This window comes from Phacochoerus africanus, chromosome 2 (assembly GCF_016906955.1).
Source record: "Phacochoerus africanus isolate WHEZ1 chromosome 2, ROS_Pafr_v1, whole genome shotgun sequence".
Taxonomy (NCBI): Eukaryota; Metazoa; Chordata; class Mammalia; order Artiodactyla; family Suidae; genus Phacochoerus; species Phacochoerus africanus.
In genome coordinates this window covers 265,110,782-265,172,499 of record NC_062545.1, presented here as the reverse complement: position 1 = coordinate 265,172,499, position 61,718 = coordinate 265,110,782, and the positions used below count along the sequence as shown (strand labels likewise).

Sequence of the window (61,718 nt, the reverse complement as noted above, 5' to 3'; positions counted from 1 at the left end):
CTCCTTAGCAGGGGAAGAACCCAGAGTCTTATTTCCAGAGTTTTATATTTAATCCCCTTTCTCCTGAAAAAGGCTAGACTGTGCCCTACAACACCTCCCAGGGCAGTGGGAAGATGTGCACATTTTAAGGACCTTTACGTTCTGATGAAAACCTGTATCAGCGTTGGGGAAACTGCAGAAACACTTGCTCTTTCTGTGCCATACACTGCATTTGAGAGAAGCTGTGCTCATGATTCAGAGGCCACAGACATTGGAGAAACTGCTGCTTATTATCAGAGACATGACCAGAAGCACAAGTTACCACTGATATCAGGGACAATATCTCCTGTGAAACCAGGTGCGGATCAGCCCCTGTGGACCCTAATAATCCTCCTTCCCAGGGGGCCTGGATGGAGTTGTGCAGTTGTCCCAGTGGACTGCTTCTCTAGTAGGGACCTGGGGGGATTCCTTCTGGGGCCTCCTTTGAATGGAGTAAAGGAGATCTCCTTGTGCATTGTTTTGAAGCTGGAGAACTTACATGAGAGTCTGTAAGTTCCTCAGGCCACCAAGATTGCTCTTTTTCTTTGTACTCCAGGTTTTATGGACAGAAAGTGCGTTTTCAGGTAACAGAATGAAACAGAAGGTATTTGAACTCAGAGCACAGGTATACCTTAGAAGGATCCCAGAAACCTCCATAGTCGGGCATGTGTGTCTGTGTGTAAGTGTGTCCATGACCATCAGAGAAGTTAATGTATTTGTGTGTGTGTTGTGGTGTGTTGAGTCTATGTGTGTATGTGTAAGTGACAAACACACTGAATGGCACACACTAGGATACACAGAGGTCAGAGAAGCTTGGACATTTCCTCAGGGTGTGCTTATTCTATGTGCATCAGCTGCTTGTGTTCTGTGTGTAAGACCTAGTGCACCACTTATGATTCAAATATGAATGACTTCTTATGACAACATCAACTTCGGTCTATGATACTTAACAGTTCTGAGTGTGTATCTGTGTTGTACATAGGTATTTTGTTTGTGAATTTTCCATAGATTTATGTGAAGCTGATTTACACTCTGACTGTATTTATGTAGTGAGGGTATAAGCCAGCAAAATCTATAAATCTCTACTTGGTAAGTGTGTGTCTGTGATGCTGTGTGAATTGTTTTGTGTATCAAATCCACACATTGATTTCTTTCACACAGAAAATTTAAATATCTCTCTGTGTGTGTGGCAGTCTCACATCTTTTAACCTCCACCTGCCTGAGACCAGAGTCCACACGGGAAACTAACTTTGCAGAGCTATGGACCTCAAATTTTCTGTGATTTGACTCCTCCAGCAGGGCCCCTGGAGGCCCAAAGTTTTTGACACTCTGCTTCAATTTTGGTCAGTCCATTTATAAATGAAAGTCTTATTTTGAAAGCACATACTTTGACAGTCAGATCTTTATCATTCCTCACTTAATAGCTTGGTGGCCTTGTTTGTGGCCATGGTGATTCTCAGCATCCACTGCTGTTACAAGAGATCATGCTAGTTGCTGAAAGATCTTATTTGTAAGGTGATTAAGAAGCTAGGCACATCATAACCCTGTAACACATTGTAGCCTTGTGAAGATCCAGACACCTGACTCTCTGTTTCTTTTGTGCAGGGGACAATATTTGGTATGAAGCAGGAAAATCAGCCCCATCCATAGTCTCTATCTCTCTCAATGCCCCACACCTATGTCACACACTGTCTCCTCTTCACTATTAATCAGTTTTGCAGCTACCTCTTTGCACATGGTGCTGAAGGAATCAAAGTACCACATCTGTATGGTTCCCTTCTAATCACATTGTAACTCCTGGGTGTCAGTAGGAGCTTTGGTTCTCCTGCAGGAGATCTGTGAGATCCTGGGCTATGTCTGATACAGCTGCTTTCAGTGAGAAGCCTGCTTGGCAGGAGGGTCAAGTGCCTGGTCCTTCCATGTGCCCCATGAACTGAGTCAGTTAATAACCCCAAGCAAGTCCCTTGTCTGGAGCAAGCATCTACTGACAGAGTCTTACACAGTGTTAATGTCACTTTCCTCTGTCAGGCATATTTTAACACTTAACTTTTCACTTTTAGCATTTGATTTTAGCCTCACTACCCCCCATAAAAAGAAATGTGTGGATTATCTCTCCAGTGAAATGATGAAAGAAAAATCAATATTTGAGACCATGTTCCACTATGCAATATCTATGTGAGATTGTTTAAATGATTTCACTACTCCTGTTGGTAAAAAGCAGGGATAAAACACTGTCTTCTCTGCTTCCCAGGAACAAATAAATGTTGATCAATTCAATGAAATTGAAGGCATATTAAAGCCATTGGCAGTATAAAGGTGTGCATGAATATGAGTGTGGACAGTTATCTTAGCAGGTGGATGCCTTCAAATCCTGAAATTGTTCTTCATAAGGTCCTGCCTATTTTGTCTAAATAAAGAGAGGGAGGAACAGTAGGGTTATAGTAGCCAAAATTCCAATATCATTCCCTACTCCTTCTGAGTATGTTGATAATGAAGTTTAATTTTTTTTTTTAATTCTACCTTTTTTTTAAGGTCCACACCTGCAGCATATGGCCTTTCCCAGTTTAGTTGTCAAATCAGAATTTCAGCTGTAGGGGGTAAACCACAGCCACAACAATGCCAAATCTGATCCCAGTTTGCAACCTACACCACAGCTCTCAGCAATGCTGGATCCTTAACACACTCAGTGAGGCCAGGGATTGAACTGGCATCCTGATGGATACTAGTTGGGTTCTTAAACCACTGAGCTACAATGAGAACTCCCAACAGTGAAGTTTTAATAGCACCTCCCTCCTAAGACTATTGAAATATTCAGTGAAGCAATCATGCAAAAACCTATTTCTCTGCCATTGTGTTCATTGTGTGGAGATCAGTAGGAAGATCAGTATTTGAAATAGTTCTGGTCAATCAGGTAACTGACTTCTAAGAGACACCCCAATTCTTCAGTAGCCCTCAGACCCCATCTAAGATCTCAATTGTCTTTCTAATGATGAATATCCACATCTGAGCCAAATTGGTGGATCAGACGTAGATGGAAATAGACAGAGGTCCATGCACTGAAGTAAGCTTTATTTCTTGGCAGGAAGATAAACATGCAATGAGACAAGTTCCAGAAAGGAACTTAACCCAGTGATAGGATATGAGCTCAGAAACACACCTGAAGAGTGTGAGAGTTATATAAGTTAACATAAATTTTAGGTCATCTTCTTGGTGCTTTATGGTGAACACCTCATAATACTATTTTATTAATTTCCTAAACTTGACATTGGTTTATTTTGGATATTTATCCTATAATAAAAAATGATCAGTCCAATTTTTGGTGTTTGATGCAGGACAGTGTTCTTAGGTATGAAGGCATAGTGAATTAGAATCCTTTTTGTTAAATCTATGAATGTGTGATATTGACATCTTCAAGGTTTAGAGGGACAGCATGAGTAACAGATATAGACAGATATAGATGGAAATAATTTTTACCTCGCTTTTTTATATGTGATTTTTATTTTTCCCATTATAGCTGATTTACAGTGTTCTAAATAAAGTTTACTTCTTGGCAAGAAAATAAACTTGCATTAAGATAAATTCCACCAGGGAACTAACCCCAGTGATAGGATATGAGCTCAGAAACTGACCTTAAGAGTGTGAGAACTCAGGTAGGTTGACATAAATTTTAGGTTAACTTCATGGTCCTTTATAAACCAGCTCAAAATATTGAATTTTATTAAATTCATGAACTTGATAGTATTTTGGGGATACAGGTCCTCTCACAAAAGATCATTTATGCAATTTTTGGTGTTTATTTGATGCAGGACAGTGTTCTTAGATATTCACAAATAATGAATTAGAATCCTCTTTATTAACTCTATGAAGGTGTGATATTGGCATATTCATGTTTTGGAGGCACAACCTGAGGCCAAGAGAGATTGAGCATCCCAAGTCCTACAGCAAGAATTTTGTGGGACCAAAATCACAATATAGGGAATCTGACTTCAGGCTCACACCTTTAGTCAGTCCTTGGTCATGTGTGCCCTTGAGGGTCAGCATCTTGAGGGAAGGGATCCTGTATGTCATATTTATTCTTGTATGTCCACTTAGTAGCATAGTGCCAGAAACATGGTTGATTACAAAGAAAAAAGAAGTTCTCTATGAGGCTCCATGGTAATGAGCTGAGCTAGTATCTGGGAGGATGCAGTTTTTATCACTGGCCCGCTCAGTGGGTTGGTGGTCTGTCATTGCCTTCCGCTCTGGTGGAGTTCACAGATAAGTTTTGATTCTGGTGTTATTATAGCTGTGGTGTAGCCTGGCAGGTGAAGCTCTGATTTGACCCCTAGCTGGGAATTTCCACAGGCCACAGGTGCAGCCCCCCTCAAATAAAATAAATGAAAAGGAAAAATATAAATGAATGTGCTGGTTTTCATTGAAAGGAATCATGTTGAGTGTTGAGGATGTGTCACTTGCTCTGGAAACACTAGGTGATAAAGAAATGCAGGCAGTTATTCTGTTTCTCCACTAGAAAGTGAGAGAGGCTAGTGTGGTGGCCACAATCATGACTTCAATGTCTCTGACGTTTCCCACTCCCATCCTTCCCCAGAAGACAGGAGAGGAGCATGAGGAGAGAGAACCAGAGCTGTGTGTCTGAGTTCCTCCTCCTGGGGCTCCCCATCTGGCCAGAGCAGCAGGGTGTGTTCTTTGCCCTGTTCCTGGGCATGTACCTGACCACATTGCTGGGGAACCTGCTCATCATCCTGCTCATCAGGCTGGACCCTCACCTCCACACCCCCATGTACTTCTTCCTCAGCCACCTGGCCTTCACCGACATCATGTTTTCATCAGTCACAGCTCCAAAAATGCTCCTGAACATGCAAACACAGAATCACTCCATCTCCTATGCTGGGTGCATTTCCCAGGTGTATTTTTTCTTACTGCTTGGGTGTCTCGACAGCTTTCTTCTCACCTCAATGGCCTATGACAGGTATGTGGCCATCTGTCACCCCCTCCACTATATCACAATTATGAATCAGAGTCTGTGCCTCCTGTTAGTAATCATGTCCTGGACACTATCCTCTGCCAGTGCCCTTTTGCACACACTCCTCCTAGCTCATCTCTCTTTCTGTGGAGACAACACACTGCCCCATTTCTTCTGTGACCTCTCCACCTTACTTAAGCTGTCCAGCTCAGATACCACAGTCAATGAGCTGTTCATCCTCACTGTGGGAGTGATGGTCATTACCCTGCCATTTGTATGCATCTTGGTCTCTTATGGGCACATCGGGGCCAGCATCCTTAGGGTCCCCTCCACCAAGTGCATCTGCAAAGCCCTGTCCACCTGTGGCTCTCACCTCTCCGTGGTCTCTCTGTACTATGGAACAATTATTGGACTGTACTTTTTTCCCTCATCCAGCAACTCCAATGACAAGGATGTTATTGTGGCTATATTGTACACGCTGGTCACACCCATGCTCAATCCTTTCATCTACAGTCTGAGAAATCAGGATATGAAAGGAGCCCTGGTAAATATACTCAGCAGAAGAACTTCATGCTCATAATTATGGGCGTTGTTTCCCCTATTAATTTTATATAAGACCTGTTCCAACACCCATCCCTGTTCCATGTAAAGCAAGCATCCTTTCCTCTATCTTTAGCTCTTTTTATTGAACTTTGATGTGATACATTTTTTTTCACTCTCAGTTTCAGTTGAACGTTGTTTTCTTCTCTGTTTAATTTTTTGTTCATTATAGAGAAGGAAAGATTTTACAAACACACCGGTCAGATAAATACAAATGCTATATCCTGTCATTTACATGTGGAATCTTTCAATAATGCCAGTTTCATGAAAATGGAGAATAGAATGGTGGTTGTGAGTGGCTAGGGTTAGGGGGAGGTGTGTGATGCTGGTCAGATATTTTGGATTTTTTGTTTTAAGATTAAGTATTGAGGATCTAATGTAGAGTGGAGACTGTTGTTACTAACATAGTATTACATGCTTAAAATTTTCTGAGGGTAGATCCTAAGAACTATCACCACACACACAAAAAACTTAACTGAGTTGATAGATATGTTGTCTTGATCTTGGTAATCATACCACAATGTATATGTAATAAAATCATCACACTGTACACTTTCATCTATAATTTCTTATCCACATGTGGGGTCAAATCCTGAGTCCTTTAAATCACTTGAATATATTTCAAGCTTGAACAATAAATATCTTTATCCATTTTACTGGAAATTTTATTTAAACTTTAAAAACATAGTAATAGCATACAAACATGAAAGCTTATACAACATGTTTAGAGTTTCTATATGTGTGTATACATATACAGTATGCTGTTTATGTGTGTATTGATGTGTCTGTGGTTGCAAACATGTGGCATATCACACTTTAAGAATGACATTAAAGGAAGTACTAATTTCATAATTTAGACTTAATTAGTGGAAAACTAGCAATATTGTAGAAGCCTCTTGCATGTCTTCTTGAAAGTACCCCATATCTTTAATATTTTCAACGTTCCTTCACATATCTTAAAGTTTTAACAGTTCTATGTTTTTTCTTCAATTTCTATGGCTCTAGAACTGCATATAATGCAATTACACTATATTTTTTTCTTCTAGGTTTTGCAATTGTTGTCTAATACTGTCCTTGTGAAATTTATCTATATTTCACTGTGACACCATAGCACACTTATCTTTTCTATTTTTTATGGTCATTTTGCTTATTTTCAGCATTATGTTCTTATGAACACTGTTGCTACAAACATTTCACACATTGCCTATTTTTTAATTTTTTTATCTTATATATATATATTTTTTCTAGTGTACAGCATGGTGACCCAGTTACACTTACTCGTATACATTCTTTTTTCTCACATTATGTGTTCCATCATTAGTGACTAGACAGTGTTCCCAGTGCTACACAGCAGGATACCACTGCAAATCAACCCCAATGTGCCCAGACAGATGATTGGATTAGAAAGATGTGGTATGTATGCATTACCTATTGTGTATAAGCAATAGATTCTCTAAATAATATATCCCAGAAGAAGGATTATTGGATGAAGGCATGTATGTTGAACTTAACTCTTACTGCTAAAGCTTCTGAAATAGTTGTACCAAAAAGCCAGTTTTGAAAAGGCTACATACTGCATGATTCCAACTATATAACATTCTGGAAAAGGCAAACTAGGGAGAAGGCAAAAAGTTCAGTGGTTGCCAAGGGTCCAGGGTTTGAGAGGGGAGAAGGATAAATAGGTAGAGTAGAGGGGATTTTTAGGGCAGTAAAACTATTTTGTACAATACTAGAACAGTACATGCATGCCATTATGTACTTGTCAAAAAAAAAATAAAACTGAACAACACAAAATGAATTCTAATGTTAACAATAGACTTTAGTTAATAAAATGTATCAATAATAGTTCAGTTTTAAGAAATGTACCACATGGATGCAAGATGTTAATAATTAACGGGGAAACTTGGTAAGGGTGAAGGAAAAGTGTACAGTAACTTTCTGTTTCCATGTAAACCTAAAACTGCTCTAAGAAATACAGTCTATTAAGTTTTTAAAAGTTGTACTAATTTAAATCTTCATCACCTGAGTATGAGAGTTCCTATCACTTTACTTCTTCAACAACACTTGGCATTAACAAATTTTTAATTTTTACAATTATGGCAAATATATAATTATATCTCATCATGGTTTTATGTTCTCGTTCCCTGTTAATTTATGACATAGAGCATCTTAGCTTATGCTTATTGGCTCTTTGTTCAAGAGCTGTATGGTTGTCCATCCACATTTCAGGACCTCTTCCCATGTGTGAATTTGTCTCTGGGAGGCAGCTGCCATATTTCCAACTACTCTAGGTGTGGCTACATGGCATGTTCTTCCCAGTGGAAAAGAATGTGCATTATTTCTTGGCCAGAATTTTAAAGAAGCACATGTTTCTTCCCCTTTACTGTCTGGAAGCAAATTACCTGCTGTCCTAAAAGGTCATTGAACTTTGGCCCTGAATAACCACATAGTGCCATGCCATCTACCCTCCAGAAAACCCACACTGGACCATTTGAGCAGCCATCATTATCCTTACTGGCACAAATCTTTCCTCCTCAAAATCCATGATTATGTCTTTTCAGCTTTTCTATTGAGCTGTTTCTCTTTTATCTATTCCATTGTAGGCAGACTTCATAGAATCTAAAAAAAAATCCTTTGTAGGTTGTCTGTATTGCAAACGCCAACCATTATTGGAAGCTTCTTACTTTTTTTTTTACTATCAATGTCTTCATTTTAGTGCAATTAAAGTTCTTAATGCCCTGTTTTGCCTTTGTGCCTTTATAGTGCATGCTGGAGAAATTCACCCAAAAAATGCAACCACTCTATTATTTAGACAACAAGGAAGGGGTATGGCATCAGGAAAAGTGCAGAGGCTGAGATATGGTGGCCTCAGAGGTCTTATCAGGAAGAGAATCTCAAATTTGCAGAAAGAGAAGGAGGAATAACACAGTGCAATCCTCTCGAACACAATTTTCTGTAGAAAATTCAGCATTAGGTGGATCAAACTTGTACTCTTGCTCAAAGGCTAGAGGTGTTTAGGAAAACAATCTAAAAGAAGACTGAAATGGCACTGCAGTAACAGAGTAAATGTCTTTCAAATTGAGAGTGTTAATATTGATTGAACACACACACAAACATCCTATTAATAACAGCTCTTATGTGCAAGGCATTGTCCAGACTCCAGGGGAAGTTTGTGACCTTGGAAAATAGGAACCAGTTGAATGTCTTGTGTAAAACCCATGACCCTGACCTAATTAATACAGTGTAAGCACCTGAGCTAGGTGTTATCATAATAGGATAATAGAACATCAGTTGTGTATCCTTGCTAACAGTTCAATAGGGTCTGGTTTTTATAGCACTGTGGACATTTCCATGCCCCAAAGAATTTTGAATTATCATTGGCCAGTGAATTGTGTGCTTTTCAATGTGGTTTAAACAGAATATAACTGAATTTTTAAAAAGATAAAAGGGACTTTGCTGCTGTCTCATGTGCATGGAAATACTGTGCTATATTCTTACGTAAAATTTAAAAACATTTCTTTAGTTTCTTGAAATACATGGAGTAATTTTAATGCAGTACAAGCTAGAGATTTATTTTAATGTTACTTCATATTAATAATAAAGTTTTAAAATTTAATTAATTTTTAAAGTGTTCATTATTTCTCCACTGCTCTGCCATAGATATCCATGTCTAAACATGAAAAGCATCAAGCAGGCAATTTCACCTGTAGTCCAAAAGATAGATGCAGGTAAATGGTGGGTAATTTTCAAGGGGAAGTACATCAGTAAGGATTTGTTCAGAAGACTAAAACAAAAGTGCTTGTTTTTCCAGTTGTTGCAAAAGCTGGGGAACAGAGGTCAGGGAAATAGTCCTTGAGGATTAAAATTGTTACTGGAGTTCCTGTCATGGCTCAGTGGTTAATGAATCTGTCTAGGAACCATGAGGTTGCAGGTTTAATCCCCGGCCTTACTCAGTGGGTTAAGTATCCAGCATTATCTTGAGCTGTGGTGTAGGCTGCAGACACAGCTCAGATCCCTCATTGCTATAGCTCTGGTGTAGGCCAGTGGCTGAAGCTCCGATTAGACCCCTAGCCTGGGAATCTCCATATGCCACAGGTGTGGCCCTAGAAAAGAGAAAAATAAAATAAAATAAAAACAATTGTTACAGCTAAAAATTTCAGCCTAAAACATAAAATAATTGGTTTTAAAAGGTTGATGGGTAGTAGCTGCAAATCTCAAGAGAATGGAAAAACTCCCCCTATTGTCTCAGTCTCAGCAGTAACACAGGTGGATCTGAGAAGCCCATTGGGAAACATTGCTGAACCTCACTCCAGCTTATGTATCTGTCTATAATATAATTATCTCCAGAAAATAATGGTTTCTCCTCTTCCACCTTCTAAATCTCCAATGAGTTCCACTCATTGGAAAACATTAAACATGAGCAATCCAGAAAAGAAAAAATATGGAAAATGTAGTTTCTGGCCTCACCACTACAAGGAGGAGAAGCCTTAATAATGGGTGATAATGGGAATTTCCCACTGTGGCACGGTGGGTTAAGTACCCAGCTTTGCTGCAGCTGTGATGTAGGTCTTGGATCCAGCTCAGATTTGATCCCTGGCCTGAAAACTTAAACATGCCATGGGTGCAGCAAAAAAGTGGGTTTTAATTATGCTAAATTAGCAATAGACAATCTGATAGTGCATATGGTTCAGGAAGGAGGATTGGGTAGGATGCTGTGAGTCTCAGGAACAGGATGCAGAATGTGTGAGGTAGAACCACCCCAAATGAGCCCATTTTATATTAGCTGAAATTCAGCTGGCCACAGAAGCATGAGCAAGAACAGCCAAGTTCAGAAAAACCACCATCCCAGGCTAGATCATCTAAGCCTCAACTAACCCTCAGAGTCATAAGTTACAAGTGCTTTCTCTGAAAGACATATCTTTATAAGAACCTCTCATCTCCAACACAGCATGTTTTAGATCCACATCTGGGTTGAGAGCCTCAAGAGTTATGGCATTAATTATTGGACATTTCCTATAAATATCTTCACTTTGTGTCATACAACTCACTTTGGCATCTAATGTCTCTCATATCTTGGTGACTCAGTTGAATCTTCCAGTTTGACTGAAACATTGCTCCCTTTGCCCTTGATCATTAAAACTATCTAGAACATAATGCATCAGGATAATTCAGATTTGTTAATTCTCAAGGAATGTAACGTCTTCTCTAGGAAGTACTTCAATATATCCTCTGCCACTAGGCTGAGCTAATGAGTCCTCCCCAGGACACAGTGTTGTGTATCAGTGATTCTGGTCCTTGGCTAAGTCATTCTGGGGTCAGACATCCAAGATTCAAGTCTTCCTTTCACTAATCATGAAACTAAAGTCTTCTTCACCTATTTAAGCCTGAGATTCCCAACATATCTCTGAGGATTTTGATCAAGATTAAAATAGATGGTTTGAATATAAGTGGATATATATGACATAATAGCCACTGGAAAAAAGCAGATGGTTTTTAATAAGTTCTTTGATGAGTTCCTGATGTGGTACAGCAGAAATGAATCTGACTAGGAACCATGAGGTTGTGGGTTTGATCCCTGGTCTCGCTTAATGGTTAAGGATCTGGAATTGCCATGAGCTGTGGTGTAGGTTGCTGACACAGCTTGAATCCTGTTTTGCTGTGGCTGTGGTATAGACTGGCAGCTGTAGCTACAATTAGACCCCTAGCCTGGGAACCTCCATATGCTGCAGGTGAAGCCCTAAAAGACAAAAATAATAATAATAAGCTCTTTTACAATACTTGAATCAGTGGAGATGACATTTATTTTGTTGTTGAATATCTGCAAGTGTTGGGGGAGAAAATAAATGTGAGATATATTCCTGAAGGACAATAAAACAATCCATTTTTATGTAAGGAGAGTAAAATTTAATATGTTTTCCCTGTAAGTTCTGGCAGGATTTGGGTCCCTTGATGCCTGGGTACATGGGGGCAGGGAGAAGCCACATTCTCACTGAAATGGAAAATTCTTAAGAAATGGAGATGTGAAGTACAGACAGGCTTTATAAAACTTTAAAATTTGGGGGAAGGCCAACCCTGGAAACTTCCATTTAATGATACCAGCCAAAGAGACATAGCATCCTCAAAGTATTTCACCATTATCTGAGAAAAGAGCAAATTAAGTGCTATGATGCATATTCCCCTTTACTATCCCCCTTAACATGTGTAAGAATAAGATAAGCAGAGATTTCTGAGTGGCCGCTGAGGAAAGAAAACAAGTGAGCTATATTTTTAACAACTTATATTTACAGGTAAATGAAGAAATAAAATCACAGGGATGTTTTAAAAGAAAGTTTAAGTATCAATTGGCAGAGTAGCTTTTCTTACTCCTGAGTTTTCTCCAGGCCATTTTCATGCCCATGTTGAATGTTGGGATTCAACATGGGCATGACCACTGTGTACATCAGTAAAGCAATTATGTTACTGTCATTGGTGCTGTTGGATAAGGGAAGAAAATATAGACTGATAATTGCCCCATAGTAGAGTCACTGCTGAGAGATGTGATCCACACATGGACAAGGCTTTGCAGATGCCCTTGGTAGAGGGAACCCAGAGGACAGTGGCCCCAATGTGGCCATAAGAAACCAGATTGCATAAGAATGGAAGCAAGATGGATGTTAATCCTGCAGTGAAAATTACCAATTGGTTGAGGTATGTGTCTGAGCAGGACAATCTGAGCAGGGCAGCAAGGTCACAGAAGAAGTGGGGGATGGTGTTGTCAGCACAGAAGGAGAGTCAAGCTAGGAGAATGGGTGTGCAAAAGAGCACAAGCACAAGAAATGACACAGAATCCAGCCACCAGCATGACACACATACTCTGACTCATGGTGATGGCATAATTCAGAGGGTGACATATGGTCACATACCTGTCATAGGTCATTGAAGTGATCAGTAAACTGTCTAGATCAGCAAAGAGTATGAAACAATAAGTCTGTTCTATGTACCTGACATAAGGGATGGATTGATCCAGAGTCTGCATTTCCATCAGCATCTTAGGGACAGTGACCAATGAAAAGGAGACATCCGTGAGGGCCAAGTGGCTGAGGAAGAAGTACATGGGGGTGTGGAGATGAGGTTCCAGCCTGACGAGCAGGATGATGAGCAGGTTCCCCAGCACCATGGTCAGGTACATGCTCAGGAACAGGGCAAAGAGCATGCCCTGCTTCTCTGGCCTCATGGGGAGCTCCAGGAAGAGGAAATTGGAAACATGGCTCTGGTTCTCCCTCCTCATGCTTGTGCATCAGTTAGAGGGGACTATTGGAGAAAGTTGAATTCAAAAGGTGGAATGGCCTGGGATAGAAAAGTGATCAGTATACCATAGTGTAATAGAGATGTTCTCTTGATTTAGGGAAGGTCTTCATATTATCATACATTTACTGTATTTTGCTGGATAAATGAAAAAAGTGTAGGTTTCTTTCTCAGTCTAGTGTTAATCTCTAGTAAATGACAATGATAACAGTTAATGTTTATTACATGCTGTCCTTATATATTATTCTAAAAGCTTGCATTTATTAAATGATGAGAATATCTTGAGAATATGAGTTAGGTAGGTATAGTTATTATTTCTACCTTCTGCATGGGATACCTGAGTCAGGCAGTCTCATAGTCACTGTGGCAAGAAGAGAAACTGGGATTTGGAAACAAGAATTTTCATGCAGAATTGGTTATCTGGAAGCAAAATAAATTCTTTGACATCAGAAATCTCTTTGCCCTTTGTAATTTTGTGTGTAATGATCTATTAAATCCTGCATTCTCTGTTTCTCTTCATATTCCATGATTATTTCTAATTTGTTCATTGCTTGTAGACTCAGAGTCTATCAAAGGTGATTCATGAACACAAAATATAAATTTGTAAATCAAATACAATATGTCACATCCAATTCAATTCATCATGACAACCTCTATAAGAAACTTACATTAGGTCTTGTTCAAGATCCAGGTTTAATCTTAGTAATCCTGAGGCCCCATGTCACTTGTTTGCACATTCAAAGAAGTACAACCTAAATGCCAAATGTAACCCCTTTTAAAAGGAATTCTAATCTTTCGGAGTCTCTAGTGTAGCCCATGAGAGATTTATTTCCTAATACAAAACAATATTTCTTAAAATTTCTATGTAGTTTTTAAATTTTTTATTTTTATTTTTATTTATTTTTGTAATTAATTTTTCCCACTGTACAAGCAAGGGGATCAAGTTATCCTTACATGTATACATTTTTCCCCTACCCTTTGTTCTGTTGCAATATGAGCATCTAAACATAGTTCTCAATGCTACTTAGCAGGAAGTTTTTAAAAATGTTTTATTGAAGTATAGGTAGTCTACAATATTGTGATAATTCCTGTTGTACAACATGATTTATATATATATATATATATATACCATTATTTTTCACATTCTTTTCCCCCATAGTCATCATATAACATTGTGTAGAGTTCTCTGTGCTATACAACAATTCCCCTTTGGCCAATGATTCCATATACTACTGTATGCATATGACACACTGTTAGACTATATCTTTTGTAAAGAAGGTGGAGATTCACTATAACCTATCAAAGCTTATTATAAAATTATGTTGGCTACAACAAATAATGTATTATCATGAGTTCCCATTGTGACTCAGCAGTAATGACCTGACTGGTATCCATAAGGATTCAGGTCAATACCTGTCACAATTCAATGCTGGTTAAGGATCCGTCATTGCAATGAGGTGAAGTGTAGGTTACAGATGCTTCTGGGGTCTGGCATTGCTGTGGCTGTGGCTGTAGCCAGCAGCTGCAGCTCTTATTTGACACCTTGCCTTGGAATTTCCATATGCCAGGAGTACAGCCCTAAAAAAGCAAAAAAAAAAAAATACAAAAGTAAGCATGTAGGTGAAAATTCATGTCAATGAGTACAGCGAAGTAACCAGCTGTCTCCTGATGTCAGAACTCGATATTAAATTAAGGTATGTATGACTTCTTTACCAACATATCTCCCAGAAACAAGTGAAAGATAGTTTGCTACTTAATCCTAAAGTCAAAATCTTGCTGGACAGTTTCAAGCACCCTGGACCAAACTCTAATCCCACAACAGATTGTATAAAATGAGAATTGGAATACTCTATCTCATTTTTAATGATTCCTTAGATTATTTGGGTCAATTTTTCTTGGAAAGGGAATGCAGAATTATGCCTATATATTGTGATTTTCAGATCAGTATTGATTTTTCCATATCTCTACCCAAAACAAAAACACCAATAGGCTGCTGGATTCTTTCTGCAAGAGAAAAAACTCTTTAAGTTCCCTACTATAGATTAAGTTTAAAAGTAAATATTTCTGGGAGAGCCCTATGGCCAACTCATGGAGATAGAATGGCTGGGAAAAGTTCAATATTTAGGGACCAGGTTTGGATGGCCAAACAAGGGCATTGACCATTTCAGTCAAAGTGAGAATGGTAGGAGATTGGGGATTACAGGATTAGGGGCCAAGGCTGTAGACACTGATAACAAAAGTGCTGTCTGTCCAATTTGGCTAAATGACTGCTATAGGGCTAGAAATAGTCACACTGTTAATAAAATCTGATTTAGCACCTAATTTTTGCTTTTCAGATACTATATACTTCCTCCCGAAACCTTTCAACATAGACATTCTGCTCCTCATTTTAGAAATGACAGCATTGGGAGGTAGTGGTAAAACTTGCGCAATGTTATAGCACTAGTTTTTGCTGGCCCTAGGATTTGATCAAATTTCTATCTGGCTTCAAAAACTATATTCATCCCACTATATTTCATGCCTTCATTATCTATGTCCTCAAGTTAGATGGTATTTGCTGCCTAAGAACATTCAAGAAACTTGGAAGGCATTCCTACTGTTCCAGTCAGGTTAAGGATCTGGCATTTTCTCTGCAGTAGCTTGGGTCACTGCTGAGGTACAGGCTTGATCCCTGGGCAATCTCAGTAGGTCTAAAATCCAGTATTGCTGCAGCTGTGAAATAAGTCATACCTGTATCTTGGATTTGATCCCTATTCTGGGAACTTCCATACGTTGCAAGTGTAGTCCCCCCCAAAATAAGAATTTGGGGAGGTAAATAAGAAAGTTTGAGGATGAGTGAAAAATCTGTGTTTTCAAGATATGGGTATAGAAGGTAATATCAATAATATCAATAACAATATTGTAATATTCATTAATAATTTTTATTGTGTGAATAATAGAGGCCAATTTCAGTAATATGCACTTTATATCAGCCTAACAGTGCCACAATAAACGCATTATTCTCACTAAACCCTTTGGAAACACAGCCTTAAGAGCAAAAGTAATTTTCTATAGATCATTCATCATGAAAATGATGGACAGGTCATTCAATCCCATGTTTCTAACCACCATGATACATTGATTCCTTTAGAGCAAGTTTTAACAGAAAAGAGTCATCTGAATATGCACTTCTCATTAAAGAGAAGATGGGGTCTGCCATTTTCCCAAAGATTTTGGGTGGATGTATTGCCTCAGTCCTTAATCAGATGATCAGAAGAGGTAGAGAGACTAGTAGACCAGCTACTGTATTTACAAAGACAGCTGCTCATAAAATGAATTTCTCTGGGCTCCAAGACACAATCCTGGTTGATGTTTTTCAAAGACTAGTTAATGTCTATTAGTAGGTGAAAGGTGAAGGCAATTATGATAATCATCCCCTGGAAGTAATAAAGTTATATAGCTATTAAAATGAATTCATGAAATTTATGATGTAATTTTTGAAGGAACATAATTGAAAATTTTATGTAGGCAAGTTTACAACTCTTTGTAAAAACAATTCAGATTTTATCATAATCATCATGTTTATTATTTTTAAACCTGGAAGGTTTTTAATTTTTAATTTTTAGTTTTTGTCTTTTTAGGGCCGCAGCCATGGCATATGGAGGTTCCCAGACTAGGGGTCCAATTAGAGCTGTAGATTCCAGCCTAAACCACCACCACAGCAATGAGAGATCAGAGCCATGTCTGCAAACTACATCATAGCTCATGTCAACACCAGATCCTTAACCCACTGAGCGAGGCCAGGGATTGAACCCACAAGCTCATGGTTCCCATTTGGATTCATTTACACTGCATCATGATGGGAACTCCTAAACCTGGAAGGTGTTGTTCACAGCTCGCATATGTGCCAGACATTCAGCAAAACTGTGAGAGAGAACATCTTCTTAAAGGGGAAAGTATGAAAGCCAAGGAGTTACAATCATTTTCTACCTAAGTTATTTGAGATGATACAACAAAATTATAAAAGTTGTTGGCAGAACTTTAATTATCTGCAAGATTTTGTAACAGACCATTCATGCACACACACACACTGCTGAGTGACGTATAAAAGCATCTTCCTTCACTAGCTCAGGAGTGACAAATTAAAAAATTTTAGCTCAAGGGTATGAACTAATTTTTCATTTTCTCCCCAAAAGACTTATATCTAGAGTGGGGAGAAGCCACAAGCTCAAACCTTAAGTGAGGAAGTGGTACACTCTCTTTTTAACCAGATCCAAAGCAATGAAAAAGTACTCATTTTATCAGCCAGGACAGAACCTAGGGGACCTAGGTCAATAAATTCTGTTGAGGGACAATTTGGGAGTGATAAATGCACTTCCCTTAACTATTCCCCGTGGAGGTGTGCTTTTGTCAGATACTAAAGATAGTCAACTATTTTGGGTATATAAATGAGGACTCATTATTTGCAGATTCATTTAGAGAATGTTCACATTGATAAGCTCATTTAATGCTCCCAATTATTCCTGAGGGAGATAGTATTTTTCCTATTTCATTGCAATGAGAGTGGCTCAAAAGAAAATGGGCAAAGGAGAAGGTTTCAAACCCAAACACATTAACTTCAAATCTAAAACCCTGTTCCACTGCATCCCAATGGCTCTCCTGCAGCAGTGGGCTCTGTATCCTGTGGACCTCCTCCTTCTACATTCAGTCCAGATGTGGGAGGAGTGTTGATATTCATCCCTGGGGAATAAAAACATTTAGCCAGGAGTAATTTGGCTTCTGTTTCTCAGAAATAGAGTTTTGTTTCTTCTTACAGACATACCTGAATGCATATAGGGTTTTTTAAATTATGACACAAAATAAAAGTTGTAATAGGGCTCAAAATATATTCTTTAACCATAAGAATGGGTGTGAGAAGCCTTCAGATATCTACTCCATTCAAACTGGCAGCAATAAAGACACAGAATCAAATGAAATATATAGTATTTTATTCTTCTTTTCAACAATTTATTTACTTATTCATAAAAATATTTTATACCTATGAGGTGTCAAGAAACTTGTGAAGTGCTGTGAATAAATATTTGGAAACACTTTTTTTTTTCTTTAAAAGAGCTCCCAGTCTAGTGAGCAAAATAGACAAAACAGTGTGTGTCAAATGATGTAATGAAGGTGAGTGCTGAGTTGTATGGGAGAACTGAGGAAGGGCTATCAAATCCAAATTTACAGGGTCAAGAAAAGTAGGTTTCAGGAAGGAAGTCTCAAGTAAACACAGACCAAAAACAACTGAAACAATAAAAGGTGATGTGGGCAGTTTAGAGACAGAGCATTTAGAAGGGAGCAAAACAGGAACAGGAAAACACATGGAGAAGAGAAAAGGTGACAAATTCAGGAAGCAGTTATCAGGAAAATTAGAATGGCTGAAATGTACACTTCAAGAGGTTTAGGATGAGGCTAGATAAAGTAGCATGAATGAATCATGCAGAACCTTGGAGGCCATGTCTTTATCTTTCTGACTTACTTCAGTAAGGATGAGAGTCCCTAGTTCCATCAGTTTTGCTGCAAATTGCATTATTTTGTTATGTTTATGGCTAAGTCATAGTCCAATGTGTATATATACCACATCTTCCTAATCCAGTTATCTATCGATGGACATTTGTTCCATGTCTTGGCTATTGTGAATAGAGCTGCATTGAACATGTGGGTGCATGTGTCTTTTGCAAGGAAAATCTTGTCTTAATATGTGCCCAAGATTGTGATTGCTGGGTCCAATGGTAGTTCTATGTATAGTCTTCTAAGGTACCTCCATACTGTTTCTATGGTGGTTGTACAAGCTTCCATCCCCACCTAGAGTTCAGAAGGATCTCTTTTCTCAACACCCCATCCAGCAATTGTTATTTGTGGACTTATTAATTATGGCCATTCTGACTGGTCTGAGGTGGTATCTCATGGGAGATTTGATTTACATTTCTCTAGTAATCAGGGATGTTGAGCATTTTTTCATGTGCTGCGTGGCCATCTGTATATCTTCCTTGGAAAAATGTCTATTCAGGTAATTTTCCCATTTTTCCATTAGGTTTTTGGCTTTTTTTTCTGTTGAGTTGTATAAGCTGTAAAATATATATTGAACCACAAAATACCCTGAATTGCAAAAGCATTCCTTATGAACAAAAACCTAGCAGGAGGCATAACTCTCCCAGAGTTCAGGTGATATTACAGAGCAACAGTAGTCAAGACAGTGTAGTACTGGTTCCCAAACAGACATAGAGACCAATAGAACAGAACATAGAACCAAGAAATAAACCCAAACACCTATGGTCAAATAATCTTTGACAAATAAAGCGAGAACATAAAAATGGGGAAAAGACTGTCATTTCAGCAAATATTTCTGGGAAACATGGACAGCTGCATGCAAGTCCATGAAATTAGGACACACCCTCATACCATGCACCAAAATAAACTCAAAATGTCTTAAAGACATAAATATAAGACAAGACATCATCAAACTCCTGGAAGAAAACATAGGCAAAACATTCTGTGACATCAATCTTACATATGGTTTCTCAGGTCAGTCTTCCAAAGCAGCAGAAATAAGAACAAAAATAAACAAGTGGGACCTAATCAAACTGACAAGCTTTTGTACAGCAAAGGAAAAAAAAAGGAAACAAAAAGACAACTTACAGAGTGGTAGAAAATAGCTTCAAATGATGCAACTGACAAGGTCTTAATCTCTAAAATATACAAATAACTGATACAGCTCAACATCAAAAATGCCAAAACCAATGGGAAAAAAAATTGGGCAAAAGACCTGAATAGACATTTCTCCAAGGAAGATGTACAGATGGCCAGTAAGCACATGAAAAAATGTTCAACATCACTCATCATTAGAGAAATGCAAATCAAATCTACCATGAAAAACCACCTTTTTTTTTTTGGAACGTTGCTTATATTGCAACTCACTCACTCTCCTCCTCTAGTGTTTTTTTTTCCTTTTTTTTGTATTTCCACAAAGCCTCAACCAAAACCAATCAGAACAATAAAATGTTAAAATGTGAGGCCCAGGTAGGAAGTGGTGAATACCTGCACACAAATCTTGGCCTCAGCCCTTGGCATCCATCACTGTGTGCCTTTGTATGGTTGTTGATCCTTCTTTGCCTCTGTCTCCCAATCTGGTTTAGCACAGTGTCTAGCATATAGGAGGTTCTCCATGTGTCAGTTTATCTGGAATTGCATTCTTGCATATGCAAAATTCATTTTGTACATCAAAACCTATGCTTTTAAAAACATAAACTAGATAGAACATAACATAAAATGCAAGAATATATAGCACCATCTAGGTATTATCCCAAAGCAGCACTAAAATTTTACTTTTAAAAGTGCTTCCTGAGTCATAGTGAAGATAGAAATGCTGATTCCTAACAGTCAATGATAAAAATCACTAAGCCATAGAAAATTAACTTGTATTCCTCCAGGAGCCAACTCTGAACCAAGAATTAAGTACAAATAGTATATTTGGGGATTGAAGAAAGCAGTAAGAGGGGAGTGGGAAAGGAAGATGTGGAAAGTAAGGCTATAGACAAAGGACGAATAGCAGACAATCATCACCCAGGTAACTGAAGCTAATTCCACTGTGGAGACACTAGAATCCAGCACACCTCAGATTTGTGCACTTTGATTTTACAAAGATGCTACTGGCCAATATTCTAGAAACTTTCTTCTCTGGCTTGTGTCTAAAATGTAGGACTTCAGAAGTCTGAGTTGAGGGTCTCTCCAGTCCTTCTGATCTGATATACACAACATTGTGGCAGTAACACAGGGTCACCACAGCTAGAAAGAAGCTTCCGAGATAAAGTTTTGCTCTACCTATCTGTTAACCTCAAATATCAAAAAGGACAAAATAAACCTTCAAAGATGATCTCAAGCTGGAAATAGTTCTTTGTTCTCTATATCTCACTCCTAAGACTCATTAATGCCACAACAAATGATCCTGTTATTCCAAAGGTTAATTTTAAAGAACATGAAGTTTTTAAATTTAAGTTAACTTTTCTGGGAAGTTTAAGCATCAGCATTTTTTCCCATAGTGCAAGATTGTTTCCTTTATCGGTTATTTTTCATCTATTTTTTTATTTATTCATTTATTCTTGCTATCTTGTTCTTCCTTTAAACCACTTTTATTCAATTGACTTTATTTATTTTATTTGATGTAACCAAACCTAATAATACAAAAAAATAAAGTGACTATGCTTTTCTCTTGTCACTTTGCAATTCCTAATGATTTCCTTTGGGTCAACTGTGAGTATGGCACAATAAGATCCTTTTGAGTAGGATACTGTTCTACCAAATTCTCAGAAGCCACTCAGTCCTTTGGCTATTTGGATCTCATTGGAGCTAGTAATTCTTCTTTTTTAACTCTCTGCAGCTTATCATCTGCTAAAGGATGATTAAGGCTTGGAAACAGAGCCTGGAACAGAAGGAGAAGTGATGATGCTTGAGGTCTTTCCTCCATGGGCTCATTCACTAAGGTCCCCAGCACAAACCTCTCTCCAGTGGGACACACTTCCTAGAGGAATCAAAGGGGAAATTGGGCAATTAATCTAGGTCTGAGGGACGTCTTTATCTGTAAATTACAAGTTCGTCTCCCAGTACCTTAGGGCTTTCTCCTCATTTAAGTATACCCTGAAATTCATAGTTTTGGGGCTTGTAGACAGGGATGAGAGTATGAGCTTATTGCTTTTCTTTTTGATGCTCAAGAGATGTTGAGAACCTTGGAAGCTAATATTAAGATCCCTTAAAGAGATACTTGGGGCATATTGAGCCACGACACATGGGATTATAAACGCAAACAAGGTCAGTATTGGGGATAGAATTGATAATGTTTTCTCAGCAGTATTTGGGCTTATATGTGGCTCTAGAAGCAGAAATATCAGAAAGCTGAGTTTTATATGGAAGAGAAGAGAGGATACAAAAGACAGAGAAAATGAGAGAGGTTGGGAGAATATTTAAAATCATGGAGTTACAAAGAATGAAGATGCAGTGGCTGAGAGAATGAGAACTGGGAGAGGAGGAAGGAGAAAATGAGAGAAGGAAAGACAAAGCAAAGGGATAAACCAAAAGGGAGAAAAAAGAAAAAAGAGATAAAATAGAGACACAGGGAAGAACTTTCTTATAGGAGGAATTTCACTTGCTTTAGATCCTGACATAATACAGTTCCTGAATATAGGATAGGGTGTTTTTGAGTCACATTTGTGATCAGTGGCAAATGCTTCTAATGAGAAGAGTATCCTCATTTCTTTACTTATTAGGTAGGAGTTAGCTCTGTGAAGCCATGCTATTTTGTTGTATACAAGGCAGAAAATGGGGAAGGAAATAGGGAATTTTGTTGTATACTTGTTCCCAGATAACAGGAGTACTTTATTATACCTGAAATCTTCCCATTACTGGTGTAGCAATTTCTTATTGCTGCTTTAACAAACTGTCACAAATGTAATGGCTTAAAACCCCACAGATTTATTATCTTATAGTTCTGAATGTCAGAAGTCTGATTGTTGGCTTTTCTTCTTAAGTCTCTAAAGTAAAATGTCTCTTTTCCTTTTCCAGCTTCTAGAGGCCACCTGAGACCCCATGCATTCATTATTTCGGTCCCTTTTCTCTGTCTTCTATGCCAGGATCATAACATCTTAAAATATATCTCTGATTGACTCTTCTGCTTCCTTCTTCTACATTTCAGGACACCTGTGATTACATTAGGTCCACCCAGATAATCTAGGATAATCATGTATTAAATTCAGCCTTAGTATATAAACCATAATTCCACCTGCACCTTAGTTCACCCTTGCCAGATAGCAGATCAGATCCACAGTTTCTAGGCATTAGGATGTGGACATCTTCCAAGGTTATTATTTCTGCTTACTGAAACTAACCAGCAAGTGTTGTATAAATGGTGGAACCATTTGATAGGGACGTGAAACATGGGATACAGCTAAAAATCTCAATTATTTTGGCATCTTTAGATAATCATCTTTATTTTCGTTATGTATAGTTGCATAGGTAGGAAAGGAAATGTATTGAACATATACTTTGCATAGATAGATTGAGCTGTTGTTATCATTTAACCTTCTCTGTATTGACAGTAGAAAATAAGCCACAAATAAATTCTCATAAAATATTTGCTAGGAGTCAGACTGGCCTTTGCTTTCCCAACATGACATGGGACCTCCGGGAACCCAACCACCAAAAGAGAGGCTAAGTGACATCAAATTTAAATGGACTTTTCCAGGGAAGTTGGAATGGAGACATCAGCAAAAGTCAGTGTGGTGGGGGTGAGGAGGAAAAGATTGAAAATGTAGCAGAGACACAGATTTCTCAGGGTCTTTAAGCAATATTAAGGCTGTTACATTTCATCTTAAGATAAGTGGAAATCTGTTGAGAGTTTTTAAACAGGGAAAGTTGTTTGGGCTTTTCAAAGAGGAATATTTTTAAAAATCCCTCTTATTCTGCAGTATGGAGAATTGGTTAATAAAATTCAGAGTTTCTTAAGGACCCTCTCTGAATTGGAAACAACAAAATGGATGTATATCAGTTGGTGTTCTTTATCAAATATGATATCATACTTTATATTATTTTCTTTCAAAAGTATGCCTCCCATCTGAAGTTTATTTTTTATTTTTCAAGTTCTTATTTATTTATATTTATTTCCCCAATGCATTATTGTTTTCCTACTGTACAGCATGGTGACCCATTTTCACATCAACAGATGATGGATTAGGAGAATGTGGAATATATACACAATGGAATACTACTCAGCCATAAAAAAGTATGAAATAATGCCACTGGCAGCAACATGGGTGGAACTAGAGACTGTCATACTGAGTGAAATAAGTCAGAAAGAGAAAGACAAATAACATATGATATCACTTAAATCTGGAATCTAATATATGGCACAAATGAACCTTTCCACAGAAAAGAAAACCATCTGAAATTTAACAGTGGTTGTTGAGGTCACATCTTCTACAGGATTCTGTGCATTGGTTGATGATTTGGACTACAAACCACAAAACATTGTTGGGGCAATAACCAGCCTGATGTATCATTTCCATGCACTAGTCCTAAGTAACACAGATGCACAAATTCTATTTTGTCATTGAACCAAGAAAAGGAGGCTCTCTTTAATGTTCCCTCATTGATAATTCTTCTAATTCCCTTATGTGTCAGTGTAAAAGGAATATATGAGAAAAAGCTTGTTTCCCACTTTGCAAAATAAAACATGTAATTTTCATCTGTTATAATCAATTAATTGAGAGACCTTAATATTTTCAAGCATTCTTAATTCCCAGCAGAGAATAGCAGCATGAGGAGGGAGGAAACAGAGCCACATGTCTGAGTTATTCCTCCTGGGTCTCCCCATCTGGCCAGAGCAGCAGGGCGGGTTTTTTACCCTGTTCCTGGGCTTGTACCTGACCATGGTGTTGGGGAACCTGTTCAACATCCTGCTTATCAGGCTGAACCCTCACCTCCACACCCCCATGTACTTCTTCCTAAGCCATTTGGACCTCATAGATGTCTCCTTTTCATCATGCTGATGAACATGCAGACAAAAAACCTATCCATCTCTTACCCAGACTGCATCACACAGGTGTATTTTTATATACTTTTCAGTTGTCTTGATAATAACCTCCTTGTAGTGATGGACTATTACAGGTATGTGGCAATCTGTCACCCTCTCCACTACACCACCATCATGAGAGAGGAACCCTATGCTCTGCTGGTGGCTGGCTCCTGGAATCTCTCTTGTGCCAGTGATCTTTTTCACACCCTCCTGCTGGACCAGGGCTCCTTCTGTGCTGACAACATCATTCCCCATTTTTTCTGTAGCTTCCCCAACCTACACAAGCTCTCCTTCTCAGACACCTCTCTGAATGATCTGGTCACATTGACTGGAGGGGCTAGGGTTGTGATTTTTCCACTGAGTGGCATCCTGGTCTCTTATGGCCACTTTGGGCTCTCCATCCTGAGGGTCCCCTCTACTAAAGGGATCTGCAAAGCCTTGTCCACCTGTGGCTCCCACCTCTCTGTGGTGTCTCTATTCTGTGGGACAAGTATGGCAGTGTACCTTTCCTCCTCATCAGGCCAGTCCCATGACAAAGACATCATTGCTTCTGTGATGTACACAGTGGTCACCCCCATGCTGAACCCTTTCATCTACAGCCTGAGAAACAGAGACATGACATTGGCTCTGGGGATTCTTTTCAGAAAAAGTAACCTGTTAGCCAAGTGAGAGTCATTAAACCATGTGTTTATTTACTCACTGACCATGTCAGAAATGCTTGAAAATTGTGTGTTGAGCACCCATGTCTAGTATTTTCTAACTGTACTTTAAATGATCATTGTTATTAGATCAATATATATCACTTTAGTCATATCTCATCCATTTATTATCTGATAATACTAAATATGACATTACCCACAATGCACTTTCAACTTATGGTGTCAAAGCACCAAAATCATTTGTGTGTGTGTGTGTGTGTGTGTGTGTGTTTACATTTTGGTTTTTTTGTGTGTGTGTTATATTTGTTTTTTTTACAGATTTTTGAGGTGTATGTGTGTGTGTGTGTATATATATATATATATATATATATATACATATATATATATAATATTTTGTCATCTATCTTGGGCATTGATTTTCTGATTATTTATTTATATATTTATTTATTTATTTATTTTATTGTTATTTCCCCAACACATTTTTTTCCACTGTACAACATGGGGACCCAATAACACATATATTTATACATTCTTTTTTCTCCCATTGTCATGCTCCTTTGTAGGTATCTAGACCTTGTCCTCTGCTATACAGCAGCATATCATTGTTCATCCATTCCCAATGCAATATTTTGCATCAGTTAACCCCAAGCTCAAATCCATCCCACTCCCTTCCCCTCCCCCCAGGCAACCACAAGTCTATTTTCCAAGTCCATGATTTTCTTTTCTGTGGAAAGATTCCTTTATCCTGTATATTGGATACCAAATATTAGTGATATCATATGGTATATGTCTTTTTCTTTCTGACTTACTTCACTCAGGATGACGGTCTCCAGTTCTGTCCATGTTGATGCAAATGGCATTATTTCATTCCCCTTTATGGCTGAGTAGTATTCCTTTGTGTATATATACAACATCTTCCTAATCCATTCATCTGTTGATGGTTATGTGTGTTGCTTCCGTGTCTTGGCTATTGAGCTACAATAAACATACAGGCACATGTGTCTTTTTTAAGGAAAGCTTTGTTTGGGTATATGCCCAAGAGTGGGATTTCTGGGTCATTAGGTATTTCTTTGTATAGATTTCTAAGGTACCTCCATACTGTTCTCCATATTGTTTATACCCACTTACATTCCCACCAACAGTGCAGGAGGGTACCCTTCTCCCCACACTCCCTCCAGCATTTGTTATTTGTGGACTTATTAATGATGGCCATTCTGACTGGTGTGAAGTCTTATCTAATATTTATTTTGATTTGCATTTCTCTAATAATCAGGGATATTGAAAATTGTTTCATGTGCTTGTTGGCCATCTATATATCTTTGGAAAAATGTCTATTCAGGTCTTTTGCCCATTTTTCAATTGGGTTGTTGGCTTTTTTGCTGTTGAGTTGTATAAGTTGTTTGTCTATTTTAGAGATTAAGTCCTTGTCAGTTGCATCACTTGAAACTAGTTTCTTCCATTCTGTAAGATGTCTCTTTGCTTTATTTTTGGTTTCCTTTGCTATGCAAAAGCTTGTCAGTGTGATGAGGTCCCATTGGTTTATTTTTGCTTTTACATCTGTTGCTCTGGGAGACTGACCTGAGAAATTATTTGTCAGGTTTATGTAAGAGAATATTTTGCCTATGTTATATCCCAGAAGTTTGAATTTTGTCATATTTTATATTTAAGTCTTTAAGCCATTTTAAGTTTATTTTTGTGCATGTTGTGAGGGCATGTTCTGGTTTCATTGATTTGTATGCATCTGTCCAGGTATCCCAACAATACTTGCTGAAAAGTTTGTCTTTTTCCCATTTTATGTTCTTGCCTCCTTTGCCAAATTTAATTGACCATAGGTGTCTGGGTTTATTTCTGGGTTCTATATTCTTTTCCATTGGTCTCTATGTCTGTTTTGGTATGAGTACCACACAGTCTTGATGACTGTGTGTTTGTAATAGTGTCTGAAGTCTGGGAGAGTTATGCCTCCTGCTTTCTTTTTGTTCTTCAGAATTGCTATAGCAACTCTGGGTCTTTTGTGGTTCCATATAAATTTTTGGATTGTTTGTTCTATTTCTCTGAAGAATGTAATGGATAATTTTATAGGGGTTGCATTGAACCTGTAGTTTGATTGGGTGAGTATGGCCATTTTTACAGTATTAATTTTTCCAGCCCAAGAGCATGGAATATCCTTCCATTTCTTTACATCTTCTTTAATTTCTTTGATGAATGTTTTATAGTTCTCAGCATATAATTCCTTTACCTCCTTGGTCAGTTGTATTCCCAGGTATTTGATTTTTTAGGGTACAATGTTAAAAGGTATTGCATTTTTGTATTCCTTTTCTAAAATTTGTTAGTGCACAGAAATGTGACTGATTTCTGAGTGTTAATATTATATCCTGCTACTTTGTTGAATTTGTTGACCAGTTCAAGTAGTTTTTTTGGTTGAGTCTCTAGGGTTTTCTATATACAGTATCATGTCGTCTGTATACAGGGACAGTTTTACCTCTTCTCTTCCTATTTGGATGTATTTTATTTCTGTTCTTTGATTGCTGTGGCTAGGATTTCCAATACTATGTTGCTAAGAGAGGGGAGAGTGGGCATCCTTGTCTTGTTCCATATTTTAGTGGGAAGGCTTTAAGCTCTTCTCCATTGAGTGTTATATTTGCTGTGGGTTTGTCATAAATGGTTTTTATTATGTTAAGGTTTTTACTCTCTGTACCCACTTTGGTAAGTGTTTTGATCATGAATGTATGTTGAACTTCTTCAAATGCTCAATCATCTATTGAGATGATCATGTGGTTTTTGTCTCTTCTTCTGTTAGTTAAACATTTTGCATTATGTTGAATCATCCTTGTGAACCTGGGATGAATCCTACCTGGTCATGTTGTATGATTTTTTGATATGTTGTTGGATTCAGTTGGCTAAGATTTTGTTGAGAATTTTTGCAATTCTTGAAATTGTTCCATGTGCACTTGAGAATGTATATTCTCATTTTTTTGGATTTAATGTCCTGAAAATGTTGATTAAGTCTAACTTTTCCATTGTGTCCTTTAGGATCTCTGTTTCTTTGTTGATTTTCCATCTAGAGGAACTGACCATTGATGTGGTTGGTGTGTTAAACTCTCCTGCTATGATTGTAATCCCATCAATTTTCCCTTTTATCTGTGATAGTATTTGTTGGACGTATCTGGGTCCTCCTATATTAGGGGCATATGTATTGACAATTGTAATATCCTCTTCTTGTGTGGATCCGTTAACCATTATGTAGTGTCCTTCTTTGTCTTTCTTTATGGCCTTTGTTTTAAAGTCTATTTTGTCTGATATGAGTATTGCAACTCCTGCTTTCCTGTCTTGCCCATTGGAATGAAATATTTTTCCCATCCCCTCATTTTCAATCTGTGTGTGTCCTTTCCCTAGCGTGAGTTTCTCATAGACAGCAGATTGAGGGTTTTTGCTTTTTTATCCAATCTGCCACTCTGTGTCTTTTGATTGGAGCATTCAGTCCATTGACATTTAAGGTGATTCTTGATAGATATGTGTTTATTGCCATTTTAAACCTTGTTTTCCAGTTGATGCTATGTTTCTCTTTTCTTCCTTTCTTTCCTTAGCTGGATGGTGCTCATTTATTTTATACTTGAGTACTCTTCTTTTCAGTTTTGTGAATGTAACTGTCAGTTTTGTTTTGTGGTTGCCCTGTTTTTTAAGTATGTAAATCCCTGCCTATATCTGCTTTCTTTAGCCTGATAGTCATATAGGCTCAATCACATCATTAAAATAAAAAAGAATCTCTTATATTTTTTTTTTGCTTTCCTTCCCTACATTGTATGGTTTTGATGTTTGTTTGTTTTTACATCTTCATGTTTAGATCTATATGCTGGCTTATTTAACTGACTGCTTTCCAATTGTGGTTTCCTCCATCATAATTCTTCCTTTTTCCTTCTCTCTCTCTCTCTTTCTCCCTCTCTCTCTCTCTCCCTCTTTTTAATTTAGAGAAGCCCTTTCGGTATTTTTTTTAGAATGGGTTTATTTTTGCTGTACTCTTTTAGCTTTTTTGTTGTTGTTGGAGAAATTTTTTTTCTCTGACAAACAATTCTTTATTTTCCATTCCATTTGAAATGATATTCTTGCTGAATAGATATTCTATGTTGCAGATTTTTTTCTTTCAACAGTTTAAGTATGTCTTGCCACTCCCTCTGGCCTGCAGTGGTTCTGTAAAGAAATCAGTGGATAGCCTTATGATTGTTTGCTTATAATTAATTCTCTTCTTTAATCTTGCTGCCTTTGGAATCCTCTCTTTAACTTTTGCCATTTTTATTATAATATGTCTTGATGTGGGCCTGTTTGGGTTCAATTTGTTTGGGGCCCTCTGTGCTTCCTGTATCTTGATGTCAGTATCCTTTAGATTTGGAACATTTTCAGTCATTTTTTTCAAACATATTTTCAAGAAATCCCCTTTTCTTTCTCCTCTCCTTCTGGTATTCCTATTATGCATAGATTGGCCAGCATTATATTATCCCACAGGTCTCTATTGCTTTCATGTTTTTTCCTTTGTTTTTCTTTCTGCTGTCCTATTTGGGTGATTTCCATTATTCTATCCTCCACATCACTATTTCACTCCTCTGCATTATTCATTCTGTTCTTTATTACCATTATACAGTTTGTGTCTCTGCAAATGAATTTTCTCATTTTTCTTGGCTCCTCCTTATATTTTCTAGTTCCTTTCTAAATGAACCTGCATTACTGTTCATATCATATTTTAATTCCTTCCATATTTTCACTATCTCACTTTTGAACTCCAAGTATGTCAGTCTGTAGAGTTCAATTTCGTTGTTGACTGTTTTAGGTGAATTCTCCTGTTCCTTTAACTGAGAACAGTTTCTGAGCTTCTTCATCTTGCTTGTATTTTTTTTTCTTTGAATTTGGGGAAGCCAAACTGTAGACTTGTAATGCTATTTCTATGCAAGAATACCTCTTTGAATTTTTTGGGTGGGGCACTATTTATTTTTGGTGTGGGAATTTGAATATTTGCTGTATCTTTCTTTGGTGTGAGGAGGGTGTTAGCATCAGGATGCTTAATGTGTTTTCAAGGAGAAGGAGGCAATGTATAGGGGTAGCAGTCAGTCCCTGTTCATTGGGTTCTCAATAGAAGCAAAGATCTGCAGGAAAGTGTTAATTAATAGAAACCATTGTAGGAAGATAAAAAATGAACAATGGAAGGGTGAAGTAGTTTGACCTTGTCATTTGTTTCATGTTTGTTTTATTTGGATTTCCATCAGGAAGTGGAGTTCATTTTAAAAGTAGCAAATCAAATAGGAACATGGGGAGAAAAATCCTTCTTCACATCCCAGAGTATGACCTGTCAGGGGAATCATGAATCTGTTAGGAAGGACAAGTCAGGAGTTCTGCCCACATCTCAGTCTGGACTCCTGCACAAATGGCATCTCCCTGATGTTCTTACAAAGGACAGTGTTGCCTCACAGTCTTCCCTGAGAACCATCTGCCTGAGAATCACCTGGCCCCAGGTCTCATGAATGAGCATCATTGGATGTGGAGCTGGGATCTGCATCTTTCACAAGCTCCCCATGCGATTCTACAGAACATCCTGGTTTAGGGACCACTGTCCTAGGGCATCTGTCCTGGAGGCAGGAGGAGGAAAAGTGAGCAATTAACACAGGTGTAATGCATGTCTCTTATGAAGAACTTGGTGCCATATGCCCTTCAGTCCTCTCCCTCGTGGGTATAACACAGTCTTCATCTCTCCATTTCTGAAAGTGGTGAAATAACTGATGAGTAAGCTGTAAGCTTATGACTCTTCTGATGCTGGTGAGAAGTTCAGGACCACAGAAGTTGTGGCTATATATGGTATCAGTGTCCTACAGAAAATGTAAGAAACTAACCCATAGCCCTTGCAGCTAAATCACTTGAGCATATAGTTCAGAGAAGAACTGGATATCTTTCACTGGAAGCATGTGTGTGTGTGTTTGTCTGTGTGTCTCTTCACAGGTGCCCAGTATTTCTCTGTGCTCTTGCTTAATCCACTTCTTATTACTAGTTCCTTAAAGGGGAGGGCGAACATAATTTGATTCTGACTTCTCTTGACAAGAGTACGTTTCATTAGTGATTGTGGATGTTGACAGGCTCATGAGAGGTTGTTGAATTAGGAGGAGATTGATAATCATGAATAGTAGTAAAATAATACATAACTTCCAGTAAAATTTTTAGCTTTTCAAGCAGTTATACTGCATGGCTAAACTCAAAAACACTTTGGTTTAATCAACAGATATATTTCTTTTTAATCTTTATACATAGTGGACATTTTGACTATTTTTGATCCACTTTGCTTTCAATATATGTTGTTGAATTTTTCTCTATATACTTTGATTATGAGTTTCAGATTTAAATGTTCAGTATTTTACAACATGAAGCTCAAACCTCATGACTGTTTTTTAATTTTATTTATTTTTTTATGTTTTGGTAATTTTAGGGCCACAACCACAGTGTACGGAAGTTCACAGGCTAGGAGTCGAATAATAGCTGTAGCTGCCAGCCTAAACCACAGCCACAACAATGGGTGATCCAGGAAGTATCTGCAAGCTATACCACCCCACAAGGCAATGCCGGATCATTAACCCACTGAGCAAGGCCAGTGATCAAACCTGTGTCCTCATGGATATTAGTCGGTTTCAGTACCACTGAACCATGATGGGAACTCCTTATGATTGTTTTTAAATGTACAAACAGAATAGATATTAGGACACTTGAATTTACTATCCCTATGCTAAGACGGTGTGACACTTTCTCTTTACTAACTAGACACAGCTGCAAGTCATGACTTAGAGGCTGCCTCTCCCATAGATGATGGAAATATGCCACTGATCTAGTTTCTCTTCTGTATCAAACTCTCTTCTTTGTTGGTAAATTTGCTCATTTCATGTGATGATACAATCCACTTTAAAGGATTTTTTCAGGGACAGGTCAGTGTACTCAGATACTGGCATATTCACCAGTAGAAAAGTCTTCTTTTTTTCCTGGCTTCTATAAATCAAATTATATTGATTTCTGCTTCTCTTACTCCCCATCCTTCCCCAGGAGACAGGAGAGGAGCATGAGGATGGACAACCAAAGCAGTGTGTCCGAGTTCCTCCTCCTGGGGCTCCCCATCCAACCAGAGCAGCAGGGTGTGTTCTTTGCCCTGTTCCTGGGCATGTACCTGACCACAGTGCTGGGGAACCTGCTCATCATTCTGCTCATCAGGATGGACCCTCACCTCCACACCCCCATGTACTTCTTCCTCAGCCACTTGGCCCTCACGGACATCTCTTTTTCCTCTGTCACTGTCCCTAAGATGCTGATGAACATGCAGACTAAATATCCATTAATTCCTTACGCAGAATGTGTAACACAGATGTATTTTTTCCTACTTTTTACTGATGTAGACAATTTCCTTCTCACCTCGATGGCATATGATCGGTACATTGCCATTTGTCATCCTCTCCATTATACCACCATCATGAGAGAGGGAGTGTGTACCTTACTAATATCTGCATCTTGGGTTTTATCTTGTGCCAATGCCCTTTGTCACACCCTCCTGCTGACCCAGCTGTCATTTTGTGCTGAGAACACCATTCCCCATTTCTTCTGTGACCTTGATGTGCTCCTCAAGCTCTCCTGCTCAGACACATCCATCAATGAGCTGGTTATTTTCATAGCAGGAGTGGCCATCATTATCCTCCCATTAAATTGCATCTTGGTCTCTTACGGCTGCATTGGGATCACCATCCTCAAGGTTCCATCCACCAAGGGCATCTGCAAAGCCTTGTCCACCTGTGGATCCCACCTCTCAGTGGTTTCTCTCTATTATGGAACAATTATCGGGCTATATTTTGTCCCCTCATCCAAAATCTCCAGTGACAAGGACATAGTTGCCTCTGTTGTGTATACAGTGGTCACCCCATTGCTGAACCCCTTCATTTACAGCCTGAGGAACAGGGACATGAAGGGGGCCCTTGAGAAACTCTTCCACAAGGTATCAGTCTTGTCTCAATGATGTTTGCTCATCTTTATAACAGACACATATAGTCACATAACCCCAGATCTTACACCCCTTATCTCAAGCCCAGGTTGGTATAAGTGCTCACTATTTCATAACATGAACTGCATTCTATTTATTTTCTGTTTTCCTAGGAATTTCTTAGTATGAATTGTGACATCTAAATTGATATTATTGATTGTCACTCTTGTGTGTTAGATTGAGCAATAACACTGCTAGTAGTAAGACTTATGTATTTCTTCTTCTTTCCCAAGAGAGAATATATTAGTTATTTTTATAATTGGTCTATTGAGGTATAGTTGTCACATAAATGCAGTATATATTTAATGTGTACAGTACATTGTTATTGATACATGTTCATTGTGAATTAGCTACCACAATCAAGCTTATTAATGAATTCCCCACCTCTTTGTAGTTATTATTTTATTTTGTGTGTGTGTGTTGAAAAGACTTAATTTAATATCCTTCTTCCTAGCAAATACCAAGTACACAATTCAGTATTGTTAACTCTACTCATTTTGCTGTACATTCAATATCAATAACTCTTGCTTAATTGAACTTCATACATCATGCTAGGTGAAATAATTCAGACTCAGAAAGCAAATATTCTGTGATACCTCTTATGTGTGGAATCTAAAATTCTATTCTCAGAGAAGCAGAGAAGAGAATGGCAGTTGCCATCAACTGGTGGGAAGGGGTATGTGCCAATATTGGAATTTATTTATGAATTGTTGGAAATCATGGCTAATAAGTCTCCCTTGGCAGATAAAGTCTGCAGAATTGGACATTTGTAAAGCGTCTCCTTTTCTTTCCCCACTTCTCATTCAGTTCTCTTCTATATTATTTTGTTAGTAGAAACAGTGGTGGATAAGGAGAATAAACTCTTTAGTTGCCTTTTTTAGCTCCAGAAAACTATACACAGCTATGAGTTCAGTTCCTCCACTTACCAGAAAAGGACTTGAAATTTCTTCTTGGTTTGGGGAACACTGATCACTCTTATGGACTGAAGTGCCTTTCTCTCAGTGGTTCACTCTCAGCCCAGTTGTCCATGGAATTTTATGCCTGCAGATGTGAGTTTGAAGACACTGGCTGTGTCCAGACAGAGAATGAGAAAGCCAATGAAAGCATCCATGGTCTGGATTCTTCTGTTATTCCCACTGAATTTGAACCTATCTCATACAATTTCTTCATTATATGTCTTTGTGGAAGTCATTTCTACTCAGCTTAGTGACAAAAAGTTTGTGTGATGAGCCTAAGTAATCCACCTTTTTAGTCTCCAGTGAACCACCTAGTTCTATTACTTCAGGCTGTGGTTAGTTAAGGATGAACAGGATCAAAGATGCTTCTGAGGAGTTCCTTGATGGCATAGAGGTTAAGGATTCAGTGCTGTCACTGCTGTGGCTCTGATTCAATCCCTGGCCTGGGAATTTCCACATGTCATGGGTGTGGCCATAAAAAGAAATTGTTTAAAAACATGCTCCTGAGACTCAGCACCATATAGCTGTAAGGGAAGAGTATTTGGGAAAGACAGATCTCAGTTGCAGGCTGTAACTATCAAAGTGTGTCACCTCACACAATCAACTTAACACTTCTGAACTTCCATTTCCTCTTCTGTGTATGCAGAAAAATCATAAAAACATTGAATATATTTTTGATTTGAAAGAAATAAAATACCAAATTTGGCTTATGATGACAACTGACTTAGAATAAAAATCACTGGCTTTCCTTCCCTATGAATCAGAGTTGAGTTTTGGAGCAGACCTTGCACAGATCCTCCTGAATTATCGTAACTATGGGACCATGGCAGATAGATTATCCTCCCCAAATCAAAGTGAAACAGTGGTCCTAGGATACAGCAGCACATCTTTCTGACTGAGCTAGAACCAAATTACTAATCACAAATGGATGAGTAAGATGTTGGGTGAGTAGATGGGAAGAGACAGATCAGAAAAGCATCTTACTCTCTACATTTTTAATATTCGCTCAGATTGACCCTTGATGAGGTTCTGATGAAGTTTCCATTTAACATCCTAGCTTTCTTTGTAGAAGGACAAGGGCATCTTCCACCAGCATCCCACCTGATTAAGCTGCAGACATGGAGCCACTCAGTCTTATCCAGTTCCAGAGCCAAAACCTGAACCGGGCTTTGACCTTTTTGCTGGTCTAGAGAAAGGGTGCCTCCTTTGGCCAGACACACCCATGGGTGCCTGGCCCAGTTTCCCCACTGTCACTGGACATCTGTCTCTTGGATCCTTGACTGTTTGCCTGCCCCTGTAAGACCCATTCCCTAAAGAGGTCAACACTGTTGTTCACATCTTCATCCATGGGCTGTTGATACTGCTCTGCATGGATTTTTCTCAAGAAATATGAAATCCTTGACCATTTGCCTGCCCTGTAAGACCCATTCCCTAAAGTGGTCAACACTGTTGTTCCCATCTTCATCCATGGGCTGTTCTTACTGCTCTGCATGGGTTTTTCTCAAGAAATGTGTGTGATGGGAAGTGCTTTATTACCACCTGTCCTGCTATATTGGCTTTCCTTAGTTGTAGGCATCCAAGTCATATTGATATGAATATGTATATAAAACTTTTGGAACTCTCTAAGTATGAGTTTTATTTGAAGCATCCCAGGTCTGACTCATGACCTTCTATGGTAAAGCATCTCATTGGACTTAAAACAAAGTTTGCTACATTTTTGAAAATCATGAATGGGTAATGAGATCACCAGTTAATAAAAACTTCTGGAAGGGAGTCATTATTGACACTTCAACTACTAGTTTACATCCTTCTTAAAACCTAAAAATAGGGAGTTCCCATTGTGACTCATTAGTTAACGAACCCTACTAGCATCCATGAGGATGTGGGTTCAACACCTGGCCTTGCTCAAAGAGTTAAGGATCTGGCACTGCTGTGAGCCATGGTATAGGTGTGAGATGTGGATCAGATCTGATGTTACTGTGGCTGTGGCCAGAGGCCACAGCTCTGATTGGGCCCCTAGCCTCGGAACCTCCAAATGCCACAGATGCAGCCAAAAGAAGACCAAAAAAAGTTAAAAACATTAATTCTTTCTTTTTTATAGTCGTTTCCCCAATAAAATCTTTTTTTTTTTCTACTGTACAGCATAGTGACCCAGTTACACATATATGTATACATTATTTTCTCTCCAATTATCATGCTCCATCAAAGTGAATAGACATAGTTCTTGGTGCTAAAGAGCAGGATCTCCTTGCTAATCCGTTCCAAAGGCAAAAGTTTACATCCATTAACCCCAAGCTCCCAATCCATCCCAATCCCTCCCCTTTACCCTTGGCAACCACATGTCTATTCTCCAAGACCATGATTTTCTTTTCTGTGGAAAGCTTCCTTTGTGCCATATATTAGATTCCAGATATAAGTAATATCTTATGGTATTTTTCTTTCTCTGTCTGATTTACTTCACTCAGGAAGAGAGTCTCTAGTTCCATCCATGTTGCTGCAAATGACATTGTTTTGTTGTTGTTTATGGCTGAGTAGTATTTCATTGTGTATATATACCACTTCTTCCTAATCCAATCGTCTGTCAATGGACATTTGGATTGTTTCCATGTCTTGGCTGTTGTGAATAGTGCTACAATGGACATGATGGAGCATGTGTCTTTTTCAAGGAAGGTTTTGTATGGATATATGCCCAAGAGTAGGATTGCTGAGTCATATGGTAGTTCTGTGTATAGCTTTCTAAGGTACCTCCATAATGTTTCTATAGTGGTTGTACCACCCATTCCCACGAAGATTTCAGAAGGTTCGCTTTTATCCACACCCCCCAGCAATTGTTATTTGTGGATTATTAATGATGGCCATTCTGCCTGGTGTGAGATGGTATCTCATGTTCATTTTGATTTGCAGCTTTCTAATAATCAGGGACATAGAGCATTGTTTTAAGTGTTTATTGGCCATCTGTATATCTTCTTTAGAGAAAACTTTCTTCAGGTCCTTTACCCATATTTCCCTTGGGTTGTTGGCTTTATTGCTGTTGAGTTGTGCAAGTTGTTTGCATATTTTAGAGATTAGGCCCTTTTCAGTTGCATTGCTTGAAACTATTTTCTCCCATTCTGTAAGGTGTCTTTGTTTTCTTTTGGGTTGCTTTGCTGTGCAAAACCTTGTAAGTTTTATGAGGTCCTATTGGTTTATTTTTCTTTTGTTTTGGGAGACTGACCTGAAAAAACTTTTTAAGGTTGATGTTAGAGAATGTTTTGCCTATTTTCTCTTACAGGAGTTTGATAGTATCTTGTCTTATATTTAAATCTTTCAGCCAATTTGTGTTTATTTTGGTGCATGGTATGAGGGTGTGTTCTAGTTTCATTGATTCGCATGCAGCTGTCCAGGTTTCCCATCAATACTTGCTGAAAAGACTGTCTTTTTCCCATTTTATGTTCTGCCTCCTTTGTCAAAAGTTAATTGACGAAAGGTGTCAGGGTTTATTTCTGGGTTCTCTATTCTGTTTCATTGGTCTATATGTATATTTTGGTACCAGTACCACACTTGTTTGATAATTGTGGCTTTGTAATATTGCCTGGAGTCTAGGAGAAGCCTCTGCTTAAAAAAAAAAAAAGTCAAGAACAAGGCAATTACCCTAAAGAGTTAAGGGGTCCCAAGAAACTCATCACCCTACCCCTGCACAGATCCCAAATAAAACATCTTATATACATTAAACTACCAAAATGCAAAGACTTAGAAATAATTTTAATTCACCATGAATGATCTTAATGTCAACATTATACTAACCTTAGTTGACATGGGTGACCTGTTTTAATTGAAGCTTAAATTTATGAATTGGGAGGTGGGTATGACAGGACATTTCAAGAGATAAAGAAGTTGGGAAATGCTAATACAGTGGGAAGGATTCTGGTTGGATGGGACCCAGTCTCATTTCCTTGTCTGCTTGGGGCCTGTGGGAATAGCCTAAGTCTAGCCCTAGATAGGGCTCAAACATGTAATTCACTGTCTGTGGTTTATGATTTCTTGGGGGTCAGAATGAGTAATGAAGGTGAGCTGATTGGGCCAGTTTGAGCAGCAGGTCCAGGATATCAGAGGGGTCATGGATGGCCGGGTAATCTCATATCTTAGCCTCCCTCATGTCCATGAACTCTGTCATCAGGAGCCTGAGACTCTGCCAGGAGACTCCCTCCTGTAAAAGCTGACCATGAGGAGTAGATTATATTGTATAGACATTTCAGAGGACGTAAGAGAGGTAGAGGTCAATGACTTTGGGAGACTCTCAGTGGCCCATAATTTACGACAGTCGATGTCAATAGAATGAGAGTAGTAGATAAGGAGATGAGAGCCCCATCTCTGATTATATGGGAAAGCTCTCCTCACACAATCAAGGACCCCTAGAGAGACTACATGGAAGGGAGACCTTGGGAGAACACAAGTTCAAGTCCTGTTTCAGATCGTATACAAATGGAATCCTCAATTACCGGGACACAGCAAACAGCTTGAAATTATACACACATGTACTTTCTACTGCTGAAGCCTGGGAGGTTTTGATTCTTTGAAAGATGCTCAGTAATTATTTATGGAGAAATATAGGAATTAAGAAACATTTTAAGATAGACTGAGTCTGAAAAACAAACTGCATTTGGGAGGGGTTTGAGGAAGCCAGTGGACTCTTGTCCCTCCAGAGGGATATGAGGAAGTCAAAATGATATGGTCTTTATTTTTAAACAGTATTTAAAAATATATATATAGTTGATTTACAATGTTCCTTCAATTTCTGCTGTACAGCAAAGTGACCCAGCCATACACACGCACACACACTTTTTTCTCATACTATCTTCCATTATGTTCTATCCCAAGAGATGAGATTGGACATAGTTACGTGTGCTGTGCAGTAGGACCCCATGCTTACCCATTCCAAATGCAATGGTTTGTATCTACCAACCTCAAACTTCCCACACCCTCGCCACCTCCCATGGCAAACCCAAGTCTGCTCTCCATGACTGTGATCAACAATAACATTTTTTAATGTTTCTGACATTCCTTAGATGCCCATAGATAATTTTTTTCTATCTCTGCAATTAAGATGCTGGTGTCTCTTTTAGCTCTGAAGCCAAACCTGAAGGCAAATAAGGAAAATGGTGCTTTGTTCACACCTACAGGTAACAAAAACTGACCTTTGTATTGAATACTTATGAGCAGTAGGGTGAAGAGGCAACAAAAGGAACTCAACCATTCTTATTGACGAGATTGTGGAAAATCATGGCACTTTGAGTAACCAGCATGGAAATCTGAACTTTGAATTTCAATCTTCTTATGGGAAACTCTTCACCTATTCTACATCTCCTGGAATATGATATCCTGTCTTTCTTTCTTTTGTCTTAACCTCTGCTTATTTCTGTAAACAAGAGAGATGACCTCTAATTTTTTAAAACTGACAAATTAACAATATGCAATGAGTGTTATGAAAGCTGGGCCCATACCTTGCTCAGTGTTCTATCCCTAGCACTTATAGCAGCTCTCATCACCTAGGAAGCATCAGGTGTTTTGTTATCTAGTAAAGGAATCTCAGAGAAAAAAATTAATATTTTTAGGGCTATACATATGGCATATGGAGGTTCCCAGGATAGGGGTCCAATCAGAGTTAGAGCTGCTGGCCTATGCCACAGCCACAGCAATGCCAGATTCAAGCCACATCTGTGACCTGCACCATAGCTCATGGGAACGCTGGATCCTTAACCGACTGAGAGAGGTCAGGGGTCAAACCCAAATCCTCATGGATCCTAGTTGAGTTCATTAACCACTGAGCCATGACATGACCTCCTCAGAGAAAATGTAGTATATTTCTGAGCAGAGGAGGTATGCAGAGTAACAACAGTATTGATAATAATAGCTCTCATCTATTGAAAATGTACTAGTAGAAGCCACTCTACTAGATGCATTTCATAGTTAATCTCAGTTAATTCTCCAGATCCCCCATTTAGATAGAGGTTATATGCACCATCTTATAGATGAGAAGCTAAGGCTCAGAATGGTTAGGTAACAGGATTATATTTTCATGACTCTTGTGTGGCAGACCCCAATGTGGATCCAAGTTTGATTATAAGCCTCTGTCTTTTCAAAGAAAGTTTCTCTCGGTCTATATAAGAAGAAAGAATTCTCCTATGACTAAGGAGCCTCCTAAGGGTGCCCTTCATGTCCTTGTTCCTTAGGCTGTAGATAAAGGGGTTCAACATGGGGGTCACCACTGTATACATTACAGCTGCTACAAAGTCTTTCCCTACAGAAGCAACAGAGGGAAGGCACAAGTAGGCACTGAAGAGGGTCCCATAGAACACAGAGATGACACAGAGATGGGAACTGCAGGTGTAAAAGACTCTGCCTCCCACACCATGAGTTTGGACTCTCAGGATGGCAGATACAATGTGTATGTAGGAGATGACAATGCACAGAAAGTGGACAGTGAGCTCTGTGCCTCCTAAGGCAAAAACCATCAATTTGTTGATGTGGGTATCAGAACAGGACAGCCTCAGGACAGGAATTATGTCACAGAAAAAGTGGGATTTTTCCCCAACAACACAGGAGTACAGCTGAGCCATGAGGAGGGTGTGAGTGAGGGCAACAACGTGGGTGAAGACCCAGCATGAGGCAAGCAGCAGGGCACTAACTCACAGACTCATTATTGTGGAGTAGCGGATAGAGTGGCAGATGGCCATGTAGTTGTCATATGCCATCACTGCTAGAAAGAAGCTGTCAAGGTCACCTAACATCAGAAAGAAATACATTTTGTGAGATGTTATGACGCTGAAATGTGTACAATTACCAGCATCTTGGTTACTGTGGAGGATGTTAAACTCATGTCAACAAAGGACAGGTTGCCAGAAAGAAGTACATGGGCATGTGGAGGTGGGAGTCAGAGCCGATGGCCAGGATGATGAGTAGGTTCCCAGTCAAAGTGAAAAGATACTTTCACAGGAAGATTCCAAAAAATAACTGCTGTTGCTGGTGACCCATATAAGACTTGAAGGAAAAATTCAAAGTTGCTGGATTGGTTTTCTAAAGATCTGCAGCATCGGGGAGGTAGGAAGGACATTTAGAATGTGAGATTTCTTCTAGAATGCTACATGTGCTGCCTCCCAAATCTTCCAACTCTCAAATCTCTCTTTAAATTCATTTTAATCCCCAGTCCTGACTTCATCTCTGAGCTGATGCTATTTCCTTTCTTTCTTTTTATTATGAATATTATAGCTTTTTATTTACTCTCTCTTTCCATCTGGTCAACCTTTAATATGGAGAGCATTCTCCCAAGTTGTCTTTGCATGTTCACCTCTGGTATTACCAAGACTTGGACTTGGTCCATAGCCCTAATCAGTCTCATCCTCACAGCATCATGCAGACACAAGTGGACAGAGATGTACGATACCCTTCATTCTCTCCATAGCCCCCAGTCCATACAAAATTCATTTTAAAACCTTCACCATATCTCATTTTAGAGTGAAGGGCATATGAAGGACTCATATCCATTTATTTCCTCATCTTTTCATCTGAATTAGATGTTCTGAGTCCCCCCCCCACTTTTGAGTTTTTGTCACGGACATAATCATTTTATACCTAATATTTACTAGCTACTTGTTGTATGATAGGCACTCAACTAAGCATTTCTTACAGGCTGTCTATTTTAATCCTTAAACAGAACTAGGAAGTAGAGAGAATTAGGCTTAAGATTGTATATTGAAGTAAATTGAGGCTGAAGTTAATTAAATCACTTGCATCCACAGCTTGTAAATATTTGAGAGAGAATTCAAACCCATAGCATTGGAAGGCAGAAATTGCATCACCAATCAATACAGAGAGGTGATTTTCTATCACCAGATTTACATTTTATTTCTCAATATTCCCATTTTTGAATCTTTAATCTCCCTGCCCTTCCTCTCTTGGATACTCATCTTTTATAGAAGAAAAATGAGGTTCAAGAACTAGATAGAACCTGTAACTTCATAAGGTCTAGAGATCCCAAAGCATTGGTCCTAGTGATAACAAATTGAAATGCTTTTTAAAAATACAGACTCCTCAGACTTACTCAGGTTTTATGGATTAAACATTCTAGGGTACCCAATTTAAGCATTGAGTATTATTTAAAAACTAAAATGAAATCCTCCCTCAAGTATTTCAATGCTTAGTAGACATTAAGAATAAATTGTTTAGTTTAACACTTCCATTTGATTCACAGATGAATAAGCTAAGATTTAGAAGTGAAGTGATTGGAATGCATTTATGCTATGCTTTAGAGGAAGACATGGAACAAGACCCAGTGTATCCAGACTCTCCAACTAGTGCTTTTTTTTAGAGCCACACTCATGACATATGGAAGTTCCCAGGTTAGAGGTCAAATTGGAGCTACAGCTTCTGGCCTATGCCAAAGCCACAGCAATGGGATCTGAGCTGCGTCCACAGCTCATGGAAGTGCTGTATCCCTGACCCACTAAGCAAGGCCAGGGATTGAACCCACATCCTCACAGATATTAGTCAGATTTGTTTCCACTGAACCACAATAGGAGCTCCCAGTTATCTTTTTAAATTATATTTTTGTTATCAGTATCTTGCAGATCTAAATATTTGTCAAATCCCGATTTTTATTTTTATTTTATTTTTATTTTTTTTTTTTTGTCTTTTTGCCATTTCTTGGGCTCCTCCCATGGCATATGGAGGTTCCCAGGCTAGGGCTCTAATTGGAGCTGTAGCTGCCAGCCTATGCCAGTACCACAGCAATGTGGGATCTGAGCCATGTCTGCAACCTACACCACAGCTCACAACAACACCGGATAGTTAACCCACTGAGCAAGGCCAGGGATTGAACACGCAAACTCATGGTTCCTAGTTGGATTCGTTAACCACTGCACCATGATGGGAACTCCAAATCCTGATTTTTATTGAAATTCCACAACTAAAGAAAAGTTTGCCTATATAGGATAGAAGATTTACTGAAACATTGAGTTCCTATTTTGAAATTAATACTTCAACCATTAGCAAGAGGAAAATCTCAACACTGTTACATGTTTTTCTACCCTGAACCCTACCATAATTCAGAAACATTTCTCAGAACTATATAATTTCTTCCAAGAGATCATAAAAACGCAAGTTATTTTTCCCTTCATCATTCCATGGAGAATATAATGCCTCACAAAGATTAGTCTCTTCTGACTGGGTACATTCTAATAACCATATCCTACAGGATAATAGACATTTAAGACCCAAATGATTGTGTACTTCATCAAGAGAAGAGTGACACAGATAAGCAGATGATTCCGTTATTTCCTAAAATAATATCCTGCCATCAGTGACAAAGTCTACTCACTCCCATTGAGCCTCTCAAGGGCACTGTAAGTTATTTTAAGACAGAGCTGCTTCTCTTTCATTACCTCTGCCAGCATGCGCTGCCTTGATCAGACTATTCCTGTAACAGCCCCTCAGTCTATGGCACCAGTTAACATCAGAAAGTTTCCCAGGTCCTCAGAAAAAGATTCAGAATTCTCTATCATAAGCTCATCTTTTAACCTTTTGTCATTTTTTTCCACTCAATGGCCTTGTGCTATTTTTATCTTGCCATATCCATTGTGTTTTTCCTTTCCCTGAGTTTCTCATCCTTATTCCTGACAATAACCTCAGAAAACCCTCATCTTAGAGACAACAATGAGCTGCCCCAGAGATTCAGGGCAACCTCTGTCTGTCAGGCCAGGGTGATGAGATGAGATCCCTTTACTCACTACTGCTGCTTCCTCACCTACTGCATCTGAAAACAGGTAAGAGCTGGCCTGGACATGATGGAGAGATTACTCCAAAGGCAGGAGTTGCTAGCTCATAAATTTTGTCTCAAGATTCTCTTCTTACTGCTGCCCTAGTTGCTGAATAGGAGGTACTGTCTATGTCCTTAACTCAGTAGGAAGGAGGGAAGGACTCAGGTTCTTCCTGGCAACCATTGTAAAGGGGTTACACGGAATCAGGTTCAGGGTCAAGATTAATGCATACAGATGGCATGTAGGCAGAAGCATAGGTAAGATTACTAAAGTGCTGTTAAATACACATGTAGGATGTGGAAGGGAGAGTGAGAAGCAGAGGCTAGGGTTCCTGAGGAGGGGCCTAGGAGCTCATCAAAGGTCTGCAAAGCCAATCCAGATCCAGGCCTGAAGGGGAAGTCAGAGTAATCAGAGTTACCTGTATCACCTGGAGCAAAGAAGACCAGAAAGAAGAATGTTTAAGATTACCTGAGGCACATGTTCCTCTGACCCCACTCAACCTAGGTCTTCAGGAATTTTGAGGTATTTTATGTTCATATTTTGAAACCTGAACAAGAGACTCTGAACAGGGAACAGGTTCATCAGGATGATAGCAAAAGGGGCTGATCAGGACTTTCCTTTGTCCACATACAGATGGGGTGTCATGGGAAGGAGTTCTCTGGATCCTTGTTAGAGCCAACAGTCATAATTGCCCAATTTCCTCTCTGCAGTTAATGTAACAGACCATATTAGCCAAGTTCTGGCCTCATTAAAACAAATCAGAAGCTTTACTTATTTCTTTTCTTAAATGGTAGCATTAAGGGTTGATGCTATTTGTACTGATTTGTAACTACAGTCCATGACCAAAATGCACTATCTGTGTAAATAAATAGTCTCATAGCTGACCCCTTGCAACAAGATTCCTGTTCTTTTCTCCACAACCCCTCCAGCCTGCACTGCTGGTGGGAATGTAAACTGGTACAGCCACTATGGAGAACAGTTTGGAGATACCTTAGAAATCTATACACAGAACTTCTATATGACCCCACAATCCCACTCTTGGGTATATATCTTGACAAACCTCTACTTAAAAGAGACATATGCACCCGCATGTTCAATGCAGCACTATTCACAATAGCCAGGACATGGAAACAACCCAAATGTCCATCGACAGATGATTGGATTCGGAAGAGGTGGTATATATACACAATGGAATACTACTCAGCCATAAAAAGAATGACATAATGCCATTTGCAGCAACATGGATGCAACTAGAAACTCTCCTACTGAGTGAAATCTGCCAGAAAGACAAAGACAAATACCATATGATATCACTTATAACTGGAATCTAATATCCAGCACAAATGAACATCTCCTCAGCAAAGAAAATCATGGACTTGGAGAAGAGACTTGTGGCTGCCTGATGGGAGGGGGAGGGAGTGAGAGGGATCGGGAGCTTGGGCTTATCACGCACAACTTAGAATAGATTTACAAGGAGATTCTGCTGAATAGCATTGAGAACTTTGTCTAGATACTCATGTTGCAACAGAATAAAGGGTGGGGGAAAATGTAATTGTAATGTACACATGTAAGGATAACTTTATCCCCTTGCTGTACAGTGGGAAAATAAAAAAAAAAAAGATTCCTGTCCTAAGTTCCTCCTTTAAAGAAATTCAGAAACTTCCAATATCCACAGGTATAGTTTAGTGGAATATGACAGAATTTTCTTAAAGAATGCTTGAGCTTCTAGTTAAAGATTTTATGTTAATGTCATGTATCTAATTTTACTGTCCCCAAAACTTCACTTGTATCCATATCCCAACCAATCCCCCCTCCCACTCCCAGTCTCCTGCAGCCATAAACTTGTATTCTGCAATTGTAGGTTATGTTTGCCTTTTTCAGAGTCAAATAAATGGCATCTTAGAATATGTACTCTTGTATCTGACTCCTTTTGTTCAGCACAAACAGTGTTTGAGATTCATCTGTGTTGTGGGATATGTCAATAATTTATCACTTTTTTATTACTGGGTAGTATTCTGTTGTACTAATATACTATAATTTGTTTCTGCTTCTACCAGTGATGGACATTTGGGCTGTAACTAGTTTTTGGATATTATGCATAATGCAGTTATGAACATCTATGTATGAGTCTCTGGATGGATATATGCTTTACATGATAAATGTATGTTTTACTTTATAAGAAGCTTGCAAGAAGTTTTTTAAGTGGACATACCATTTTGCATTCCCAACAGGAGTATATGAGTTGCCCATATTCTTGCTAGTACTTGGTATTGCCAATTTCTTAAAAAAAATTAGCCATTCAAGGAGGAATGTATTAATATTACAAATTTGCATTGTCCTGATTATGAACAATCTGGAACCTTGACTTTGGTATCTGGCCATTACCTTGTGAGAGAGCCTAGACTACTTGGAGAGATGATATATAGGTGTTCTAGCCAACAGGCCCAGCTAAACTCCCAGTCAACATTCAGCATCAACCAAAAGATATTTGAGTGAGCATCCTAAAGTTGGTCCAGGCCAGAGTCTCCTATCCACCAAGCTGACTAGGAGCAGGAATGAGCTATTCAAACCAAGCCCTACCCAAACTGGAGATGAGCAAAACAAATGTAGTTGTTTAGAAGTCATTAATTTTGGGGTGGTTTGTTAAACAAAGATAGATAATTGGAAAAGATTTGGGTTATTAAAACGGTAATTTTCTTTTTGTCAATTTTTTCTATCTTCATAAAGTGAATTAACTGCTCCTTTTTGTCTATTTTCTATAGACAAAAAGTTAATTTTTTCTTTAAAACATTGAGAAAATTAAACACTGAAACTATATAAGCAAGAATTTTATTTCTGGATAGGTGTTGAAATTAATTTAATAAATAAATATAAAGGAGTTCCTATCATGGCATGGCAGAAACAAATTTGACTAAAAATGATGAGGTTGTGGGTTCAATCCCTGGCCTCACTCTGGGTTAAGGATCTGGCATTTCCATGAGCTGTGATGTAGGTTGCAGATGTAGATTGGATCCTGCACTGCTGTGGCTGTGATATAGGCTGGCAGCTGTATCTCTGGTTGTACACCTTGCCTGGGAACCTCCAAATGCTGCAGGTGTAGTCCTAAAAAGCAAAATAAAATAAATTTACCATTGAGGTATTATTGAGGAAAACAGGGGTGATAGAAATGTCCTAGATTTTTATCTGTACAGTGACTACATGAATATATATGTAATTAAATATTCATTTCTTTTTGTTATTTGTGGTTTTCACAGCCCCTCTTTTTAAACATAAAGACAATACAAGGCTATTAGTAGCAACTTAAAGCTAATACATTTCAAAATTTTAGTAAAAGGGACAAATGTATCAAAAATAAAACTATATTAAAGTTCACAACTGAAAATATGAATAGCTTGATATCTACTCAAGAAATGGAATCCATTATCAGATATTCCCCCAATGGGACTGTCAACTCACAGAAGATTTCACTGATGTATTCTTCCAACCAGTTAAGGAAGAAATAACTGCAGTTTTATACAAACACTTCACCAGAACAGTAAAAGAGGAAACAGTTTGTAACTCTTTTTATAAGCCAAGCATACTCCTAATACCAAAATCTGAGAGTTATATGACAGGAAAAGAAAATCAAAGTCCAGTCCATAAAGTTTCAAAATTCCAAACAGAACATTTGAAATTTAGATCAGGAGCAAGATGGCAGAGGAGTAAGAGGTCACACTCATCTTCTCCTACAGACACATCAAAAAACACATCTACATGTAAAACAACTTACACAGAACATCAGCTGAATGATGGAAGAACTTAAACCTACAAAAAAGGGCAAGAAACTCTTGACATAACTGGATAGAATGAAAGAAAGAGAGAGAAAAAAAAGGAATCAGGATAGGTCTGTCATTCCCAAGAAGGAGCAGTGAAGGAGAAAAGGGACCCACATTCTGGGAAGCCACCTAACTGATGAAAAGATCAGCCAAATCAGAGGGACTGCAAAGTCGCTGAGAAAAATGCATCAGCTGGACTGAGAACAGCACAGCAGAGTGAGAGCTGCAAAGATCATCTGTACCACCAGCCTGGACACCACAGCCTGAGATACTGGGGCAGGGGCTGGGCTCTGAGACTTAGGATCTGGAGGTCAGTACCAGGTAGAGGACTGGGGCTGGCTGTGTGGGGACAGCACGAGGGGCTAAGGAGCAGAGAACCATGGGCAGGGGTGTGGTATGCCACAGGCTGAGGAGGGGAATGCCAGGGCAGAGGGAACCCAGGGGAAGTTCCAGAACATCAGGAAAGGCAAGTCACCATTGTTGGGGAGGGTGAGAGGAGGAGGGGCGGATGCCATAGGAAACTCCCTGCACCACTGCGTGCACATGCCCATGGGCTCTCAGAGTGAAAAGTGACTTTTGTGCAGGCTATGGGCAGACAGAAGCCTCTTACTCCACTAGGGGAAATTGGACACTTCTTGTGTAGGTTACTGGTAGCCAAGATACCTCTTGTGTGGGCCAAGCGCATCAGGGAGCTAAGTGTGATATGGTGCCTTTTGCACAATCTACAGGTGGCAGGGACAAAATGCTTCGGCATCTCAGAGGCAAGAGAGAAGCAAGAATTGCCACTGCTGGGGCCTGTCAGTGGGCTCCACCTGCAAGCCCAGTCACTTCAGTCACTGGCAAAAAAAGAGGGCGCTGCAATCAAGCATCATACACTCCTGCTCTCACTCCCATGGAACATACCTGCCCTGCAGCAGCCACTGCCAAATGCTCTGAGTGGCGCCCAGGCACTTGGGCATTATCCCTTCCTGAGACCTTACATCTAGGAGCAGCTTGTGCAGCAACTTCTGTGTGGGCTAAGTGCGATAGGGTGCTTCCTGTGTGGTCTACAGGTGACGGGAGCAAACCACCATAATTATCTCTGATTATAAAAGTAGACATGGCCCACCACCATTGGGGATACCTAAACAAAAATCACTTGCTAGCCCCGACCACCTCAGAGGGCACCACAGAGAAGGACAATGTGGCAGAACACCACCTGTTTTTTCTCTCATTCCACTGTGAGCATAACCACCCTGCATTTGCCATTGCCAAATGCTCTGGGCAGTGCCCAGATGCTTAATTACTATCAGTACCCAGGAAACTGTAACTAGGAGCAGCTTGTGCAGCAAATCCTGTGGAGGCTAAGCAGAACAAGGTGCTTCTGGCATGGTCTACAGGAGGCAGGGACAAACCACCACAGTGATCTCTGGCTCCAGAGGTGGGAGTGGCTTGCCACCACTAGGGGTCCATGAACAGACACCACTTGCATACCCATTCACCTCAAGGGCACCACAGAGGGGGGCATTGTGACCAAACACCACCTATGGGTGCTCTTGCACCATTGGAAACACACTGGCCCTGCTACCAAATGCTCCAGGAAGTACCCACATGGCTGATGTCCGTTGCTTCCCAGGATCCTGAAAATAGGAGCAGCCTGTATAGCACCTTCTATGTGGGCTAAGTGAGAAGAGATGCTTCATGACAGGTCTACAGGCCGTAGGGGGAAAGCCACCATATTTATCACTGACACCAGAGGTGGTCATGGCCCACTACCACCAGGGTCCCTGAACGGGCACCACCTGTGGTTACAGTCACCTCAGAGGGGGCATTGCAATCAAACACAAGCTGTTTTTGCTCTCACTTCCCTGGGAACTCAAGCACACTGCTGCTGCTACTGCCAAATATTCTGGTCACATTGCAGATCATCTTAGACGTCATTACCACTTCCCAGGGCCCTGCAACTAGGAGTAGCCTGTGCCATCTTATTCCAGGTCGTTGCTGCTGTTGGGAGCCCAACAACCAGGCACTGACTGCTGGCCCTACCCATTGCCTCCTTCTCCCTGAAAACACACTGAGCATCCTGGGGATAAAAAACTGCTCACATTGAAGAAACAAACAGCAAATGTTCAAACTCCAACACCAAAATAAATAGTAACCCCCCAAAAATACAAAGGAGTACTCTTACATAAAAGTGCCCTTACAATACTACATTTTGGCTTCCCCAAACACACAAAAAAACAAAACATAAGCAGGAAGAAAAAGCTCAGAAATCATTCCAAGTTAAAATAACAGGAGAATTCACCTAAAGCAGTCAAAAATAAAACAGACCTCTGCAGTCTGACAGACTTTGAGTTCAAAAGGAGTATAGTAAAACTACTGAAGGAATTAAAAGAGGATATGAACATAACGCAGATTCCTTTGAAAGGAACTAGAAAATCTAAGGAGGAGCCAAGCAAAACTAGAAAATTCATTTGCAGAGATGCAAACTGAGGTAAAGTAATAAAGAACAGAATGAATAATGCAGAGGAACGAAATAGTGATGTGGGAGATAAAATATTGGCAATCAACCAATCAGGACAGCAGACAGAAAACCAAACAAATAAACATGAAAGCAATATGAGACCTATGGGATAATATAATGTAGGCCAATCTACACATAATAGGAATCTCAGAAGGAGAAGAAAAATAAAAGGACATTGAAAATATATTTGAAGAAATTATAGTGAAAACTTTTCCACACCAAAGGATGCTGATATCAAGATACTAGAAGCACAGAGGGCTCCAAACAAGTTGAACCCAAAGAGGCCCAGACAAAGGCATATAATAAAAATGGCAAAAGTTAAAGATAGCAAGAGGATTCTAAAGGCAGCAAGAGAAAGGCAAAACATTAATTATAAGGGATCCCTCATAAGGCTATGAGCTAATTTCTGTACGGAAATACTACACGACAGAAGAGAGTAGTAAGATATATTTAAAGTGCTGAAAGGAAAAAAAAAAATGCAACCTAGAACACTCTATCCAACAAGGATATCTTTTAAAACAGAAGGGGAAATAAAGAATTTCTCCAACAAACAAAAGCTAAAAGAGTGCAGCAATACTAAATCCATTCCAATAGAAATACTGAAAGGGCTTATCTAAATAAATTTTTTAAAAAAGTAATAATAAATAGGATGGAGGAAACTACAACTGGAAAGAAATCACTTAACGAAGCCATCATACATAAGTAAAAATGAAGATGTTAAAAAAAAATCAAAACCATACAATGTGGGGAGAGAAAGTAAGAAAATATAGATTCATTTTTCATTTTACTGTTGCATTTGAGCCTATTGACTATCAGGCTAAAGCAAGCAGTTATAGGAAGGGGTTAACATAATTAAAAAAAAAAGGGCAACCACAAATCAAAACTGAACATTACATTCACAAAACTGAGAAGAAAATCACTCAAGCAGAAAATAAATGGAAACCAGCCAAACAAAAAAAGGAGAAATCAGAAACATAGAATCAACTGGAAAACAAGGTTTAAAATGGCAATAAATACATATATATCAATAATCACCTTAAATGTCAATGGACTGAATGCTCAAATCAAAATACAGAGTGGCAGATTGGATAAAAAAGCAAAAACCCTCAATCTGCTGTCTACAAGAAACTCACCTTAGGGCAAAAGACACATACAAATTGAAAGTAAGGGGATGGGAAAAGTTATTTCATACCAATTGACAAGACAAGAAAGCAGGAGTTGCAATACTCATATCAGACAAAATAGACTTTAAAACATAGGCCATACAGAAAGACAAAGAAGGACACTACATAATGGTTAAAGGATCCATTCAAGAAGAGAATATTACAATCATCAATATATATGCCCCTAATATAGGAGCACCCAGATACCTCCAATGGATACTAACAGACATAAAAGGAGAAAGTGATGGCAATACAATCATAGCAGGAGACTTTAACACTCAACTGACATCAATGTACAGATCCTCTAGATAGAAAATCAATAAGGCAACAGAGATCCTAAAGGTCACAATAGAAAAATTAGACTTATTGACATTTTCACGACATTACATTAAAAAAATCAGAATATACATTTTTTAAAAGAGCACATAGAACATTCTCAAGAACTGATAACATACTGAGGCAAAAAACTAACCTCAGCAGATTTAAGAGTATAGAAATTATTTCAGGTATCTTCTCTGACCATAATGGCATGAAACTAGAAATCAAACACAGGAAATGAAAGGAGAAAAAAACTGACTACATGGAGACTACACAATATGCTACTAAAATAATGAATGGTTCAATGAGTAAATCAAGAAGAAATTTAAAAAATACCTCAAGACAAATGATAATGAAGATGCAACCACTCAAAATCTATGGGAAGCCACAAAAGCAGTTCTCAGACAGAAATTCATAGCAACACAGGTCTTTCTCAAAAAAGAAGAAAAATCTCAAATCGACAACTTAAACCAACAAGTAAATGAAAAAGAAGAACAAACAAAACCTAAAGTCAACAGAAGGAAGGAAATCATAAAGATCAAAGAGGAAAACAATAAAATAGATACAAAAAAAAAAAAAAAAAACAGAAAAATAAGACCAAGTTCTGGTTCTTTGAAAAGGTAAAGAAATTTGACAAACCTCTGGCTAAACACCAAGAAGAGAGAAAAAAAACCAAATAAAATAAGAAATCAAATGTGAGATGTCACAATGGATACTACAGAAGTACACACACAAAAAAAAACCCATGAGAGAATACTATGAACAATTGTATGCCAATGAATTTGACAACCTAAATGAAATGGACAACTTTCTAGAGACTTAAGGTCTGCCAATACTTAATCAAGAAGAAATAGATCAACTGATCAGACTAATAACTAGAAATGAAATTGAATATGTCATGAAAACACTCTAAGACCAAATGGCTTCACATGAATCCCACCAAACATAAAACGAGGAACTTACTCCATCCTCCTTAAACATTTCCAAAAGGTTGAAGAAGGAACACTCCCAAAGATATTCTACAAGGCCACCATCACCCTAATTCCAAAACCAGACAAAGATATCACCAAAAAAATTATAGGCCAATATCTTTGATGAATATAGACTCAAAAATTCTCAGCAAAATTTTAGCCAAATGAATCCACCAAAAAATTGAAAAGACCATACACCACAACCAGGTGGGATTCATCCAAGCTTCGCAAGAATGGTTCAACATATGAAAATCAATCAACATCATATATCACATTAAAAAGAAGTCAAAAACCATGTGAGCATCTCAATAGACACAGGAAAGTCTTTTGACTAAGTGCAACATCCATTCATGGGTCAAACTCTTACCAAAGTGGGTATAGAGGGAACATAGCTTAACATAATCAAAGCTATTTATGACAAATGCACAGAAAATATAATACTCAAGTTACAAAAGCTGAAAGTATTCCCACTAGAATCTAGAACAAGTCAAGGATGCCCACACTCACCACTGCTCTTCAATGTAGTACTGGAAGTCCTAGGCACAGCAATCAGACCAACCAAAGAAATAAAAGGCATCCAAATATGAAGAGAAGAGGTAAAACAGTCACTGTATTCAGATGACATGATACTATATATAGAAAACCATAAGGACTCAACCCAAAAACTACTTGAACTGATGAACAAATTCAGCAAAGTAGCAGGATATAAGATTAACATTCAGAAATCAGTCACATTTCTGTATACTAACAAGGGAATATTAGAAACGGAATATAGCTATTTTGAGTTTATTTTCATGCATGGTGTGAGCATGTGTTCTAGTTTCATTGATTTACAATAAGATATAACTTACATTTGGAATCTAATATATGGGACAAATGAACCATTTCACAGAAAAGAAAATCATCTCCTTAGAGAATAGGTTTGTGTTTGCCAGGGTGGGGGGAAGGAATGGAATGGATTGGGAGCTTGGAGTTACAAGATTCAAACTACAGCATTTGGAATGGATTAGCAATGAGATCCTGCTGTGTCTCAGTGAGAACTATGTCTAGCCACTTATCATGGAGCATGATAATGGGAGAAAAAAGAATGTATACATGTATGTGTAACTGGGTCACCATGATGTAGCTTAGGGAAAAAATTGTATTGGGAAATAACAATACATTTTTATTAAATAATAAAAAAGAATGAATACAAAAAATACAATACCTTTTAAAATTGCACAGCAAAAAATCAAATACCTGGAAATATATCTGACCAAGGAGGTGAATGATTTATATGCCAACAACTACAAAACACTAATCTAAGAAAATAAAGAAGATGTAAAGAAATGCAAGGAAATTTCATGCTCCTGGTTTGGAAAAGTTAATATTATAAAAATGGCCATACTACTCAATGCAATCATCAGATTCACTGCAATCCCTATCAAATTGCCCATGGCATTTTACGCAGAACTAGAGCAAACAATCCAAACATTTATATGGAACCACAAAATACCCAGAATTGCCAAAACAATCCTGAGACACAAAAACCAAGCAGGAGGCATAACTCTCCCCAGCTTCTGACACTATTACAAAGCCACATTTATCAAGACAGTGTGGTACTGGTACCAAAAGAGACATGCAGACAAATGGAACAGAATAGAGAACCCAGAAATAAACCCAGACACCTATGGTCAATCAATCTTTGACAAAAGGCAACAACATAAAATGGGAAAAGACAGTTTTTTCAGCAAGTATCTCTGGGAAATGTGGACAGCTAGTTGCAAATCAATGAAACTAGAACACACCTTCATGCCATGCAATAAAAAATAAAATAAATAAACTCTAAATGGCACAAAAATTAATAAATATAAGACAAAACACCATGAAACTCCTGGAAAAGAACATAGGCAAAACATTCTCTGACATAAAACTTGTGAATATTTCCTCAGGTCAGTCCCCCAAAGCAAAAAAAAAAAAAAAAAAAAAAAAACCCAAAAAAAACAAAAAACAAAAAACAAAAAACACAGTGGGACCTAATCAAACTGACAAGCTTTTGCACAGCAAAGGAAACCATAAAGAAAACAAAAAGACAGCTTACAGCATGGGAGAAAATAGTTTCAAAGGATGCAACAGACAAGGGCTGAATCTCTACAATATACAAACAACTTACACAACTCAACAGCATAAAATCCAACAACCCAATGGAAAAATGGGCAAAAGACCTGAAGAGACATTTCTACAAGGAAGATATACAGATTGCCAATAAGCACATGCAACAATGCTCAAGATCCCTGATTATTAGAGAAATGCAAATCAAAACTACCATGAGATACCACCTCACACCAGTCAGAATGGCCATCATGAATAAGTCCACAAAGAACAAATGCTGGAGGGAGTGTGGAATAAAGGGAACCCTTCAGCATTGTTGGTTTGAATGGAAGCTGGTACAACCACTATGGAGAATACTATGGAGATACCTTTGAAAAGTATAAATAGGACTACCATATGACCCCACAGTCCCACTCTTGGGCGTATATCCAGACAAAACTTTCCTTAAAAAAGACATGCACCCGCATGTTCACTGCAGCACTATTCACAATAACAAGGACATGGAGACAACCTAAATGTCCATTGACAAATGATTGGATTAGGAAGATGTGGTATATATACAGCCATAAAAGATGAAAATAGGGAGTTCCCGTCATGGCTCAGTGGTTAACGAATCCGACTAGGAACCATGAGATTGCAGGTTCGATCCCTGGCCTTGCTCAGTGGGTTAAGGATCTGGCATTGCCCTGACCTGTGGTGTAGGTTACAGAAATAGCTCAGATCCTGCACTGCTGTAGCTCTGGCATAGGTCAGCGGCTATAGCTCCGATTAGACCCCTAGCCTGGGAAACTCCATATGCCATAGGAGCAGCCACAGAAAAGGCAAAAAGACCAAAAAAAAATGAAAATTATGCCATTTGCAGCAACATGGATGGAACTAGAGCCTCATACTGAGTGAAGTAAGTCAGAAAGAGCAAGACAAATACCATAAGATATCTCTCATATCTGGAATCTAATATATGGCACAAATGAGCCTTTACACAGAAAAGAAAATAATGGACTTGGTTGCCAATAATGAGGGGGATAGAGTGATATGATTTGGCAGCTTGGGGTTAATAGATGCAGACTATTGCCTTTGGAATGCATTAGCAATGAGTTCCTGCTGTGTAGCACTGGAGCTATGTATAGTCACTTATGATAGAGCATGATAATATGAGAAAAAAGTATGTATACATGTAGGTGTAAATGGCTCACCATGCTATATAGTAGAAAAATAAATTAATTTAAAAAATAAAATAAATAAAATTTCCATATGACAGCCCATCGATCAGAAGATATAGTGCCTTATGCCAGATTCAGAAAGTATTTCCCTGAAGCAGGGGAGTCTTAAAAATATTAACATCTTGTTAATAGGTCTTTAGCAGTCCACTCATTCCTAGTCCAGCCAAAACCAGAAGCCTGGACATAATTATTGCAGAGATACATTGGTGGGTACTATCTCTGTGCCAGCATGGATTTATTTCTATTTCTTTTCAAGAATGAAAATCACTAAGCACATGCTAATCAGTAGGAAAGGATTCTGGGTCCTGGAAGCTACAGTTCATGCACAGTCCACATAATTTTTAGTCCATAAATGTATAAACCCATCACTTTGTCAGAAAGAGAAACGCAAAAAGATGAGCACACTTGAAATGTATTTTTCATTTTTTCTGTGAGGACTTTCAAAGAAGCTTGGCAATGAGAAGAAAACATGCCCTTTAGGAATAAAATAATGCCATTTACAGCTGCATTGATGGATATAGAGACAATCATACTAAAAGAAATGTCAGAAAGAGAACAAATATGCCATATGATATCACTTATATGTGTAAACTAAAACGTGGCACAAAAGAACCTATTTACAAAACTAAGAGGCTCACTGACATAGAGAACATACTAGTGGTTGCCCAGGGGGAAGGGAGGGAGGGGATGGACCAGGAATTTGGGGTTAGTAGATGCAAACAGTTACATTGAGAATGGAAAAGCAATGAGATCTGACTCTACAGCACAGGCAACTATATCCAATGTCTTGGGATAGAACATGATGGAAGATTGTGTAAGAAAAAGAATATATATATATATATATGCACATACACACACACACATACACACACACACACACACATATATATATACATATATATGTGTGTGTGTTTGTGACTGGGTCACTTTGCTGTACAGCACTAATTGGTGCCACAGTGTAAATCAAATGTAATAAAAATTAGTTTAAAATAAAACAAACAATATTTTACTGGCATAAAAACAGAAATATGGATCAATGGAACAGGATAGAAAGCCCATAAATAAGCACCTATGGAAAACTAATATATGTCAAAGGGGACAAGAACATTCTGTGGAAGAAAGATAGTCTCTTCAAAAAGTAATGGTGGAAAAACTGGAAAGCTACATGTAAAAGAATGAAATTAGAACTCTAATACCATACACAAAAAATGAACTCGAAATGGATTTAAGACCTAAAAATAAAGCCAGATACTGTAAAACTCTAAAGGAAACAGAATGCTCTTTGACATAAATCACAGGAACATCTTGTTTGATCCACTTCCTAGAATGAGGTTCTTTTTCTTCTCTTTTCTTTTTTTCTTTTTTAAAGGCTGCACCTATAGTGTATTGAAGTTCTCAGGCTAGAAGTCATATCATAGCTGCAGCTTCTGGCCTATCCTCAGCCACAGCAAGGTGGGATAGGAGCTGTGTCTGTGACCTGCACCACAGCTCCTGGCAATGCCAGATCCTTAACCCTCAGAGTGAGGCAAGGGATTGAACCCACATCCTCATGGATACTAGTTGGGTTTCCCGCTGAGCCACAATGGGAAATCCAGTAGGTTTTTGTTAATCAACTATTTTATAGAGTAGTGTGTGTATAGTATTCCCACCCTCCCAATCCCCCCAGGGGTTTTCCCTATGGTATCTATAAAGTTGATTTTAAATCTGAGAGTTTGTTTCTGTTTTATAAATAAGTTCTTTTGAATCATTTTTATTAGATTCCATATATACATGATATCATGACATTTGTCTTTGTATGAATGAACTCATTCACTATGATAATCTCTAGATCCATTCATGTTGCTGCAAATGGCATTATTTCATGCTTTTTAATGGATGTGTATATGTACCACATCTTGTTTATCCATTCCTCTGTTAATGGACATTTAGATTGCTTCCATGTCTTAGCTACTGTAAACAGTGCTGTGATGAACATTGGGGTGCATGTATATCTTCAAACTATGGTTTTCTCTGTATAGATGCCTAGGAGTGGGATCATATGGTATTTTTAGATTTCTTTTTTAAGGAACATCCATACTGTCCTGTATAGTACTTGTACCAATTTTCCCTCCCACCAATAGTGTAGGAGTGTTCCCATTTCTCCACATCTTGTCCAGCATTTATTGTTTGTAGACTTTTTGATGATGGCCATTCTAACTTATGTGAGGTGATACCTCATTGTAGTTTTGACTTCCATTTCTCTAAAAATTAGTGATGTTGGGCATCTTTTCATATGTTTTTTGGCTACCTGTCTGTCTTCTTTGGAGAAATGTCTATTTCTGCCCATTTTTTGGATTGGATTTTTTTTGTAATAAAGCTGCATGATTTTTTTAATATATTTTGGAGATTAATCCCTTGACAGTTGCATCATTTGCAAAGATTTTTCTCCCATTCTGTGTGTTGTATCTTCATTCTATTTATGGTTTCCTTTGCTGTGGAAAAGCATTTAAGTTTACTTAGATCCCATTGGTATATTTATGTTTAAAATTTTCATGATTCTAATAGGTGTATAAAACAAGATATTTCTATGATTTATGTCAAAAGAGTGTTCTGCCTATATTTTCCTCTAGGAGACTTATGGTATCTTGCCTTATGTTAAGATATTTCAATCATTTTGAGTTTATTTCTGTGCATGATGTTATAGAATGTTCTAATTTCATTTTTAGAATTTCCTGTGGTGGCTCAGCAGTTAACAAATGTAACTAGCATCCATGAGGATGAGGGTTTGATCCCTGGCCTCACTCAGTGGGTTAACAATCAAACCTCACTGTAAGCTCTGATGTAGGTCACAGAAGTGGCTCAGATCCCATGTTGCTGTGTCCTTGGTGGAGGCCAGTGGCTAAAGCTCCAATTGGACCCATAGTTTGGTAACCTGCATATGCTGCAGGTGTGGCCCTCAAAAGACAAAAAAAAAATTCATAATTTCATTTTTTACATGTAACTGTCCAGTTTTCCCAAAACTATTTGTTGAAGAGACTATCTTTCGTAATCTGTATGTTCTTGCCTGTTCCATCATAGATTAGTTGACCACAGGTGCTTGGATTTGTTTATGGCTATTTTGTTCCACTAATCTATATTTCAATTTTTGTATCAGTACTATAATATTTTGATTACTGTAGCTTTGTAGTATAATCTGAAGTCAGGGACCCTGATTCATCCAGGTCCATTTTTCTTCTTGGAATTTCTTTGGCTATTCAGGGCCTTTGTGTTATATTTCTTTTAGGGCTACATTCATGGCATATGGAGGTTCCCAGACTAGGGGTCAAATCAGACCTATAGCCACTGGCCTATGCTACAGCCACATCAATGTGAGATCTGAGCCATGTCTGCAACATACCCCACAGCTCACAGAAATCCTGGATCCTTAGCCCATGAGTGTAGCCAGGGATTGAACCTGTGTCTTCATGGATGCCAGTCAGATTTGTTTCTGCTGAGCCACAATGGGAAATCCTGCAATGCCAGATCCCTAACGCACTGAGCAAGGCCAGGGATAGAACCTGCATCCTCACGGATGTTAGTCAGATTCATTTCCACTGATCTACAGTGGCAACTCACAGATTTTAAATATTTTGTTCTAGTTTGGTGAAGAATGTCCTTGGTCGCTTGATAGGGATTGCATCGAATCTGTAGATTGCCTTGGGTACTACTGTCATTTTGACAATACTGATTCTTCCAGTCCAAGATCATGATATAGCTTTCCATCTGTTTTTGTCATCTTTGATTTCTTTCATTAGTGTCTTATAGTTTTCAGAGTATAGGTCTTTTGTCTCTTTAGGTAGGTTTCTTCCTAAGTATTTATTCTTTTGATGCTATGGTAAATTTGATTGTTTCCTTAATTTCACTTTCTGATCTTTCATTACTTGTACATAGAAATACAATAGATTCCTGTGTACTAATTTTGTATCCTGCAACTTTATCAAATTCCCTGATGAGCTCTAATTGTTTTCTGACAACATCTTTAGGACTTTCTCTGTATAGTATCATATCATCTGCAAACAGTAATAGTTTTACTTTTTCTTTTCCAAATTAGATTCCTTTTATTTCTTGTTTCTTTTATGATTGTTGTAGCTAGAATTTCCAAAACTATAAATTCTATACATAGTGGCAAGAGAAAAATATGCAAAAATCTCCAAAATATTTTGTTTTTAATTTTGGTTTATAGCCTTTAATATTTATTTCAAACAGGCAAAACATCCTACTATAAAAAGAAACATATATTAACAGGATAGTTCAAGGAATAATTATTGTGTTTAAAAGCCAGATGAACCTAATCTTCAATCTTACTGGTGACCAAAGACATCCATAACAAGGGGGTTATTTTGTACCTATGAAATTGTTAATGATTTAAACCAACATGGTACTGGGACAAAATATGATGGTTAAATGCATGGACTCTAGCTGTACTACCCTTTCTTCTTCCTTTCTTCCACTGTGCAGTTCACAGGAAGGAGATCCCAGGAGGCTTACTGGTCAGGCTGAAGTGCACTGTATCATAGCAAGAGGCTTCAGAATCACACTCCTGAGACTCACATCTGAGAGCTTAACCCCATGGAAAGAGCCCCCCCATGCCCCCAGGATCCAGGCAGAGCCACCTGAAGAGCAGGCTGCACAGTAACTCTGAGGTAAGCTGTAATGAGCACTTTGGGGGATGGTGTCCTAGGAATCTTTAAAACCCTAATAAGACTTCTGTATTGCCAGGCCTATTGAAGCTGGGAAAAAAAATGCCATGCACTCTGGGTGTTCCTAATCATCCCTGGACTCAACAGACACCAAGTTTACAGAAAATCCAGGGAGTTCCTCACTCTGAGTTTGCCTTCCACTGAAGATCCCTGGAGAATTTGAAGATGCCCCAAACTGATCCGTACTCCAACAAATGAGAATCTGGAAGGGTAGCATACACACACACACACATACAGACACAGAGACACACACAGACACCCACCCACAGACACACACACACACACACTACTCCCTTCCAAGCCCAAGGACTAGACAAAATTTTCTGGGGTATATGATCTTAGTGTCTTCCTATGATCAGAAGTTTCTCTATGATCCAAAGAACAAATATGTACAGTACCATAATACCCACAAAATCTTCTAAGATCAGAGTCAAAACGAAATGACCTCTCACACCAGCTTGCTCTTAGTACAGGGAGAACAGAAAAGAATGGCTATTTTCAAGCTGAGAGAAACAGAACTTTATTCCTTTTCCATTTTTTTTTACTCTGGTGATAAGTAAAATCAAAAAGTTATAGTACAAGTTTAGGTTGAAGCCATAGACTTTGGATCAGACACACCCGCATTTAGATCTCATTCATTAGCTTCTCTTGAATACATGAAATATCTCTACAGCTCAGTTTCAACACTTGCAGAATTGTGGAGGACAATAATGCATACTTCATTGTTCTGGGAAGAACAAAACAGTGCCATCAAGGTATCTAGAATATAGCAAGTGTCTACGAACCAGTACAGATAATGAGTAGGTCCAGGAGACAAGATGGATTGAAATAGTTCAGTGTGAATGCAGGTAGAGGAAAAAAATGAGAAAGAGACAGGGATAAGAGAGCAAGCATGATGTAGGGTTAGAGATGGCAACTCTGCCCTGTTTGTGGAGGGGAGATTGTAACAGAGGATGGGGAGGAGCAGACATCGCAGGTGCTCCCTGACCTCAGCACACATACCCAATGCCCCCAGTTAGG

At 38.6% G+C, this 61,718-nt stretch overlaps 1 protein-coding gene and 3 pseudogenes across 2 annotated transcripts; 2 read left to right on the top strand and 2 right to left on the bottom strand.

Annotated features, from left to right (window-relative positions):
- The first annotated feature begins 4,622 nt into the window (after nt 1–4,622).
- On the top strand, nt 4,623–10,507 carry LOC125121364 (olfactory receptor 50-like). 2 transcript variants are annotated; one of them, XM_047769598.1, is made up of 2 exons: nt 4,623–5,525; nt 10,472–10,507. In XM_047769598.1, exons 1-2 carry the CDS (start codon nt 4,623–4,625, stop codon nt 10,505–10,507), a joined length of 939 nt encoding a protein of 312 aa, XP_047625554.1. The 2 variants fall into 2 exon arrangements, with proteins under 2 accessions (XP_047625554.1, XP_047625553.1); XM_047769597.1 differs by lacking the exon at nt 10,472–10,507 and having other exon boundaries at nt 4,623–5,561.
- Nucleotides 10,508–11,940: 1,433 nt separating this feature from the next.
- LOC125120888 (olfactory receptor 1J1-like) lies at nt 11,941–12,848 on the bottom strand (annotated as a pseudogene).
- A 5,159-nt stretch (nt 12,849–18,007) lies between these two features.
- On the top strand, nt 18,008–33,128 carry LOC125120887 (olfactory receptor 1J4-like; annotated as a pseudogene).
- Nucleotides 33,129–40,161: 7,033 nt separating this feature from the next.
- LOC125120886 (olfactory receptor 1N1-like) lies at nt 40,162–41,198 on the bottom strand (annotated as a pseudogene).
- Nucleotides 41,199–61,718: the final 20,520 nt, after the last annotated feature.

What these genes read in the sequence shown, in the direction of transcription:
- LOC125121364 (XM_047769598.1), top strand. Translation starts at nt 4,623, where the DNA reads ATGAGGAGAGAGAACCAGAGCTGTGTGTCTGAGTTCCTCCTCCTGGGG. An exon ending in AGGATATGAAAGGAGCCCTG is followed by an intron (nt 5,526 to 10,471) that starts GTAAATATACTC and finishes CAGAGTCATAAG; the next exon opens with TTACAAGTGCTTTCTCTGAA.